This window comes from Aquila chrysaetos, chromosome 22 (assembly GCF_900496995.4).
Source record: "Aquila chrysaetos chrysaetos chromosome 22, bAquChr1.4, whole genome shotgun sequence".
NCBI classification, from domain to species: Eukaryota; Metazoa; Chordata; class Aves; order Accipitriformes; family Accipitridae; genus Aquila; species Aquila chrysaetos.
Genome location: NC_044025.1, coordinates 1044449 through 1104855, shown reverse-complemented (window position 1 = coordinate 1104855; position 60407 = coordinate 1044449). Strand labels below are relative to the sequence as shown.

Genomic DNA, 60407 nt, shown 5'->3' with positions numbered 1-60407 from the left:
GTCTCTCAAACACATCCACTTCAGGTGTTGAGCTACTTACCCGTAGCATCACTGGTTGCCTCTTCAGAAAAGAAACTTTTTCAGGGGAGGGGAATTGCTTTTCAAGGATATTTTAAGTTAACATCATAGCATTTCTGGGGAAACTGGACAAGAAAAAATGACTCATCTTCTGCAAAAACTGGACGGTGCACAGTGCCCCGTATGAACTTCTATCACAGGGGACGCAGGAAGGAACCCTGAAAGCTAAGGACATTCTCTCAATAGGAAACTTAGCTCAGGAGAGTGGAAAAGCCATCTCCTACACTGATGGGAAATCGCCCAAACATCTGCCACCTGACAGCTGCCAAAATTCAGCACTCCGCATCTCATCCACTGTTACCAACACATTGCCAACGTGACAGAAATAAAACCAAAAGGGTGGGCGGTTTTGGTGAGGGGAGAGAAGAAAACCAAAGGATCCCATTCCGCTGTAGTGAAATGCAAATTCTGGCAGTATCTTGAATTCGGAGACCACTTCTTCCCCTCCCTAGCAAGACTAAGAGCAGAGAGGTAACCAAGGAGAGGTTCAGAAAAGGCTGGCAGCATGATCCAAATTTGGAAAAGCTTCTCTTTGAGCAACAACGTTCCACACCAGAAACAAGTGATTAAAGCCATGCATGGTAGATGTCTTCACAAGCAGTAATACCACAAAGAACAACAGCGCCCTAAGCTATGCCAAACTTCTGGAGCTTCTGAGAGGATCCCGGGCAAGCACCACTGTGTGCTCTTGAGGTTTTCTGCTGGAACCCACTATCTCGAGCCTTGGGAAATGGAATCTCCACAGCTAAGCAGACATTCTCCAGTCCTTCCCCAATGACGCAGACCGTCTTCTAACCAGCATCTCCATTTCCATCAGACAAGACTGTCCCCGGCTCAGGGACACCCTCCCTGTGATGCTTGCACAGGCCCTACCGGCTGCCACTTGCAGAATCACTGCCACAACACTCAGATATTGCTCCAACACAGTAACATGCTCCAGCTCTAAACCCCGCTCCAAGCATGACCCCAGCCTTTGCACATCCGCACCTTCCCTCCTGATCAGCACAAAGAACGCAGGGAGGCATGCAAACCCACTCACTGTCTGGCAGACTCTTCCCAGCTGCGTGAACTCCATCCAGAATGCTTTTGCTTTTCAGCAATCTCAGGTGCAAACACCACACAGCTGCACATCAGAGTGCTTAAACAGTCTGTGAGTAGAGCTGTGACAGCTCTGATCCCAGTCCACACGGATTTTCCTCTTTCAGAAAACCACACCAAACGCCAAAGCACAAGCGGTCTCACGATGGCCACTGGGTGAGAGAACTTCTACGATAGAAAACGCAGTGCTGGGCTGCTGTGCAGGGTTTGCCATGCACATGCATGTATCTGAACGTGTTAATAACACAAGACACCACCTCTACCACGGCCACCTGTGCAAGTGCAATAGGAGATTACAAAGATTACACTCACCTCCTCATGTGCCCCTACAAATCCTGCCTGGTGAGGTTGCCATCATGGCAACACCAACAGCTGTGGAAGCTCCTGCAGATACCCACCACAACACAAGGACGGAAGACTGAAGCACTATCCTCCCAAAACACCTTTCCCAAAACAGCAGCAAAAATATTCATCAGAACAAATTCAGCAGTCTGCATCTCAACCCCTCTTACCAACAACACATTGCCTACGTCAATCAGGCAGCAGCACAAGGGACTGTCTCTGCTGCGAGACACTTGTAACCCCCAAAAAAGACACGGTGGGCATTTCAGTACCACATACTATCTCAAGATCCACAAGGCCTCATACTCCACACCATTGGGAGCCTGCAAAAGATTCTGGGCAAGAACACTCTGTGCCCTTCCTCCCTCATGCTTTCCTCTAGCAAGCCTCCATTCCCCACTCTGCAACATGTGTCCTCAAGACAAGCACATCATCTCCCGTTCCTGTCTTCTTACGACATGGCCCATGGTCTTCCCAAGGACTTCCACTTCCCTCACACAAGTCCTCCCACTGCTCAAGGTCACCCTTCACATCAGGAGATGCCCAGGCCCTACGCAATCCCACTGCCACATTCACCTCCATGAACAAGCAACAGTTTCCTTGCCCACCTCAGGGCTCTCTCCAGATTTTCCAGACCCTTCCCACCAAAGACAGCACCACAAAGAAACATACAGATGGTATCGCAAACACAGCATCCAGCAGAGTCTCTGCAGCTGACCCTTCGTGTTTGGCAATGCTTCAGCATTCTCAGAAGGAAATGTGGCAGACCTGGGAGCAATACTCTTTATAAAGGTGACGCTGGGACAGCTCGAGATGGCCATGGCATTGATTTCATGCTCTGAGGGAAAAACAAACATGTTGATGGGCACAACACTGTAAACGGATGATATCGACTGTGCAGGGGAATTTGGTTTCAGTTTTGTTGGGGAGAGCTGTTTTTTTGGCTTTGGGTTAGTTTGTTTATTTGTCTTTTCTTGTAAGAAAAGAAGATTTCCAGGGTTTATTGAAACAATGTGACTTCTGATCCAAATATTGAAAGAACATGAAAACAGGCCAGCGTAATTCATGACACTTCACTGGTGAGGAACATAGTCCACAACCTGGGGGAAAGGGGGAGCAGCAAAAGAAAAACAAAATTCCTGTTCCTAACACCTACCTTGTTGGGTGACTCTTTTCTCCCTGAGCACTTTACACTAGCAACTAGCGTTACAACGCACTTAGACAAAAACAGAGGAAAATTCTGTATTGCCTTCCCTACTTTCATAATTTCTCCAGTAAGAAAATAGAAAAGGAGACATTACACCATGGGGAGAGAAGACCCTGAACACCCAACTGTCACCTTCCATCACAACTCTCGCAGAAGGGAATCAAATAAGGACGAGGACAGAGTTTGCCATAACACACCACAGCGGATACCAGCACGGTCAGCAAAAAGCAACTCTAAGAAGCAGTAAATAGTGCCTGCGGGACTGCCACCACCACAGCCTGCGTGTCTGGCACACCTTCAGCAAGCTCGGGTGGAAATGCTGCACACCAGCAAGCCCGAGCGTCTGCAAAGCTGATGTCGTGGCACCCTCTCATTGCAGTCGGCAGGGATTTCATTCCACGGGACAACAGCCCACAGCCACGACTGCAAAGCTCAGCTTCGGACGGCCACCGCTGCGGGGTGCGGCAACACCTTGCTTGCTTCCTCCCCCACACCGAGAGCCCGGGGGCTCCGGCAAGGACGCAAAGGTCCCGTGAACACCCTTAAGAAGCACCCGCCAAGCCCGAAGCACCCGCCAAGCCCCCACCGCCTGAGCTCGACTCCCACCAGCGCCTGCCCAGGGGCCGGGCGACCAGGGCCACAAGAAGGGGGAAGGGGCGAGAGGCGACAAAGGGGGGGGGGCACTGACCGTGTCCACGAGAGCGGGCGCCTCCGGCTGCGTCTCCTTCGCCGCGGGGCCGGGCGGCGGCGGGAAGTTGGGGCTGAAAACCATCAGGTCGCTCTTGCCCGCGCCCTCCGCCACGCACAGGCTCCGGCTCTGGCGCTGCGAGTACGACCAGCTCCCCCACTTCGCTGGCGCACACCAGCGTCGCCGGACCGGGCCCCGACAGCACGGCCGCCCGCGGCGCCCACCGCGACGCCCCGTACAGCACCACCGCCAGCAGGAACAGGCTCGACACCGCGCAGATGGCCACCACCAGCCACACGTTCGTCGCCGCCGCCGCCGCCGCCGCCGCCGCGCCGCCCTCCGCGCCCGCCGCCGGCCGCAGCCCCGCCCCCGACGACGACGAGCCCCGCGGCCGCCAGCGCTGCCTCGGCGCCCTCCACCAGCGACACGCTCAGCGTGGCCGTGGCCGAGCGCGCCGGCTCCCCGTGGTCCCGCACCACGATCACCAGCCGCTGCCGCGGGCCGTCCGCCTCCTCCAGCGCCCGCGCCGTGCTCACCTCGCCGCTGTACAGCCCCACGCGGAACGGGCCCTTCCCCCGCGGCTCCCACAGCTCGTAGCGCAGCCACGCGTTGTAGCCCGAGTCCGCGTCCACCGCGCGGATCTTCGCCACCCACCTGCCCCGCCGGCGCCCCCCACGCCGCCCACGCCCACAGCGCCCCCGAGCCCGAGCCCGAGCCCGAGCCCGGCCCCGACGCCCCCGAGCCCGCGGCCCCGCCGCCCGGCCCGCCCCCGGCAGCCGGGAGCAGCGCCGGCGCGTTGTCGTTCTCGTCCACCACGAACAGCTGCACCGTGGCGTTGCCGCACAGCGGCGGCTCCCCCGCGTCCACCGCCCGCACCTCGAACTGCAGCACCTGCACCTCCTCGTAGTCCAACGGCTGCAGCGCCCCCAGCCGCCCGCTCTCCGCGTCCACCGCCACGTCGCTCGACGCCGCCCGCCACCCCCCGCCCGCCACCGCGCCCCCGCCCACGCCCTCCGCCACCGAGTAGCTCACGCGCCCGTTGCCCGCCTCGTCCGGGTCCCGCGCCCCACAGCCGCGCCAGCTCCGCGCCCGCCGCGTTGTTCTCCCCGCGCCAGCACCGTGTACACGGCCTGCGCGAACGCCGGCGCGTTGTCGTTTCACGTCCGAACACCGGCACCCGCACCCCGCGGCTGGCGCGCAGCGCCGGCGCCCCGCCGTCCTCCGCCCCGCACCTCCACCTCGTACTCCGACACCCGCTCCCGGTCCAGCGCCTCCCGCAGCACCAGCGAGTACGAGCCAGCGCGAACGTCGCCACCAGCCCGAACGGCGCCGCCGGCCACACCGCGCAGCGCACCCGACCGTTCGCCCCCGAGTCCCGGTCCGACACGCTCAGCAGCGCCACCACCGTCCCCACCGCCGCGTCCTCCGGCACCGGCACCGACAGCGACGTCACCCACACCTCCGGCGCGTTGTCGTTCACGTCCAGCACCTCCAGCTCCACGCTGCAGTGACCCGACAGCGGGGGCCAACCTTTGTCTCTCGCTTCGATTTGTATCTCGTGGAAACGGACGTTTTCATAGTCCAGGGCGCCCGTCAGTCTGATTTCGCCCGTCTTGGGATCAATGGTGAAGACACCTCTCTTAACAGCAGGAAGGGAACTAACGATGCTATAATAGAACTCACTATTGAGACCCTCGTCTGGATCCGTGGCGTTCACCCGCACCACTAACGTCCCCTCTGCAGCGCTCTCTGGCAGCTGCACTTTATACACCGACTGGTTGAACTGGGGCGCGTTGTCGTTGGCGTCCAGCACCGAGATCACCAGCTCCATCGTGCCCGTCAGCGATGGACGGCCCCCGTCAATCGCCGTCAACACCAAACGGTGCTCAGCCATCGTCTCGCGGTCCAGAGATTTCGCGAGCACCAGGAACAGGGATTTCCTGTTCTCGTCAGAGGATTTCACATCCAGCGTAAAATACTCGCTGGGGTTGACGGTATAGGAGAGCTGCGCATTGGCTCCGACGTCTGCATCCGACGCGCCCTCCAGCGGGAACCGAGAACCGGGGGGGGAGTTCTCCGATAAACTGAGGTTTTTCCGGGCGGCGGGAAAGAGCGGGGCGTTGTCGTTGATGTCGGTCACCCTCCAGCTCCACGTGGAAGACGCGCAGCGGCCGCTCCACCAGCAACCTCCAGGCGCAGGGCGCACGGCGCGCTCTTCCCGCACAGCTCCTCCCGGTCCAGCCGCGAGCTCACCACCAGCGCCCCGCTCGCCCCGCTCACCTCCACGCTCGCCCGCCGGCCCTGCGCCACCAGCCGCAGCCGACGCGCCTCCGGCTCGCCCGCCTCCAGGCCCAGGTCCTGCGCCAGCCGGCCCACCACCGTCCCGGCCTTGGCTTCCTCCGGCACCGAGTAGCGCACCTGCCCGCCGCCCAGCGCCCAGGCCGCCTGCAGCACCAGCACCCGCACCACGGGCCCCCAGCACACGCCCATCGCCGCCGCCGCCCGCACGGGCCCCGCACGGCTCCCCGCCGCCGCCCGGACGCACCGGCTCGCCCGCCCGCCCCGCGCCGCCCCCCCGCGCTCACAGCCGGGCTCTCCGCCGCCCCGGGGCGGAGCCGCCTCACCGCTCCCACGCCGTTTCTGAGCCTGCAGCGACACCGTGTGCTGCTCCGACGCCTCGCACGCTCCCCACGATCGCCAGCCCGCCGCCTCTCGCCTCGCTCCCTTCCGTGCTCCTCCTGCTTTGCCTTCCTTCCTTTCTTTTTCCCTTCCTCCCTGCGTCTTTCCTCTTTCCTTCGGCCTTTCTTCTTTCCGCCCCCACTTATCTCTTCTTATGCGTTTCTCGCCTTCTTCCTTCCTTTCCTGACATTTCCCTTCTCTTTCTTCTCTCTTCTCTTCCATCTTCTTCTTCCTCTGTCTTCTCTTTCCAACCTCTTTCTGCTTTCTTCTCTTTCCACCTTCCATGGTCCCTCTTTCTGCTCTTCCTTCTCCTTTTCGTTCTTGCCCTCACGTGCCCAAGTCTTTACTTCCCCTTTCCCTTCTCCTTCCATCCTTCGCTCTTCTCTACCCCCGCTGGCAGCTCGCCAGTCCGCCTCGGCGCCGCGGCGGACACCGTCAAAGACGGGGCCAGCAGCGCTAATTACGGGCCAGCAGCGCCGGAGCGCGGCACTCTAACCGAGGCGGAGGCTGTTAGGGACCAACTCTCTTCAGCGCCTAGAGGTAAGGTCGGTGCCTTTTGCTAATCTCCTCTACCGATCCTTCTTTCCTTCCTTGCCCTCCCTCACCACCTTTCTGTGTACAGTCATAGCGTTCGTGCATGCTAGTAAACTCCTTTATCCTTTCTTCTTTTCTTTATTTTCCTTCTCCTCCATTGCTTGCTTCGTTTCTTGTTTGATTTTCTTTGTTCTGTCTTCCTTCCTTCCCTGCTTTCCTCTTTCCCCCCTTCCCCTCTTTTCCCCTGTCCATCCCTCCCCTTCTCTTCTTCTTCCCTCTTTGCTTCTTCCTTGTCTCCTTTACCTACGTGTTTTCCATATGACTACCATCACCCTCGCCATGAAGCAATGGACATGCCCTCTGGCAACAGCTATCATTTCCCTTCCTCACCACTTCTCATCAAGCTTGCACAGCGCCCCTTGGTCCCAAGGATGCCGAGGTCCTCACCTCCATTCGAACATGTAGAGATAGCAATCAGTGCATCCTGGTAATATCCTCTATCGCCTCTTCCTTCCTTACTTCCTTGTCCTTCTATCTTTCTTCGTTGCATACAGTCCTTTTTGCCATCTTCCTCTCTCTTGTGTTCCTTCTTATTTCCTGCTTCCTTTCTCATTACTTTTTCTTCCTTGTCCTTTCATCTCTTCTTTTCATCTTTTTTCTTTCCTACTGCCCTTACTTCACTTCCTTTTCCTTTTTGCCTCACCCTGACTCACTATCCTTGCCTTCCCCTTATCTTCTGTCATTCCACCTCGTCTCTTCGCTTCTTTTCCCCTTTACCAAAGATTTTCTACACTCTACACCGCACTCGACATGAAGCACGGGCATGCCCGTTGCAAGAGGCTCTCCTTCCTATTCACCTGCCACCTTCCATCCCTCCCGGTGAATAACACCTTCCGGCTTTCCTCCTCCAGACAATGCAAGACACACAGGACTGCTCCTGCACTTCCCCGTCCCTCCCTTCTGGAAGAAGGCCACACTCGTCAGCCACCAGTTCCTCTCAAGGACACAGCAATAACAGAGGAAGGCAATCACACGGCAAAGAAAGATCATCACTGCTACATCACAAAAGAAATCCCCCACCCTCTGAAACACAAAGCCCAAGACCCACAGACTTGGACATCTCTGCCAGCAGGCTCCAAAGAGGTCCAAACAACCCAGGGTAGTCCTTCTTTAGGGAAATCAAACCCATCACAGGCCAGCACGACAATCCTTCAAGAACACTGGAAGAGCATGGGGCAAACACAGCTCCCGAGTACTCTTCATGTATCTCGATGAAGAGCTATTCTTCCGGCCTCCTTTTCCACCTGCGCGCTGAAATGGCAAACTCTTGCATTCCCTTTCAGGCAGGCATCCCACTGCCAGAACAACACAGGGGCATTAGCCCACCACGGAATACTCTCACTCATTAGCATGATCCACCTGTCACACAGACAAACAAAAGCCACAACAGTAACCACACAGCATTCTCACTGAGAACATCCCCTTGGCTCCCAACCACAGCCACTCCATGAAAGGGATTGTGGGTCCCTCCTCCATACGTGCTTGCTGCCACACACTCAGGCTGTGCCTGGGAAAGCAGCAGAAAAGCAGTGAGAGCAGGCAGTGGTGCTTTGCTGCTCCAAAACCTACAGGGCATTACCATCCAGGCAACATTCGGTCCATCCAACATGAAGATACCACGACTAAACAAGAACAAAACTACAGCAGCCTCTCAAAACACACATCTTTCTGTATGAGTACTTACCTGTAACATCACCACGTGCTTCTTCAGAAAACAAACATTTTCAGGACACAAGAATTGGTTTTAAAGGATATTTTCCCTTAAGAGTATCAGAGATTTTGGGGGTTGCTGGACAGAAGAAAAAATTACTCCCATTCTGCCAACATTTTGCAACCATTGTACAGTCCGCCCCTTGAGCTCTGACAGGCTTGGTGCCGTGACCCCTTCCTTGCGGAGGCCCGTTCCAGTGACTGGCCACACTCTCAGTGAAGAACCTTTTCCTAACGTCCAATCGGAACTTCCTCTGACACAGCTTCCGACCATTTCCTCGTGGCCGATTGCTGGTCACCAGAGAGACGAGATCAGCACCTCCCCCTCCGCTGCCCCCCCTTGAGGAAGTTGTAGACTGCGATAAGGGCACCCTCAGCCTTCTCTTCTCCAAGCTGAACAAACCAAGTGACCTCAGCCGCTCCTCACACGTCTTGCACTCAAGACTTTTCATCATCTTGCTCATCCTACTCTGGATACACTCTAGTAGTTTGATGCCCTTCTTATCTTGAGGCACCCAAAACTGCACAGAGTACTTCATGTGGGGCCGCACCAGAGCAGTACAGAGGGGGACAATCACCTCCCTCAACCAGCTAGCGATGCTGTGCTTGATGCACCACAGGACATGGTTGGCCCGTTTGGATGCCACAGCATACTGCTGACTCATATTCATCTTGCCATCAACACAGACCCCAGGATCTCTTTCCGTGGGGTTGCTCTCCTGCCTCTTGACCCCCAATTTGTAGGGATAACCAAGATTACCCCATCCCACATGCAGAATCTGGCACTTGCTCTTGTTACATTTCATACGGCTGGGGATTGCCCAGCTCTCTAGTCTATCCAGATCCATCTGTAAGGCCTCCCTATCCTCGAGGGAGTCCACAGCTCCTCCTAATTTAGTGTCATCATCAAACTTACTTAATGTTCATTCGACTCCTGCATGCTGAATCCACATCATCTATGAAAACATTCAAGAGCACTGGCCCTAAAATTCAGCCCTGTGGAACCCCACCAGTGAACTGGCCGCCAGCCTCATGTAACCCCATTTACTATAACTCTCTGACCCCAACCCACCAGCCAATTGCTCACCCAACACATTCTGCACTTTCTTATGACAAGTAGTATGACAGCGGCACGCTGGACATTTTATCCAGAAGGATACTACGAGAGACAGGGTCAAAAGCTTTGCTAAAATCCAAAAAACCCAACATCTACTGGCTTCCCTTTGTCAACTAGATGGGTGACCTTGTCACAAAAGGAAATTAAGTTAGCTGAACAGGACTTTCCCCTCGTGAACCTGTGCTGGCTATGGCCAATGACTGCAGTGTCTCTCAAGTGGTTTTCAATAACTCCCAGAATAACCTTCTCCATAATTTCACCAGGCATTGAAGTCAGACTGACAGGCCTGTAATTACCAGGCTCTTCTCTCTTACCCTTCTGGAAAACTGGGACAACATTTGCCAGCTTCCAGTTGCCTGGCACCTCTCCACACTCCCAAGACCATTGAAAGATAATGGAAAGAAGTCCCACAATGACATCGGCCAGCTCTTTCAGTACCCTGCAATGAATCCCACCGGGCTCCATAGACTTTCATGCCTCTAGCTGGAGCAGCAAGTCTCAAACAAAGTCAGAGTTCACTGGGATTTTGTCACGTCGCAAAGTTGGAGCGACTCAGGTTCGTGGATTTCCTTTGTCAGAATAAGGTGAAACGACACCAGGGGAGTTCAAACAACAATCAACATTTATTCAACCTAGCTAACTTTGTCCAAGCACATGTGAACTTATTAATATGAACCTTGCAACATGTCATTAAGCCGCTGTTTGAGAAGAGAAGTATAGAAAAATGAAATGGAAAAAAGAACATGAAACTGTGTCAGGAGAAGAGCCCTCCCGCTGAGTCACGAGGTTCAGAGCAGACCGCCTTGCTTTCTGGACTCCTTCTCAAACAGGAGCTCAGGGGCTGCTAGATCCACGCCTAGTCTCAGACTTGGTGAACGGTTTATGTTTAAAAGGATGAGGTGTAGGGACTGTGGAAAAGAGAGAAGGAAAAGAGGGAGAGAGAATGAGACAAAGAAAGAAAGAATGAGAGAAGAGAAGGGTTTCACCAGTCCTGGGTCCAGCGTTGGTCCAGCCAGCGTAGAGATCCAGTTCTGGAGGGTGCGCACTGAGGACTCGTTCTCTCTTCTTTTATAGTGTGTTAGTTGATGATCTCAACATGCGCAGTTCCCACACCTGGGTTCACTGGAATCGATCAGTGAGCTTTGGCGGGGTGGGGGGGGGGTTCATTGTTGAGTTGCCGCTCTTTTCCTGCTGGCATGACCGCTTAAGATAGAAGCCCAGTCCCAACTTCCATGGGGCCTTCTTCTTCCAGGAAGGCATATATTGTGTTCCTTCTCCTGGACGCTTAAGATAAGGAATTGGGGCTTTGGAGAAGTGCGTTCCCACCCTCCGTGGGGCCCTCTCCTCTGGCCACATTGTCCTGTTCACAAAACTCCAGCATTTTTACAGAGGCCGTTTTCTCCAGCAAAGCTCTTCAATGGATGTTTGAGACATAGAATTTGTCAGACTATGACAGAGTTGATCATTGCCCCAGTCACAATCTTCTAACACAGGGCTCCGGGGCGTCCCAGGGCCCATCATCAGTGTTAAAGTACAGAGGTGAAGAAGGCATTAAACATCTCTGCTTTGTCTACATCCCTATTTGTAAGGTGGCCAACCTCATCCAGTAACAGACCAATGTTTCCTCTCATCCTCCTTTTGCTGTTAACATGTTTTAAAAAGCCCTTTGGTGTCCTTCTAACAGTGCTGGCCAGCTTGGAACTCCTAGTGGAGCTTTGGCCACACAAACTTTCCTCCCTACAGGGGCAAACAGCATCTCTGTAGTCCTCCCGTGTCACCTGTCCTTCTTTCCAATGTCCGTACACCTTCCTTTTCGCCTAAGTTCTAGATGGTCCCTGCTCAGCCAAGCCAGCCTTCTGCCCCTGCTTGTACAGCTGTCTCTCAAACACATCCACTTCAGGTGTTGAGCTACTACCCGTAGCACACTGGGTTGCCTCTTCAGAAAAGAAACTTTTTCAGGGGAGGGGAATTGCTTTTCAAGGATATTTTAAGTTAACATCATAGCATTTCTGGGGAAACTGGACAAGAAAAAAAATGATCATCTTCTGCAAACACTGGACGTGCACCAGTGCCCGTATGAACTTCTATCACAGGGGACGCAGGAACGGAACCCTGAAAGCTAAGGACATTCTCTCAATAGGAAACTTAGCTCAGGAGAGTGAAAAAGCCATCTCCTACACTGATGGGAAATCGCCCAAACATCTGCCACCTGACAGCTGCCAAAATTCAGCACTCCGCATCTCATCCACTGTTACCAACACATTGCCAACGTGACCAGAAATAAACCAAAAGGGTGGGCGGTTTTGGTGAGGGGAGAGAAGAAAAACCAAAGGATCCCATTCCGCTGTAGTGAAATGCAAATTCTGGCAGTATCTTGAATACGGAGACCACTTCTTCCCCTCCCTAGCAAGACTAAGAGCAGAGAGGTAACCAAGGAGAGGTTCAGAAAAGGCTGGCAGCATGATCCAAATTTGGAAAAGCTTCTCTTTGAGCAACAACGTTCCACACCAGAAACAAGTGATTAAAGCCATGCATGGGTAGATGTCTTCACAAGCAGTAATACCACAAAGAACAACAGCGCCCTAAGCTATGCCAAACTTCTGGAGCTTCTGAGAGGATCCTGGGCAAGCACCACTGTGTGCTCTTGAGGTTTTCTGCTGGAACCCACTATCTCGAGCCTTGGGGAAATGGAATCTCCACAGCTAAGCAGACATTCTCCAGTCCTTCCCCAATGACGCAGACCGTCTTCTAACCAGCATCTCCATTTCCATCAGACAAGACTGTCCCCGGCTCAGGGACACCCTCCTGTGATGCTTGCACAGGCCCTACCGGCTGCCACTTGCAGAATCACTGCCACAACACTCAGATATTGCTCCAACACAGTAACATGCTCCAGCTCTAAACCCCGCTCCAAGCATGACCCCAGCCTTTGCACATCCGCACCTTCCCTCCTGATCAGCACAAAGAACGCAGGGAGGCATGCAAACCCACTCACTGTCTGGCAGACTCTTCCCAGCTGCGTGAACTCCATCCAGAATGCTTTTGCTTTTCAGCAATCTCAGGTGCAAACACCACACAGCTGCACATCAGAGTGCTTAAACAGTCTGTGAGTAGAGCTGTGACAGCTCTGATCCCAGTCCACACGGATTTTCCTCTTTCAGAAAAACCACACCAAACGCCAAAGCACAAGCGGTCTCACCATGGCCACTGGGTGAGAGAACTTCTACGATAGAAAACGCAGTGCTGGGCTGCTGTGCAGGGTTTGCCATGCACATGCATGTATCTGAACGTGTTAATAACACAAGACACCACCTCTACCACGGCCACCTGTGCAAGTGCAATAGGAGATTACAAAGATTACACTCACCTCCTCATGTGCCCCTACAAATCCTGCCTGGTGAGGTTGCCATCATGGCAACACCAACAGCTGTGGAAGCTCCTGCAGATACCCACCACAACACAAGGACGGAAGACTGAAGCACTATCCTCCCAAAACACCTTTCCCAAAACAGCAGCAAAAATATTCATCAGAACAAATTCAGCAGTCTGCATCTCAACCCCTCTTACCAACAACACATTGCCTACGTCAATCAGGCAGCAGCACAAGGGACTGTCTCTGCTGCGAGACACTTGTAACCCCCAAAAAAGACACGGTGGGCATTTCAGTACCACATACTATCTCAAGATCCACAAGGCCTCATACTCCACACCATTGGGAGCCTGCAAAAAGATTCTGGGCAAGAACACTCTGTGCCCTTCCTCCCTCATGCTTTCCTCTAGCAAGCCTCCATTCCCCACTCTGCAACATGTGTCCTCAAGACAAGCACATCATCTCCCGTTCCTGTCTTCTTACGACATGGCCCATGGTCTTCCCAAGGACTTCCACTTCCCTCACACAAGTCCTCCCACTGCTCAAGGTCACCCTTCACATCAGGAGATGCCCAGGCCCTACGCAATCCCACTGCCACATTCACCTCCATGAACAAGCAACAGTTTCCCTTGCCCACCTCAGGGCTCTCTCCAGATTTTCCAGACCCTTCCCACCAAAGACAGCACCACAAAGAAACATACAGATGGTATCACAAACACAGCATCCAGCAGAGTCTCTGCAGCTGACCCTTCGTGTTTGGCAATGCTTCAGCATTCTCAGAAGGAAATGTGGCAGACCTGGGAGCAATACTCTTTATAAAGGTGACGCTGGGACAGCTCGAGATGGCCATGGCATTGATTTCATGCTCTGAGGGAAAAAACAAACATGTTGATGGGCACAACACTGTAAACGGATGATATCGACTGTGCAGGGGAATTTGGTTTCAGTTTTGTTGGGGAGAGCTGTTTTTTGGCTTTGGGTTAGTTTGTTTATTTGTCTTTTCTTGTAAGAAAAGAAGATTTCCAGGGTTTATTGAAACAATGTGACTTCTGATCCAAATATTGAAAGAACATGAAAACAGGCCAGCGTAATTCATGACACTTCACTGGTGAGGAACATAGTCCACAACCTGGGGGAAAGGGGGAGCAGCAAAAGAAAAACAAAATTCAAGTTCCTAACACCTACCTTGTTGGGTGACTCTTTTCTCCCTGAGCACTTTACACTAGCAACTAGCGTTACAACGCACTTAGACAAAAACAGAGGAAAATTCTGTATTGCCTTCCCTACTTTCATAATTTCTCCAGTAAGAAAATAGAAAAGGAGACATTACACCATGGGGAGAGAAGACCCTGAACACCCAACTGTCACCTTCCATCACAACTCTCGCAGGAGGGAATCAAATAAGGACGAGGACAGAGTTTATGACAAGAAACCACAGCGCATACCAGCACGGTCAGCAAAAAGCAACTCTAAGAAGCAGTAAATAGTGCCTGGGAGACTGCCACCACCACAGCCTGCGTGTCTGGCACACCTTCAGCAAGCTCGGGTGGAAATGCTGCACACCAGCAAGCCCGAGCGTCTGCAAAGCTGATGTCGTGGCACCTCACATCGCAGTCGGCAGGGATTTCATTCCACGGGACAACAGCCCACAGCCACGACGGCAAAGCTCAGCTTCGGACGGCCACCGCTGCGGGGTGCGGCAACACCTTGCTTGCTTCCTCCCCCACACCGAGAGCCCGGGGGCTCCGGCAAGGACGCAAAGGTCCCGTGAACACCCTTAAGAAGCACCCGCCAAGCCCGAAGCACCCGCCAAGCCCCCACCGCCTGAGCTCGACTCCCACCAGCGCCTGCCCAGGGGCCGGGCGACCAGGGCCACAAGAAGGGGGAAGGGGCGAGAGGCGACAAAGGGGGGGGGCACTGACCGTGTCCACGAGAGCGGGCGCCTCCGGCTGCGTCTCCTTCGCCGCGGGGCCGGGCGGCGGCGGGAAGTTGGGGCTGAAAACCATCAGGTCGCTCTTGCCCGCGCCCTCCGCCACGCACAGGCTCCGGCTCTGGCGCTGCGAGTACGACCAGCTCCCCACTTCGCTGGCGCACACCAGCGTCGCCGGACCGGGCCCCGACAGCACGGCCGCCCGCGGCGCCCACCGCGACGCCCCGTACAGCACCACCGCCAGCAGGAACAGGCTCGACACCGCGCAGATGGCCACCACCAGCCACACGTTCGTCGCCGCCGCCGCCGCCGCCGCCGCCGCCGCGCCGCCCTCCGCGCCCGCCGCCGGCCGCAGCCCCGCCCCCGACGACGACGAGCCCGCGGCCGCCAGCGCCGCCTCGGCGCCCTCCACCAGCGACACGCTCAGCGTGGCCGTGGCCGAGCGCGCCGGCTCCCCGTGGTCCCGCACCACGATCACCAGCCGCTGCCGCGGGCCGTCCGCCTCCTCCAGCGCCCGCGCCGTGCTCACCTCGCCGCTGTACAGCCCCACGCGGAACGGGCCCTTCCCCCGCGGCTCCCACAGCTCGTAGCGCAGCCACGCGTTGTAGCCCGAGTCCGCGTCCACCGCGCGGATCTTCGCCACCACCTGCCCCGCCGGCGCCCCCCACGCCGCCCACGCCCACAGCGCCCCCGAGCCCGAGCCCGAGCCCGAGCCCGGCCCCGACGCCCCCGAGCCCGCGGCCCCCGCCGCCCGGCCCGCCCCCGGCAGCCGGGAGCAGCGCCGGCGCGTTGTCGTTCTCGTCCACCACGAACAGCTGCACCGTGGCGTTGCCGCACAGCGGCGGCTCCCCCGCGTCCACCGCCCGCACCTCGAACTGCAGCACCTGCACCTCCTCGTAGTCCAACGGCTGCAGCGCCCACAGCCGCCCGCTCTCCGCGTCCACCGACACGTAGCTCGACGCCGCCCGCCACCCCCCGCCCGCCACCGCGCCCCCGCCCACGCCCTCCGCCACCGAGTAGCTCACGCGCCCGTTGCCCGCCTCGTCCGGGTCCCGCGCCCACAGCCGCGCCAGCTCCGCGCCCGCCGCGTTGTTCTCCCGCGCCAGCACCGTGTACACGGCCTGCGCGAACGCCGGCGCGTTGTCGTTCACGTCCGACACCGGCACCCGCACCCCGCGGCTGGCGCGCAGCGCCGGCGCCCCGCCGTCCTCCGCCCGCACCTCCACCTCGTACTCCGACACCCGCTCCCGGTCCAGCGCCTCCCGCAGCACCAGCGAGTACGAGCCCGCGAACGTCGCCACCAGCCCGAACGGCGCCGCCGGCCACACCGCGCAGCGCACCCGACCGTTCGCCCCCGAGTCCCGGTCCGACACGCTCAGCAGCGCCACCACCGTCCCCACCGCCGCGTCCTCCGGCACCGGCACCGACAGCGACGTCACCCACACCTCCGGCGCGTTGTCGTTCACGTCCAGCACCTCCAGCTCCACGCTGCAGTGACCCGACAGCGGGGGCGAGCCTTTGTCTTTCGCCTTAACGTGTAAGTCGTAGAATGTAACTGTCTCAAAGTCCAGGGCGCCCGTCAGTCTGATCTCCCCGCTGTTCGTGTCGATGCTGAACACATCTGAGGCCGAGGGAGGCAAAACACTATCAATTTCATAAATCACCTCGCCATATATTCCCAAGTCCGCATCCGTGGCTCTCACCCGGGACACTAACGTCCCCTCTAAGGTGTCTTCGGGCAAAAGGACTTTATACACCGACTGGTTGAACTGGGGCGCATTGTCATTCACGTCCAGCACCGAGATCACCAGCTCCATCGTGCCCGTCAGCGATGGACGGCCCCCGTCAATCGCCGTCAACACCAAACGGTGCTCAGCCATCGTCTCGCGGTCCAGAGATTTCGCGAGCACCAGGAACAGGGATTTCCTGTTCTCGTCAGAGGATTTAACATCCAGCGTAAAATACTCGCTGGGGCTGAGGGTATAGGAGAGCTGCGCGTTGGCTCCGACGTCTGCATCCGACGCGCCCTCCAGCGGGAACCGAGAACCGGGCAGGGTGGTGAATTCCGCGAGGCTGAGGTTTTTCCGGGCGGCGGGGAAGAGCGGGGCGTTGTCGTTGATGTCGGTCACCTCCAGCTCCACGTGGAAGACGCGCAGCGGCCGCTCCACCAGCACCTCCAGGCGCAGGGCGCACGGCGCGCTCTTCCCGCACAGCTCCTCCCGGTCCAGCCGCGAGCTCACCACCAGCGCCCCGCTCGCCCCGCTCACCTCCACGCTCGCCCGCCGGCCCTGCGCCACCAGCCGCAGCCGACGCGCCTCCGGCTCGCCCGCCTCCAGGCCCAGGTCCTGCGCCAGCCGGCCCACCACCGTCCCGGCCTTGGCTTCCTCCGGCACCGAGTAGCGCACCTGCCCGCCGCCCAGCGCCCAGGCCGCCTGCAGCACCAGCACCCGCACCACGGGCCCCCAGCACACGCCCATCGCCGCCGCCGCCCGCACGGGCCCCGCACGGCTCCCCGCCGCCGCCCGGACGCACCGGCTCGCCCGCCCGCCCCGCGCCGCCCCCCCGCGCTCACAGCCGGGCTCTCCGCCGCACCGGGGCGGAGCCGCCTCACCGCTCCCACGCCGTTTCTGAGCCTGCAGCGACACCGTGTGCTGCTCCGACGCCTCGCACGCTCCCCACGATCGCCAGCCCGCCGCCTCTCGCCTCGCTCCCTTCCGTGCTCCTCCTGCTTTGCCTCCTTCCTTTCTTTTTCCCTTCCTCCTTGCGTCTTTCCTCTTTCCTTCGGCCTTTCTTCTTTCCGCCCCCACTTATCTCTTCTTATGCGTTTCTCGCCTTCTTCCTTCCTTTCCTGCCACTTCTCTTCTTTCTTCTGTTCCGTTTTCTCTTTCCAACCTCTTTCTGCTTTCTTCTCTTTCCACCTTCCATGTCCTCTTTCTGCTCTTCCTTCTCCTTTTCGTTCTTGCCCTCACGTGCCCAAGTCTTTACTCCCCTTTCCCTTCTCCTTCCATCCTTCGCTCTTCTCTACCCCCGCTGGCACCTCGCCAGTCGCCTCCGGCGCCGCGGCGGACACCGTCAAAGACGGGGCCAGCAGCGCTAATTACGGGCCAGCAGCGCCGGAGCGCGGTACTCTAACCGAGGCGGAGGCTGTTAGGGACCAACTCTCTTCACCGTCTACAGGTCACGTCGTGCTCGTCATCTCCTCTATCGTCTCTTCTTTCCTTTCTTTCGTCCTCTTTTCTTCTTTTTACTTCCACCAATTCCTTCCTTGTCTTCTTCCTTCCCTTCTGCCATTTTCTGTTTCCTTTTCTCCCTTTTTTTCGTTACCCTTTCTTCTCCTGAGTCTTCTTCCTTCTGCCTTTCCTTAGCTCTATCCCTAGCTCTTTCCTTTTTTCCCTGCCCTGCCTCATCTTTGCGTCCTAATCCTTTCTGTTTATACACAAACAGCCGAGCCATTGTATCTTCCTTTCTTTTTCTCCTTCACCAAAATAATTTCTAAATGGCTACAACACACTCACAATGAAGCATGGACACCCCTTCAGGCAAGACCTCTCCTTCCTCTTCCTCACCACTTTTCACCAAGCCTGACACAGCACCCCGAGTACCGAGGGTGCTAAGGTCCTCCACTCCATTCATCGTGTCGATACAACGTTGGTGCATGCTGGTAATCTCTGCTATCGTCTCTTCCTTCTTTCTTGTTTCTTCTTTCTTGCATTCTTTCTCGTTTTCTTGCTTGCTTGCTTGCATAGATTACTTCCTGTCCTTCTTCCTTTTCCTCTTCCTTCCCGTCTCATCTCCCTTTTTTTTTTTTTTTTGTCCTGCCCTATCCTTGCCTCCCATTCTTTTCTACTTCCATCCTTCTATCTTCTGTTTCTTTTTTCCATTACCAAGAAGTTTTAAAAATGTCTACACCACACTCGCCATGAAGCACGGACATGCCCTTTGGCAAGAGCTCTCATTCCTCATCCCTATCACCTTCCATCCTTCCATACTATAAACAACCCTCCTGTTTTCCTCCAGTCTATGAATCTGCACCTGCCCTTATCTTCCTGAAGAAGAACACACCCTTTGGCATACCAGCCATCTCAAGGACCCAGCAAATCACAGTGAGGCAATCAAATGGCAAAGAACATCTCCGCCTCATCTGTTATGGGTTTGTGTGGCATGGGGGTTTTTGCTAGCGGGGGAGGGGCTGCAGGGGTGGCTCCTGTGAGAAGCTGCTAGAAGCTCCCCTGGCTCCAAGCCAGACCCTCCTCTGGCCCAGGCCAACCACATCAGTGATGGTGGTAGCGCCTCTGGGAGAAGGTATTTAAGAAGGGGAATCTGCAGTGAGTGGGGGTATTGGAATGTGAGAGGAACGCCTCTGTGGATACCGAGGTCAGTGAAGGAGGGGGACGAGGGGCGCCTGAGGAGGTTGATGCCCCTGCAGCCCGTGGTGAGACGGCTGGCTGTCCCCCTGCAGCCCGTGGAGGTGAGCAGGGGAGCACATGCCCCTGAAGATGCCCGTGACTCCATCCGAAAGCCCGTGCTGGAGCAGCGTGTGGCTGAAGATCGGCCCGCGGGAAGGACCCACGCCAGGGAAGTTTGTGAGGAACTGCAGCCCGCGGAACTCACGTTGGAGATGTTCGTGAAGGACTGTCTCCCGTGGGAGGGACCCCACGGTGGAGCAGGGGAAGAGTGAGGGGTCCTCCCCCTGAGGACGAAGGAGCGGCAGAGACAAGGTGTGGCGACCTGACCCCAACACCCATCCCCTGTTCCCCTGCGCCACCGGAGGGAGCGGGTAGAGAGAAACGGGAGTGGGGTTGAGCCGGGAAGGAGGGAGGGGTGGGGGGAAGGTGTTCCAAGATCTGGGTTTACTTCCTAATATCCTTGGTTTGATTTGACTTGTAGTCAATTAAATTGATTTTGTTTCTTCCCCAAACTGAGCCTGTCTTTTACCCGTGACCATAAGTGGTGAGTGATCCCTCCCTGTCCTTCTCTCGACCCACGAGCCTGCCTTTATATTTTCTCCTCAACCCACCATAGATCGGGGGGGGGGCAGGGGGAGGGGGGCGGTGAAGGAGCAGCTGCGTGGTGCTTTGTTACCGGCTGGGCTGAAACCATGAGACTCATCAGAACACAATCCACCACTCTCTGAAACAGAAGCCCCAGATACAGGAATGTCTCATAAAAAAAAGGCTCCACAGAGTCCAAACAACACAGGCGAGTCTCTCATTCGGGAACTCAAACCCAGCACAGCCGAGCACAACAACCCTCCAGGAGGACCAAAAAAGCACAGGGCAACCACAGCTCCCAAGCACCTTAAAGATACCTCCATTCTTCCAGACTCATTTTCCACCTACGTGCTGAATGGCAAGCTCTTGCTTCCCATTCAGGCAGGCATGCACTGCCAGAACAACACAGCAAGAACCTCAGTACCCAGGGGCATCAGTCCCCTTGGAATAGCATGACCCACCCATCACACAGCCAAACAAAAGCCACGAGGGTAACACCATGGCATTTTTAATGACAACATCCGCTTGATGCCACAAACATCCACCCCATGTAATGGATTGTGATCCCTCCTCCATATACGCTTGCTGCCGCCTGACCACACTGTGCCTGGAAGCAGCAGGAAAGCAATGAGAGCAGGCAGTGGTGCTTTGCTGCTCCACACCTACAGGCATGACAATCCTGGCAACATTCGGTTGATCCAACAGCAAGATACCAGGACAAAACAGGAACAAAAGTACATCTGCCTCTCAAACTCATCCTCTTCAGGTATGAACAACTTAGCTGTAGAATCACTGGTTGCTTCTTCAAAATAAAAAAACGTTTTCAGGACAGCAGAAGCAACGGCTTTAAGGGACATTTGCAATTAACATTAAGAGAGATTCCTGGGGAAGCTGGACACCAAAAAAATTACTCATGTTCTGCAAAAGCCTGCAAAATGCTCGACAGTGCACAGTGCTCCCTTATGCACTTCTATCACAAGGAGAGCAGGAGGGAGACCTGAAAGCCAAGCACATTCTGTCAACATCAAGCTCAGCTCAAGAGAGTGGAAAAGCCATCCCCCACAATGATGACAAACCGCCCAAATGTCTGCAACCTGGGCAATGGCATCTCCAGCTAAGTGGACATTCTCCACTTCTTCCCCAATGACACAGACCATGTTCTAACCAGCATCTCCATTTCCCTCACGCAAGACTTTTCCCCACTCAAGGTCACACTCCTCATGACGCATGCCCAGGCCACACTTCAGCCACTCACAGGATTGCTGCCACAGCACCCGGGTACTGCTCCAGCCCCACAACATGCCCCACCTCTAAGCCCCGTTCTCAACATGACCCAGGCCTTTGCACATCCTCGCTTTCCCTCACAAATGGCACAGAATACATACGGAGGGCTGCAAAGCCGCACAGTGTCTGACAGACTCTTCCCAGCTGCCTGAACTTCACCCTGAATGTTTTCTGACTTTTCAAGCAATCTCAGAGGGAAACAACACTGCTGTGCATTAGAACGTAAAGATCCTTTGATTAGAGCTTGACAGCTCTGACACCTGTCCACACGGAATTTACTCTTTCAGAAAACCACACCAAATACCGAAGCAGAAGCACACTCACAATGTCCACCGCGTGGGAGAATTTGTACCAGAGAAAACCAGAGCTGGGCAGGCTTTGGCGTGTAAGTGCACAGCTCTGAATGACTTAAGCATAATAGGACACACCATCTCTACCCAGGCCAACTGTGCAAGTGAACACGTAGAGGGAATCGAGCACAGAAAGATTACACCCACCTCCCTACATCCCCTTACAAATCCTGCCCAAGGAGGATCAAGGAACCATCATGGCAACATCAACGGCTGTGGAAGCTGCTATAGATGCCCACCACTCCACAAGGACAGCAGGTTGAAGCACTACCCTCCCACAACACCCCGCCAAAACACAGGAGAAAAAAAGTTCGTCAGACAGCATTCACCAGCCTGCATGTCACCCCCTCTTAACAACACATCGCCTACATCAGGCAGGCTGCAGGGGAACCTACTGACCCTGGTGGGAGATATTCATAAACTCAAAACACATTGCGGGCATTTCAGTTTCACATACTGTCTCAAGATCCACAAGGCCTCATACTCCAGACCCTTGGAGCCTGGAAAGGATCCTGGGCAGGAACACTCTCTGCCCATCCTGCCTCATGCTTTCCTCTAGGCAGCCTCCACTCCCCACTCTGCAACATGCGTTCTCAAGACAAGCACATCATCTCCCATTCTTGTCTTCTTACGACATGGCCCACGGTCTTCCCAAGGATTTCCACGTCCCTCAGACAAGTCTTCCCACTGCTCAAGGTCAACCTTCACATCCAGAAATGGCCAGGCCCTACTCAGTACCACTGCCACGTTCACCTCCGCAACATGCCACACTCTCCTGTGGCTTCAGCAACCTCGGACGGAAACGTTACACAACTGGGAGCAATAATAGTTATAGGGGTGATACCAGAACAACTCCAATGGCAATGGGCATAAATTGCATGCTGTGCAAGAAGAACCCAAATGCTGACGAACACACCAGCGTCACCAACAATATCTACCGTGTACAAACATTTTCACTTGAGTTTTGGGGGTGAGCTGTTTAGCTTTTGGGGGTTGTTTTGGTCTGGTTCTTCTTCTGAAAAGAGGTTTTTCCATCGCTTTTGCAATGGTATGGCTGGCAATGCAAATATTGAAGCAACATCAAAACAGGCCAGTGTACAGTCACGCCTCCTCTCAGGCCAGGATCTCAAGTCCAAAACCCAGCCGGGGAGGGCAGGACAAGAAAAAGGAAATACCTGCCTTGGGTCACACACTTCTGCCTCAACGCTTTATGCGACTAACTACAGTTAAAATACACTTGGAAAAAGAACACTTGGAAAACTCCGTACAGACTTCCCTACTTTCATAATAACCCTGTTGGGCAAATCAAAACGGAGAAACTACGCCATAGGATAGACTCCCGATTGTCACCTTGCATCACGTCTCTTGCAGAAGAGAATCAAACAGGATGAGGACAGAGTTTATGACAGGAAACCACAGCCGATACCAGCATGATCTGCAGTCAGCAAAGGTAAGAAGTTCTCCCGCTGCTCAAGGTCACCCTTCACAGCAGGAGATGCCCAGGCCCTACTCAAAGCCACTGCCACATTCACCTCCATGAACATGCAACAGTTTCCTTCCAGTCCAGCTTTTGTGGACACTTCTGTCAACGACAGCACCGCAGAAAAACATACAGATGCTATCGCATACACCGTGTCCAGCAGACTCTCCGCAGCTTACTCTTCATGGTTTGCAATGCTTCAGCAACCTCACACGGAAACCTTACACGTCTCGGAGCAATACTATTTCCAGAGATGATCATAGTGTCATTGATGTTGGAGAAGATCCTTCAGACCATCGAGTCCAACCATTAACCTAACACTACCAAGTCCACCACTAAACCATGTCCCTAAGGACCACGTCTTCTAAATATCCCCAGGGATGGCGACTCAAGTACTGCCCTGGCCAGCCTGTTCCAATGCTTCACAAACCTTTGAGGGGAGAATTTTCTCCTAATATCCAATCTAAACCTCCCCTGGCACAACTTGAGGCCATTTCCTCTCGTCCTATCACTTGCTACTTGGGAAAAGAGACCAACAACCACCTAGTTACAACCTCCTTTCAGGCAGTTGTAGAGGTCTCCCCTCAGCCTCCTTTTCTCCAGACCAAACAACCCCAGTTCCCTCAGCTGCTCCTTGTACGTCTTGTTCTCTAGACCCTTCATCAGCTTCATTGCTCTTCTTTGCACACGCTCCAGCACCTCAATGTCTTTCTTGGGGTGAGGGGCCCAAAACCAAACACAGTCTTCGAGGTGCGGTCTCACCAGTGCCATGTACAAAGGGATGATCACTTCCCTACTCCTGCTGCCCACACTATTTCTGATACAAGCCAGGAGGCTATTGGCCGCCTTGGCCATCTGGGCACACTGCCGGCTCATATTCAGCTGGCTGTTGAACCAACACCCCCAGGCCCTTTTCCTCCAGGCAGCTTTCCAGTCACTCTTCCCCAAGCCTGCAGCCTTGCACTGGGTTGTTATGACCCACATGCAGGACCTGGCACTCAGCCTTCTTGAAGCTCATCCAGTTGGCCTCGGCCCATCGATCCAGCCTCTCCAGACCCCTCTGCAGAGTCTCTACCCTCAAGCAGATCAACACTCCCGCCCAACTTGGTGTCGTCTGCAAACTTACTGAGGGTGCGCTCGACTCCCTCATCCGGATCACTGATAAGGATATTAAACAGAACTGGCCCCAAGAATGAACCCTGGGGAACACCGCTTGTGACCGGCCGCCATCTGGATTTACCTCTGTTCACTACAACTCTTTGGGCCCGCCCAGCCAGCCAGTTGCTTACCCACCAAACAGTACAACCGCCCAAGCCATGAGCAGCCAGTTTCTCCATGAGAACGCTGTGGGAAACGGTGTCAAAGACTTTACTAAAGTCCAGGCAAACAACATCCACAGCCTTTCTCTCATCCACTAAGCGGGTCGTCTTGTCAAAGAAGGAGATCAGGTTAGTCAAGCAGGACATGCCTTTCCTAAACCCATGATATTGGGACAGCTCTAGTGGCAATGGGCATTGATTTCATGCTGTGAGAGAGCAACCCAAATGCTGACGAGCACATCACTGTAATGGATGATATCTAACGTGTCGGACAATTTGGGGATGGTTGGGGTTTGGGGGTTGAAAACAAGGCTTGCGTGGATTCTTTAAGGTTGTCGCTGCTGATCCAAATATCGAGAGAACATCAAAACAGGCCAGCATATGTCATGACACTTCACTGGTGAGGAACGTAGTCCACAACCTGGGGGAAAGGGGGAGCAGCAAAAGAAAATTCCCATTTCTAACACCTGCCTTATTCGGTCACACCTCTCTCCCTGAAAAATTTATCCTATGAACTAGACTTACAACACAGTTGGAAAAAAACATAGGAAAAGCCCGCAGTGCCTTCCCTACTTTCATAACCACTCTGCTCAGCCAACCAAAATGGAGAAATTACACCATGGGAAGAGAAAACCCTCAAGTCTCAACTGTCACCTTCCATCACGTCTCTTCCAGAGGAGAATCAAAGAGGAGGATGACAGAGTTTGTCACAAGAAAGCACATCCGATCCAAGCGCAGACAGCAGTCAGCAACGGAAATGGCAGAAAATAGTGCCTGGGGGGCTGCCACCACCACAGCCTGCATGTCTCACACTTCTTCATCAATCTTGAGTGGAAATGCTACACGCCAGCAAGCAAGAGCGTCTGCAAAGCTGGTGGTGTGGCACCTCTAACGCAATCGGCAGTGATTTTATTCTACAGAAGAACAATTCACACCCACAACTGCAAACCTCAGCTGGGAGAATGAAGTCCTGCCCACCGTAGAAGAAGATGAGGTTGGAGACTGTGAATGAGCACAAGTCCATGGAACCCGATGAGATACATCTGAGGGTCCTGAGGGAACTGGCAGATGAAGTTGCCAAGCCACTATCCCTCATATTTGAAAAGTCATGACAGACTGGGGAAGTTCCCAGTGACTGGAAAAGGGGAAACATTACCCCCATTTTTCAAAAGGCAAAAAAAGGAAGACCTGGGCAACTGCAGGCCAGCCAGTCTCCCTTCTGTGCCTGGCAAGACCGTGAAGCAGATCCTCCAGGAAATTATGCTAAGGCACATGGAAAACAGAGAGGTGACTGGTGACAGCCAATGTGGCTTCACTAATGGCAAGTCATGCCTGACAAATTTCTGGTGGTCTTCTATTGCAGGGTTACAGCATTGGTGGATAAGGGAACATGACTGACATCAGCTACCTGGACTTGTGCAAAGCATTTGATACTGTCCCACACAACGTCCCTGCCTCTAAAATGGAGAGACATGGGTTTGACGTGTGGACCATTTGGTGGATAAGGAATTGGCTGGATGGTCACACTCCAAGAGTTGCGCTCAACAGCTCAGTGTCTGGGTGGAGATCAGCAACGAGTGGTGTCCTTCAGGGGCCTGTATGGAGAACAGTATTACTTAACATCTTCGTCGGGGCCATGGACAGTGGGATTGAGTGAACCCTCAGCAAGTTTGCACATGACACCAAGCTGAGTGCTGCGGTTCGTACTCCAGAGGGAAGGGATGCCATCCAGAGGGACCTTGACAGGCTTGAGAGCTGGGCCCGTGCAAACCTCATGAAGTTCAACAAGGCCAAGCACAAGGTCCTGCACCTGGGTCGGGGTAATCCCAAACGTGGGTACAGCCCTGGCAATGAGTGGATTGGGAGCAGCCCTGTGCACACGGACTTGGGGGTACGGGTGGATGAAAAAGTGAACATGAGCCAGCAACGTGCGCTCACAGCCTAGAAAGCCAATCATGTCCCGGGTGGCATCCAAAGGAAGTGTGGCTCGCAGGTTGGGGAAGGTGATTCTCTCCCTCTACTCTGCTCTTGTGGTGCCCCACCTGGAGTACTCTGTTCAGCTCTGGGGCACACAGCATAAGAAAGACATGGTCCTGCTCAAGCGGGTCCAGAGGAGGGCCACAAAGATGATCAGGGGGCTGCAGCACCTCCCCTGTGACAGGTTGAGAGACTTGGGGTTGTTTAGCCTGGAGAAGACAAGGCTCCGCAGAGACCTTATAGCGTCCTTCCACGACTTAAAGGGGGCATACACCAAAGATAGGCAGGGACTTTTTATAAGGGAGTGTAGTGATAAGATGAAGCGTAATGGTTCAGTACCACTGAAAGAGGGTAGTTTTAGATTAGATAATAGGAAGAAATTACCTCCTGGGAGGGTGGTGAGACACTGGAACACGTTCCCAGAGGAGTTGTGGATGCCCCTTGCCTGGAAGTGTTCAAGGCCAGGTTGGATGGGGCTTTGACCAACCTGATATACTGGAAAATGTCCCTGCTCATTGCAGGGGGCTTGCAACTACATCCTCTTTAAGGTCTCCTCCAACCCAAACCATTCTGTGATTCTACGGTCATGGCAACATCAACAGCTGTGGAAGCTGCTATAGATGCCAGCACTACACAAGGACAGCAGGTTGAAACACTACCCTCCCACAACATCTTTCCCAAAACAGGAGCCAAAAGGTTCATCAGACAGTATTCAGCAGTCTGCATGTCACCCCCTCCTACCAACACATTGCCTACGGCAATCACGCAGCAGCACAAGGGACTGTCTCTGCTGGGAGATAGTCGTACAACATTGTGGGCATTTCAATACCATGTAACTATCTCAAGACCCAGAAGGCCTCCAGCTCCAGATTCTTGGAGCCTGGAAAAGAATCCTGGGCAGGAACACTCTCTGCCCATCCTGCCTCATGCTTTCCTCCAGGCAGCCTCCACTCCCCACTCTCCAACATGCGTTCTCAAGAAAAGCACATATCTCCCACTCTTGTCTTCTTATGGCATAGGCCATGGAATTCCCAAGGATTTCCGGTTCCCACAGACAAGTCTTCCCACTGCTCAAAATCAACCTTCACATCAGGAAATGCTCAGGCCCTGCTCAATGCCAGTGCCAGAATCACCTCCACGACATGCCACAGTTTCCTTTCCCGGCTCAATCCGACTTTTGCTTATGCTTCCCATCAATGAGACCACTGAAGAAAACACACACAGGTATCACGTACACATTGTCAGCAAACTCTCTGCTGACGACCCATCATGTCTGGCAATGCTTCAGCTCTCTCCAAGGGAAATGTTGCAGACCTGGGAGCAAGACTGTTTCTACGGGTGACATTGTCACAGCTCTAAATAGCAATAGCATCAATTTTTTGCTCTGAAAAAACAACCCAAGAGTTGATGAGCACCCCACTGCAACAGATGACATTGACTACGTATCAGAATCTGGTTTGGGTTTTGTTTTGTTGGGTTTATTTTGTTTGGGTTTGTTCTGCTTGTTCGGTTTTGCTTGTTTGTTTGTTAGTTTTTCCCCAAGAAGATGTTTCCAGGGCTTCTGTAACCATGAGGCTGTTGATTCAAATATTAGAAGAACATCAAAACAGACCAGTGTATGTCACATGACTTCCCTGGCCACGAACAAGAGACCAAAACCTGGGGGATGCTGGAAACAACAAAATGAAAAGGAAATTCCTGTCTCTAACAGCTACCTTGTTGGGTGACACTCTTCTCTCTGAACACTTTACACTAGCAACTAGCCTTACAACACACTTGGAAAAAAACAGAGGAAAAGTCCGTATTGCCTTCCCTACTTTCATAGTTCCTCCGGTGGGCGAACAAAAATGCAGAAATTACACCACGGGGAGAGAAGACCCTGAACACCCAACTGTCACCTTCCATCACAACTCTCGCAGAAGGGAATCAAATAAGGACGAGGACAGAGTTTATGACAAGAAACCACAGCGGATACCAGCACGGTCAGCAAAAAGCAACTCTAAGAAGCAGTAAATAGTGCCTGCGGGACTGCCACCACCACAGCCTGCGTGTCTGGCACCCCTTCAGCAAGCTCGGGTGGAAATGCTGCACACCAGCAAGCCCGAGCGTCCGCAAAGCTGATGTCGTGGCACCTCTCATTGCAGTTGGCAGGGATTTCATTCCACGGGACAACAGCCCACAGCCACGACGGCAAAGCTCAGCTTCGGACGGCCACCGCTGCGGGGTGCGGCAACACCTTGCTTGCTTCCTCCCCCACACCGAGAGCCCGGGGGCTCCGGCAAGGACGCAAAGGTCCCGTGAACACCCTTAAGAAGCACCCGCCAAGCCCGAAGCACCCGCCAAGCCCCCACCGCCTGAGCTCGACTCCCACCAGCGCCTGCCCAGGGGCCGGGCGACCAGGGCCACAAGAAGGGGGAAGGGGCGAGAGGCGACAAAGGGGGGGGGCACTGACCGTGTCCACGAGAGCGGGCGCCTCCGGCTGCGTCTCCTTCGCCGCGGGGCCGGGCGGCGGCGGGAAGTTGGGGCTGAAAACCATCAGGTCGCTCTTGCCCGCGCCCTCCGCCACGCACAGGCTCCGGCTCTGGCGCTGCGAGTACGACCAGCTCCCCACTTCGCTGGCGCACACCAGCGTCGCCGGACCGGGCCCCGACAGCACGGCCGCCCGCGGCGCCCACCGCGACGCCCCGTACAGCACCACCGCCAGCAGGAACAGGCTCGACACCGCGCAGATGGCCACCACCAGCCACACGTTCGTCGCCGCCGCCGCCGCCGCCGCCGCCGCCGCGCCGCCCTCCGCGCCCGCCGCCGGCCGCAGCCCCGCCCCCGACGACGACGAGCCCGCGGCCGCCAGCGCCGCCTCGGCGCCCTCCACCAGCGACACGCTCAGCGTGGCCGTGGCCGAGCGCGCCGGCTCCCCGTGGTCCCGCACCACGATCACCAGCCGCTGCCGCGGGCCGTCCGCCTCCTCCAGCGCCCGCGCCGTGCTCACCTCGCCGCTGTACAGCCCCACGCGGAACGGGCCCTTCCCCCGCGGCTCCCACAGCTCGTAGCGCAGCCACGCGTTGTAGCCCGAGTCCGCGTCCACCGCGCGGATCTTCGCCACCACCTGCCCCGCCGGCGCCCCCCACGCCGCCCACGCCCACAGCGCCCCCGAGCCCGAGCCCGAGCCCGAGCCCGGCCCCGACGCCGCCGAGCCCGCGGCCCCGACGCCCGGCCCGCCCCCGGCAGCCGGGAGCAGCGCCGGCGCGTTGTCGTTCTCGTCCACCACGAACAGCTGCACCGTGGCGTTGCCGCACAGCGGCGGCTCCCCCGCGTCCACCGCCCGCACCTCGAACTGCAGCACCTGCACCTCCTCGTAGTCCAACGGCTGCAGCGCCCACAGCCGCCCGCTCTCCGCGTCCACCGACACGTAGCTCGACGCCGCCCGCCACCCCCCGCCCGCCACCGCGCCCCCGCCCACGCCCTCCGCCACCGAGTAGCTCACGCGCCCGTTGCCCGCCTCGTCCGGGTCCCGCGCCCACAGCCGCGCCAGCTCCGCGCCCGCCGCGTTGTTCTCCCGCGCCAGCACCGTGTACACGGCCTGCGCGAACGCCGGCGCGTTGTCGTTCACGTCCGACACCGGCACCCGCACCCCGCGGCTGGCGCGCAGCGCCGGCGCCCCGCCGTCCTCCGCCCGCACCTCCACCTCGTACTCCGACACCCGCTCCCGGTCCAGCGCCTCCCGCAGCACCAGCGAGTACGAGCCCGCGAACGTCGCCACCAGCCCGAACGGCGCCGCCGGCCACACCGCGCAGCGCACCCGACCGTTCGCCCCCGAGTCCCGGTCCGACACGCTCAGCAGCGCCACCACCGTCCCCACCGCCGCGTCCTCCGGCACGGGCACCGACAGCGACGTCACCCACACCTCCGGCGCGTTGTCGTTCACGTCCAGCACCTCCAGCTCCACGCTGCAGTGACCGACAGCGGGGGCCCAACCTTTGTCTCTCGCTTCGATTTGTATCTCGTGGAAACGGACGTTTTCATAGTCCAGGGCGCCCGTCAGTCTGATTTCGCCCGTCTTGGGATCAATGGTGAAGACACCTCTGTTAACAGCAGGAAGGGAACTAACGATGCTATAATAGAACTCACTATTGAGACCCTCGTCTGGATCCGTGGCGTTCACCCGCACCACTAACGTCCCCTCTGCAGCGCTCTCTGGCAGCTGCACTTTATACACCGACTGGTTGAACTGGGGCGCGTTGTCGTTGGCGTCCAGCACCGAGATCACCAGCTCCATCGTGCCCATCAGCGATGGACGGCCCCCGTCACTCGCCGTCAACACCAAACGGTGCTCAGCCATCGTCTCGCGGTCCAGAGATTTCGCGAGCACCAGGAACAGGGATTTCCTGTTCTCATCAGAGGATTTAACATCCAGCGTAAAATACTCGCTGGGGTTGACGGTATAGGAGAGCTGCGCGTTGGCTCCGACGTCTGCATCCGACGCGCCCTCCAGCGGGAACCGAGAACCGGGGGGGGGAGTTCTCCGGTAAACTGAGGTTTTTCCGGGCGGCGGGGAAAGAGCGGGGCGTTGTCGTTGATGTCGGTCACCTCCAGCTCCACGTGGAAGACGCGCAGCGGGCCGCTCCACCAGCACCTCCAGGCGCAGGGCGCACGGCGCGCTCTTCCGCACAGCTCCTCCCGGTCCAGCCGCGAGCTCACCACCAGCGCCCCGCTCGCCCCGCTCACCTCCACGCTCGCCCGCCGGCCCTGCGCCACCAGCCGCAGCCGACGCGCCTCCGGCTCGCCCGCCTCCAGGCCCAGGTCCTGCGCCAGCCGGCCCACCACCGTCCCGGCCTTGGCTTCCTCCGGCACCGAGTAGCGCACCTGCCCGCCGCCCAGCGCCCAGGCCGCCTGCAGCACCAGCACCCGCACCACGGGCCCCCAGCACACGCCCATCGCCGCCGCCGCCCGCACGGGCCCCCCGCACGGCTCCCCGCCGCCGCCCGGACGCACCGGCTCGCCCGCCCGCCCCGCGCCGCCCCCCCGCGCTCACAGCCGGGCTCTCCGCCGCACCGGGGCGGAGCCGCCTCACCGCTCCCCCACGCCGTTTCTGAGCCTGCAGCGACACCGTGTGCTGCTTCCACGACGCCTCGCACGCTCCCCACGATCGCCAGCCCGCCGCCTCTCGCCTCGCTCCCTTCCGTGCTCCTCCTGCTTTGCCTCCTTCCTTTCTTTTTCCCTTCCTCCCTGCGCCTTTCCTCTTTCCTTCGGCCTTTCTTCTTTCCGCCCCCACTATCCTCTTCTTATGCGTTCTCGCCTTCTTCCTTCCTTTCCTGACATTTCCCTTCTCTTCTTCTCTCTTCTCTTCCATCTCTTCTTCCTCTGTCTTCTCTTTCCAACCTCTTTCTGCTTTCTTCTCTTTCCACCTTCGATGTCCTCTTTCTGCTCTTCCTTCTCCTTTTCGTTCTTGCCCTCACGTGCCCAAGTCTTTACTCCCCTTTCCCTTCTCCTTCCATCCTTCGCTCTTCTCTACCCCCGCTGGCACCTCGCCAGTCGCCTCCGGCGCCGCGGCGGACACCGTCAAAAGACGGGGCCAGCAGCGCTAATTACGGGCCAGCAAGCGCCGGAGCGCGGTACTCTAACCGAGGCGGAGGCTGTTAGGGGACCAACTCTCTTCACCGTCTACAGGTCACGTCACGCTCGTCATCTCCTCTATCGTCTCTTCTTTCCTTTCTTTCGTCCTCTTTTCTTCTTTTTACTTCCACCAATTCCTTCCTTGTCTTCTTCCTTCCCTTCTGCCATTTTCTGTTTCCTTTTCTCCCTTTTTTCGTTACCCTTTCTTCTCCTGAGTCTTCTTCCTTCTGCCTTTCCTTAGCTCTATCACTAGCTCTTTCCTTTTTTCCCTGCCCTGCCTCATCTTTGCGTCCTAATGCTTTCTGTTTATACACAAACAGCCGAGCCATTGTATCTTCCTTTCTTTTTCTCCTTCACCAAAATAATTTCTAAATGGCTACAACACACTCACGATGAAGCATGGACACCCCTTCAGGCAAGACCTCTCCTTCCTCTTCCTCACCACTTTTCACCAAGCCTGACACAGCACCCTGAGTAACGAGCGTGCTAAGGTCCTCCACTCCGTTCATCGTGTCGATACAACGTTGGTGCATGCTGGTAATCTCTGCTATCATCTCTTCCTTCTTTCTTGTTTCTTCTTTCTTGCATTCTTTCTCGTTTTCTTGCTTACTTGCATAGATTACTTCCTGTCTTTCCTTTTCCTCTTCCTTCCTGTCTCATCTCCCTTTTTTTTTTTTTGTCCTGCCCCATCCTTCCCTCCCATTCTTTTCTACTTCCACCCTTCTATCTTCTGTTTCGTTTTTCCATTACCAAGAAGTTTTAAAAATGTCTACACCACACTCGCCATGAAGCACGGACATGCCCTTTGGCAAGAGCTCTCATTCCTCATCCCTATTACCTTCCATCCTTCTATACAGTAAACAACCTTCCTGTTTTCCTCCAGTCCATGAATCTGCACCTCCCCTTATCTTCTGGAAGAACACACTCTTCAGCATACCAGCCATCTCAAGGACCCAGCAAATCACAGAGTGAGGCAATCAGATGGCAAAGAACATCTCTGCCTCATCAGAACACAATCCACCACTCTCTGAAACACAAGCCCCAGATACAGGGATGTCTCATTAAAAAGGGTCCACAGAGTCCAAACAACGCAGGCGAGTCTCTCATTCAGGAACACAAACCCAGCAAAGCAACCCTACAGGAAGGCCAAAAAAGGACAGGGCAACCACAGCTCCCAAACCACCCTAAATATACCTCAGTTATTCCAGACTTATTTTCCACCTGCACACTGATGGCAAGCTCTTGCTTCCCATTCAGGCAGGCATGCACTGCCAGAACAACACAGCAAGAACCTCAGTACCCAGGGGCACAAGCGTAATACCACAGCATTTTTACTGAGAACATCTGCTCAACACCCAACACATCCACTCCATGAAATGGATTCTGGTCCCTCCTCCATACGTGCTTGCTGCCACACACTCAGGCTGTGCCTCGAAGCAGCAGGAAAGCTATGAGAGCAGGCAGTGGTGCTTTGCTGCTCCACACCTACAGGCGTTACAATCCTGGCAACATTCGGTTGATCCAACAGCAAGATACCAGGACAAAACAGGAACAAAAGTACATCTGCCTCTCAAACTCATCCTCTTCAGGTATGAACAACTTAGCTGTAGAATCACTGGTTGCTTCTTCAAAATAAAAAACGTTTTCAGGACAGCAGAAACAACGGCTTTAAGGGACATTTGCAATTAACATTATGAGAGTTTCCTGGGGAAGCTGGACACAAAAAATTACTCATGTTCTGCAAAAGCCTGGAAAATGCTTGACAGTGCACAGTGCTCCCTTATGCACTTCTATCACAAGGAGAGCAGGAGGGAGACCTGAAAGCCAAGCACATTCTGTCAACGTCAAGCTCAGCTCAAGAGAGTGGAAAAGCCATCCCCACAATGATGACAAACCGCCCAAATGTCTGCAACCTGACAGCTGCCACAATTCCGCCTCCTGCATCTCATCCGCTGTTACCAACACATTGCCAATGCGAGAGAAGAGAAAACAAAACGATGGGAGTTTTGGTAAGAGCAGCGTGTATTGGGTCTGGCTCAGGTGTAGTTAATTCTCCCCATAGCAGCAGCCCTTGTAGTGCTGTGCTCTGCATTGGTGGCTAGAAAGGTCTTGATAACACACCAGTGTTTTGGCTGCTGCTGAGCAGTGCTGGCACAGCATCAAGGCTGTCTCTCCAACATTTCACCCCCCTCAATGGTAGGTTGGGGTGGGGCAAGATCTTGGGAGGGGACATAGCCAGGACAGCTGACCTAAACCAACCAACCAGATATTCCATACCATATAATCTCAGCTCACATATAAAAGCTAAGTAAAGAAAGGAGGAAGGGGGGGCATTTTTGTTTTCCGGAGCAACCACTATGCGTACTGAAGCACTGCTTCCCAGGAAGTGGCCAGACATCGCCTGCTGATGGGAAGTAGAATAACATCATTTGTTTTCTTTGCTTTCACACCCAGCCTTTTCTTTCACTTTATTAAACTGTTCTTATCTTGACCCACAAGCCTTTTGTTATATTTTCTCTCCCCTGTCCAGCTGAGGTGGGGAGTGATAGAGCGCCTTTGATGGGCACCTGGCATCCAGCCGGGTCAACCTACCACAGAGGGAAGAAAACCAAAGGAACCCGTTCCACTGTATTGAAATGGGAGAGGACAACAACAGGCACAAGGCTATGCAGAAATTCTGGAGGCCCTGAAAGGATCCCGGGCAAGTAACACTGTCTGCGGAGCCTCTTCTTGATGTTTTCTACTGGCATCCCCTATCCCACAGCCGGGGCAATGGCATCTCCAGCTAAGTGGACATTCTCCACTTCTTCCCAATGACACAGACCATGTTCTAACCAAGCATCTCCATTTCCCTCACGCAAGAACTTTTCCCCACTCAAGGTCACACTCCCCATGACGCATGCCCATGCCACACTTCAGCCACTCACAGGATCGCTGCCACAGCACCCGGGGTACTGCTCCAGCCCCACAACATGCCCCACCTCTAAGCCCCGTTCTCAACATGACCCAGGCCTTTGCACATCCTCGCTTTCCCTCACAAATGGCACAGAATACATACGGAGGGCTGCAAGCCGCACAGTGTCTGACAGACTCTTCCAGCTGCCTGAACTTCACCCTGAATGTTTTCTGACTTTTCAGCAATCTCAGAGGGAAACAACACTGCTGTGCATTAGAACGTAAAGATCCTTTGATAGAGCTTGACAGCTCTGACACCTGTCCACACGGAAGTTACTCTTTCAGAAAACCACAGCCAAACACCGAAGCAGAAGCACACTCACAATGTCCACCGCGTGGGAGAATTTGTACCAGAGAAAACCAGAGCTGGGCAGGCTTTGGCGTGTCAGTGCACAGCTCTGAATGACTTAAGCATAACAGGACACACCATCTCTACCCAGGCCAACTGTGCAAGTGAACACGTAGAGGGAATCGAGCACAGAAAGATTACACCCACCTCCCTACATCCCCTTACAAAATCCTGCCCAAGGAGGATCAAGGAACCATCATGGCAACATCAACGGCTGGTGGAAGCTGCTATAGATGCCCACCACTCCACAAGGACAGCAGGTTGAAGCACTACCCTCCCACAACACCCCGCCAAAACACAGGAGAAAAAAGTTCGTCAGACAGCATTCACCAGTCTGCATGTCACCCCTTCTTAACAACACATCGCCTACATCAGGCAGGCTGCAGGGGAACCTACTGACCCTGGTGGGAGATATTCATAAACTCAAAACACATTGCGGGCATTTCAGTTTCACATACTGTCTCAAGATCCACAAGGCCTCATACTCCAGACCCTTGGAGCCTGGAAAGGATCCTGGGCAGGAACACTCTCTGCCCATCCTGCCTCATGCTTTCCTCTAGGCAGCCTCCACTCCCCACTCTGCAACACGCGTTCTCAAGACAAGCACATCATCTCCCATTCTTGTCTTCTTACGACATGGCCCACGGTCTTCCCAAGCATTTCCACTTCCCTCAGACAAGTCTTCCCACTGCTCAAGGTCGACCTTCACATCCAGAAATGGCCAGGCCCTACTCAGTACCACTGCCACATTCACCTCCGCAACATGCCACACTCTCCTGTGGCTTCAGCAACCTCGGACGGAAACGTTACACAACTGGGAGCAATAATAGTTATAGGGGTGATATTGGAAGAACTCTAATGGCAATGGGCATAAATTGCATGCTGTGCAAGAAGAACCCAAATGCTGACGAACACACCAGGGTCACCAATGATATCTACCGTGTACAAACATTTTCACTTGAGTTTTGGGGGTGAGCTGTTTAGCTTTTGGGGGTTGTTTTGTTTTGGTTCTTCTTCTGAAAAGAGGTTTTTCCATCGCTTTTGTAATGGTATGGCTGGCGATGCAAATATTGAAGCACCATCAAAACAGGCCAGTGTACAGTCACGCCTCCTCTCAGGCCAGGATCTCAAGTCCAAAACCCAGCTGGGAGGGCAGGACAAGAAAAGGAAATACCTGCCTTGGGTCACACACTTCTGCCTCAACGCTTATGCGACTAACTACAGTTAAAATACACTTGGAAAAAGAACACTTGGAAAACTCCGACAGACTTCCCTACTTTCATAATAACCCTGTTGGGCAAATAAAAACGGAGAAACTACGCTATAGGATAGACTCCCGAATTGTCACCTTGCATCACGTCTCTTGCAGAAGAGAATCAAACAGGATGAGGACAGAGTTTATGACAGGAACCACAGCCGATACCAGCATGATCTGCAGTCAGCAAAGGTAAGAAGTTCTCCCGCTGCTCAAGGTCACCCTTCACAGCAGGAGATGCCCAGGCCCTACTCAAAGCCACTGCCACATTCACCTCCATGAACATGCAACAGTTTCCTTCCAGTCCAGCTTTTGTGGACACTTCTGTCAACGACAGCACCGCAGAAAAACATACAGATGCTATCGCATACACCGTGTCCAGCAGACTCTCCGCAGCTACTCTTCATGGTTTGCAATGCTTCAGCAACCTCACACGGAAACACTTACCGTCTCGGAGCAATACTATTTCCAGAGATGATCATAAGTGTCATTGATGTTGGAGAAGATCCTTCAGACCATCGAGTCCAACATTAACCTAACACTACCAAGTCCACCACTAAACCATGTCCCTAAGGACCACGTCTCTAAATATCCCAGGGATGGCGACTCAAGTACTGCCCTGGCCAGCCTGTTCCAATGCTTGACAAACCCTTTGAGGGGAGAATTTTCTCCTAATATCCAATCTAAACCTCCCCTGGCACAACTTGAGGCCATTTCCTCTCGTCCTATCACTTGCTACTTGGGAAAAGAGACCAACAACCACCTAGGTACAATCTCCTTTCAGGCAGTTGTAGAGGTCTCCCCTCAGCCTCCTTTTCTCCAGACCAAACAACCCCAGTTCCCTCAGCTGCTCCTTGTACGTCTTGTTCTCTAGACCCTTCATCAGCTTCGTTGCTCTTCTTTGCACACGCTCCAGCACCTCAATGTCTTTCTTGGGGTGAGGGGCCCAAAACCAAACACAGTCTTCGAGGTGCGGTCTCACCAGTGCCATGTACAAAGGGATGATCACTTCCCTACTCCTGCTGCCCACACTATTTCTGATAAAAGCCAGGAGGCTATTGCCGCCTTGGCCATCTGGGCACACTGCCGGCTCATATTCAGCTGGCTGTTGAACCAACACCCCCAGGCCCTTTTCCTCCAGGCAGCTTTCCAGTCACTCTTCCCCAAGCCTGCAGCCTTGCACTGGGTTGTTATGACCCACATGCAGGACCTGGCACTCAGCCTTCTTGAAGCTCATCCAGCTTGGCCTCGGCCCATCGATCCAGCCTCTCCAGACCCCTCTGCAGAGTCTCTACCCTCAAGCAGATCAACACTCCCGCCCAACTTGGTGTCGTCTGCAAACTTACTGAGGGTGCGCTCGACTCCCTCATCCGGATCACTGATAAGATATTAAACAGAACTGGCCCCAAGAATGAACCCTGGGCGAACACCGCTTGTGACCGGCCGCCATCTGGATTTACCTCTGTTCACTACAACTCTTTGGGCCCGCCCAGCCAGCCAGCTTGCTTACCCACCAAACAGTACAACCGCCCAAGCCATGAGCAGCCAGTTTCTCCACTGAGAACGCTGTGGCGAAACGGTGTCAAAGACTTTACTAAAGTCCAGGCAAACCACAATCCACAGCCTTTCTCTCATCCACTAAGCGGGTCGTCTTGTCAAAGAAGGAGATCAGGTTAGTCCAAGCAGGACATGCCTTTCCTAAACCCATGATATTGGGACAGCTCTAGTGGCATGGGCATTGATTTCATGCTGTGAGAGAGCAACCCAAATGCTGACGAGCACATCACTGTAATGGATGATATCTAACGTGTCGGACAATTTGGGGATGGTTGGGGTTTGGGGGTTGAAAACAAGGCTTGCGTGGATTCTTTAAGGTTGTCGCTGCTGATCCAAATATCGAGAGAACATCAAAACAGGCCAGCATATGTCCATGACACTTCACTGGTGAGGAACGTAGTCCACAACCTGGGGGAAAGGGGGAGCAGCAAAAGAAAATTCCCATTTCTAACACCTGCCTTATTCGGTCACACCTCTCTCCCTGAAAAATTTAGCCTATGAACTAGACTTACAACACAGTTGGAAAAAAACATAGGAAAGCCCGCAGTGCCTTCCCTACTTTCATAACCACTCTGCTCAGCCAACCAAAAGGGAAGAAATTACACCATGGGAAGAGAAAACCCTCAAGTCTCAACTGTCACCTTCCATCACGTCTCTTCCAGAGGAGAATCAAAGAGGAGGACGACAGAGTTTGTCACAAGAAAAGCACATCCCGATCCAAGCGCAGACAGCAGTCAGCAACGGAAATGGCAGAAAAATAGTGCCTGGGGGCTGCCACCACCACAGCCTGCATGTCTCACACTTCTTCATCAATCTTGAGTGGAAATGCTACACGCCAGCAAGCAAGAGCGTCTGCAAAGCTGGTGGTGTGGCACCTCTAACGCAATCGGCAGTGATTTTATTCTACAGAAGAACAATTCACACCCACAACTGCAAACCTCAGCTGGGAGAATGAAGTCCTGCCCAACCGTAGAAGAAGATGAGGTTGGAGACTGTGAATGAGCACAAGTCCATGGAACCGATGAGATACATCTGAGGGTCCTGAGGGAACTGGCAGATGAAGTTGCCAAGCCACTATCCCTCATATTTGAAAAGTCATGACAGACTGGGGAAGTTCCCAGTGACTGGGAAAAGGGGAAACATTACCCCCATTTTTCAAAAGGCAAAAAAAGGAAGACCTGGGCAACTGCAGGCCAGCCAGTCTCCCTTCTGTGCCTGGCAAGACCGTGAAGCAGATCCTCCAGGAAATTATGCTAAGGGCACATGGAAAACAGAGAGGTGACTGGTGAACAGCCAATGTGGCTTCACTAATGGCAAGTCATGCCTGACAAATTTCTGGTGGTCTTCTATTGCAGGGTTACAGCATTGGTGGATAAGGGAACAGGACTGACATCAGCTACCTGGACTTGTGCAAAGCATTTGATACTGTCCCCACACAACAGTCCCTGCCTCTAAAATGGAGAGACATGGATTTGACGTGTGGACCATTGGTGGATAAGGAATTGGCTGGATGGTCACACTCCAAGAGTTGCGCTCAACAGCTCAGTGTCTGGGTGGAGATCAGCAACGAGTGGTGTCCTTCAGGGGCCTGTATGGAGAACAGTATTACTTAACATCTTCGTCGGGGCCATGGACAGTGGGATTGAGTGAACCCTCAGCAAGTTTGCACATGACACCAAGCTGAGTGCTGCGGTTCGTACTCCAGAGGGAAGGGGATGCCATCCAGAGGGACCTTGACAGGCTTGAGAGCTGGGCCCGTGCAAACCTCATGAAGTTCAACAAGGCCAAGCACAAGGTCCTGCACCTGGGTCGGGGTAATCCCAAACGTGGGTACAGCCCTGGCAATGAGTGGATTGAGAGCAGGCCTGTGCACACGGACTTGGGGGTACGGGTGGATGAAAAAGTGAACATGAGCCAGCAACGTCTGCTCACAGCCTAGAAAGCCAATCATGTCCCGGGCGGCATCCAAAGGAAGTGTGGCTCGCAGGTTGGGGAAGGTGATTCTCTCCCTCTACTCTGCTCTTGTGGTGCCCCACCTGGAGTACTCTGTTCAGCTCTGGGGCACACAGCATAAGAAGACATGGTCCTGCTCAAGCGGGTCCAGAGGAGGGCCACAAAGATGATCAGGGGGCTGCAGCAACCTCCCCTGTGACAGGTTGAGAGACTTGGGGTTGTTTAGCCTGGAGAAGACAAGGCTCCGCAGAGACCTTATAGCGTCCTTCACGACTTAAAGGGGGCATACACCAAAGGATAGGGCAGGGACTTTTTATAAGGGAGTGTAGTGATAAGATGAAGCGTAATGGTTCAGTACCACTGAAAGAGGGTAGTTTTAGATTAGATAATAGGAAGAAATTACCTCCTGGGAGGGTGGTGAGACACTGGAACACGTTCCCAGAGGAGTTGTGGATGCCCCTTGCCTGGAAGTGTTCAAGGCCAGGTTGGATGGGGCTTTGACCAACCTGATATACTGGAAAATGTCCCTGCTCATTGCAGGGGGCTTGCAACTACATCCTCTTTAAGGTCTCCTCCAACCCAAACCATTCTGTGATTCTACGGTCATGGCAACATCAACAGCTGTGGAAGCTGCTATAGATGCCAGCACTACACAAGGACAGCAGGTTGAAACACTACCCTCCCACAACATCTTTCCCAAAACAGGAGCCAAAAGGTTCATCAGACAGTATTCAGCAGTCTGCATGTCACCCCCTCCTACCAACACATTGCCTACGGCAATCACGCAGCAGCACAAGGGACTGTCTCTGCTGGGAGATAGTCGTACAAACATTGTGGGCATTTCAATACCATGTAACTATCTCAAGACCCAGAAGGCCTCCAGCTCCAGATTCTTGGAGCCTGGAAAAGAATCCTGGGCAGGAACACTCTCTGCCCATCCTGCCTCATGCTTTCCTCCAGGCAGCCTCCACTCCCCACTCTCCAACATGCGTTCTCAAGAAAAGCACATATCTCCCACTCTTGTCTTCTTATGGCATAGGCCATGGAATTCCCAAGGATTTCCGGTTCCCACAGACAAGTCTTCCCACTGCTCAAAATCAACCTTCACATCAGGAAATGCTCAGGCCCTGCTCAATGCCAGTGCCAGAATCACCTCCACGACATGCCACAGTTTCCTTTCCCGGCTCAATCCGACTTTTGCTTATGCTTCCCATCAATGAGACCACTGAAGAAAACACACACAGGTATCACGTACACATTGTCAGCAAACTCTCTGCTGACGACCCATCATGTCTGGCAATGCTTCAGCTCTCTCCAAGGGAAATGTTGCAGACCTGGGAGCAAGACTGTTTCTACGGGTGACATTGTCACAGCTCTAAATAGCAATAGCATCAATTTTTGCTCTGAAAAAACAACCCAAGAGTTGATGAGCACCCCACTGCAACAGATGACATTGACTACGTATCAGAATCTGGTTTGGGTTTTGTTTTGTTGGGTTATTTTGTTTGGGTTTTGTTTTGCTTGTTCGGTTTTGCTTGTTTGTTTGTTAGTTTTTCCCCAAGAAGATGTTTCCAGGGCTTCTGTAACCATGAGGCTGTTGATTCAAATATTAGAAGAACATCAAAACAGACCAGTGTATGTCACATGACTTCCCTGGCCACGAACAAGAGACCAAAACCTGGGGGATGCTGGAAACAACAAAATGAAAAGGAAATTCCTGTCTCTAACAGCTACCTTGTTGGGTGACACTCTTCTCTCTGAACACTTTACACTAGCAACTAGCCTTACAACACACTTGGAAAAAAACAGAGGAAAAGTCCGTATTGCCTTCCCTACTTTCATAGTTCCTCCGGTGGGCGAACAAAAATGCAGAAATTACACCACGGGGAGAGAAGACCCTGAACACCCAACTGTCACCTTCCATCACAACTCTCGCAGGAGGGAATCAAATAAGGACGAGGACAGAGTTTATGACAAGAAACCACAGCGCATACCAGCACGGTCAGCAAAAAGCAACTCTAAGAAGCAGTAAATAGTGCCTGGGAGACTGCCACCACCACAGCCTGCGTGTCTGGCACACCTTCAGCAAGCTCGGGTGGAAATGCTGCACACCAGCAAGCCCGAGCGTCCGCAAAGCTGATGTCGTGGCACCTCACATCGCAGTCGGCAGGGATTTCATTCCACGGGACAACAGCCCACAGCCACGACGGCAAAGCTCAGCTTCGGACGGCCACCGCTGCGGGGTGCGGCAACACCTTGCTTGCTTCCTCCCCCACACCGAGAGCCCGGGGGCTCCGGCAAGGACGCAAAGGTCCCGTGAACACCCTTAAGAAACACCCGCCAAGCCCGAAGCACCCGCCAAGCCCCCACCGCCTGAGCTCGACTCCCACCAGCGCCTGCCCAGGGGCCGGGCGACCAGGGCCACAAGAAGGGGGGAAGGGGCGAGAGGCGACAAAGGGGGGGGGCACTGACCGTGTCCACGAGAGCGGGCGCCTCCGGCTAGCGTCTCCTTCGCCGCGGGGGCCGGGCGGCGGCGGGAAGTTGGGGCTGAAAACCATCAGGTCGCTCTTGCCCTCGCCCTCCGCCACGCACAGGCTCCGGGCTCTGGCGCTGCGAGTACGACCAGCTCCCCCACTTCGCTGGCGCACACCAGCGTCGCCGGACCGGGCCCCGACAGCAACGGGCCGCCCGCGGCGCCCACCGCGACGCCCCGTACAGCACCACCGCCAGCAGGAACAGGCTCGACAACAACCGCGCAGATGGCCACCACCAGCCACACGTTCGGCGCCGCCGCCGCCGCCGCCGCCGCCGCGCCGCCCATCCGCGCCCGCCGCCGGCCGCAGCCCCGCCCCCGACGACGACGAGCCCGCGGCCGCCAGCGCCGCCTCGGCGCCCTCCACCAGCGACACGCTCAGCGGTGGCCGTGGCCGAGCGCGCCGGCTCCCCGTGGTCCCGCACCACGATCACCAGCCGCTTGCCGCGGGCCGTCCGCCTCCTCCAGCGCCCGCGCCGTGCTCACCTCGCCGCTGTACAGCCCCACGCGGAACGGGCCCTTCCCCCGCGGCTCCCACAGCTCGTAGCGCAGCCACGCGTTGTAGCCCGAGTCCGCGTCCACCGCGCGGATCTTCGCCACCACCTGCCCCCGCCGGCGCCCCCCACGCCGCCCACGCCCACAGCGCCCCCGAGCCCGAGCCCGAGCCCGAGCCCGGCCCCGACGCCGCCGAGCCCGCGGCCCCGCCGCCCGGCCCGCCCCCGGCAGCCGGGAGCAGCGCCGGCGCGTTGTCGTTCTCGTCCACCACGAACAGCTGCACCGTGGCGTTGCCGCACAGGCGGCGGCTCCCCCGCGTCCACCGCCCGCACCTCGAACTGGCAGCACCTGCACCTCCTCGTAGTCCAACGGCTGCAGCGCCCACAGCCGCCCGCTCCTCCGCGTCCACCGACACGTAGCTCGACGCCGCCCGCCACCCCCCCGCCCGCCACCGCGGCCCCCGCCCACGCCCTCCGCCACCGAGTAGCTCACGCGCCCGTTGCCCGCCTCGTCCGGGTCCCGCGCCCACAGCCGCGCCAGCTCCGCGCCCGCCGCGTTGTTCTCCCGCGCCAGCACCGTGTACACGGCCTGCGCGAACGCCGGCGCGTTGTCGTTCACGTCCGACACCGGCACCCGCACCCCGCGGCTGGCGCGCAGCGCCGGCGCCCCGCCGTCCTCCGCCCGCACCTCCACCTCGTACTCCGACACCCGCTCCCGGTCCAGCGCCTCCCGCAGCACCAGCGAGTACGAGCCCGCGAACGTCGCCACCAGCCCGAACGGCGCCGCCGGCCACACCGCGCAGCGCACCCGACCGTTCGCCCCCGAGTCCCGGTCCGACACGCTCAGCAGCGCCACCACCGTCCCCACCGCCGCGTCCTCCGGCACCGGCACCGACAGCGACGTCACCCACACCTCCGGCGCGTTGTCGTTCACGTCCAGCACCTCCAGCTCCACGCTGCAGTGACCCGACAGCGGGGGCCAACCTTTGTCTTTCGCCTTAACGTGTAAGTCGTAGAATGTTTCTGTCTCAAAGTCCAGGGAGCCCGTCAGTCTGATCTCCCCGCTGTTCGTGTCGATGCTGAACATATCTGAGGCCGAGGGAGGCACAACGTTATCAATTTCATAAATCACCTCGCCATATATTCCCAAGTCCGCATCCGTGGCTCTCACCCGGGACACTAACGTCCCCTCTAAGGTGTCTTCGGGCAAAAGGACTTTATACACCGACTGGTTGAACTGGGGCGCATTGTCATTCCACCGTCAGCACCGAGATCACCAGCTCCATCGTGCCCGTCAGCGATGGACGGCCCCCGTCAATCGCCGTCAACACCAAACGGTGCTCAGCCATCGCCTCGCGGTCCAGAGATTTCGCGAGCACCAGGAACAGGGATTTCCTGTTCTCATCAGAGGATTTAACATCCAGCGTAAAATACTCGCTGGGGTTGACGGTATAGGAGAGCTGCGCGTTGGCTCCGACGTCTGCATCCGACGCGCCCTCCAGCGGGAACCGAGAACCGGGGGGGGAGTTCTCCGGTAAACTGAGGTTTTTCCGGGCGGCGGGGAAGAGCGGGGCGTTGTCGTTGATGTCGGTCACCTCCAGCTCCACGTGGAAGACGCGCAGCGGCCGCTCCACCAGCACCTCCAGGCGCAGGGCGCACGGCGCGCTCTTCCCGCACAGCTCCTCCCGGTCCAGCCGCGAGCTCACCACCAGCGCCCCGCTCGCCCCGCTCACCTCCACGCTCGCCCGCCGGCCCTGCGCCACCAGCCGCAGCCGACGCGCCTCCGGCTCGCCCGCCTCCAGGCCCAGGTCCTGCGCCAGCCGGCCCACCACCGTCCCGGCCTTGGCTTCCTCCGGCACCGAGTAGCGCACCTGCCCGCCGCCCAGCGCCCAGGCCGCCTGCAGCACCAGCACCCGCACCACGGGCCCCCAGCACACGCCATCGCCGACGCCGCCCGCACGGGCCCCGCACGGCTCCCCGCCGCCGCCCGGACGCACCGGCTCGCCCGCCCGCCCCGCGCCGCCCCCCCCGCGCTCACAGCCGGGCTCTCCGCCGCACCGGGGCGGAGCCGCCTCACCGCTCCCACGCCGTTTCTGAGCCTGCAGCGACACCGTGTGCTGCTCCGACGCCTCGCACGCTCCCCACGATCGCCAGCCCGCCGCCTCTCGCCTCGCTCCCTTCCGTGCTCCTCCTGCTTTGCCTCCTTCCTTTCTTTTTCCCTTCCTCCCTGCGCCTTTCCTCTTTCCTTCGGCCTTTCTTCTTTCCGCCCCCACTTATCTCTTCTTATGCGTTTCTCGCCTTCTTCCTTCCTTTCCTGCCACTTCTCTTCTTACTTCTGTTCCGTCTTCTCTTTCCAACCTCTTTCTGCTTTCTTCTCTTTCCACCTTCCATGTCCTCTTTCTGCTCTTCCTTCTCCTTTTCGTTCTTGCCCTCACGTGCCCAAGTCTTTACTCCCCTTTCCCTTCTCCTTCCATCCTTCGCTCTTCTCTACCCCCGCTGGCACCTCGCCAGTCGCCTCCGGCGCCGCGGCGGACACCGTCAAAGACGGGGCCAGCAGCGCTAATTACGGGCCAGCAGCGCCGGAGCGCGGTACTCTAACCGAGGCGGAGGCTGTTAGGGACCAACTCTCTTCATCGTCTACAGGTCACGTCACGCTCGTCATCTCCTCTACCGTCTCTTCTTTCCTTTCTTTCGTCCTCTTTTCTTCTTTTTACTTCCACCAATTCCTTCCTTGTCTTCTTCCTTCCTTCCCCTTCTGCCATTTTCTGTTTCCTTTTCTCCCTTTTTTCGTTACCCTTTCTTCTCCTGAGTCTTCTTCCTTCTGCCTTTCCTTAGCTCTATCACTAGCTCTTTCCTTTTTTCCCTGCCCTGCCTCATCTTTGCGTCCTAATGCTTTCTGTTTATACACAAACAGCCGAGCCATTGTATCTTCCTTTCTTTTTCTCCTTCACCAAAATAATTTCTAAATGGCTACAACACACTCACGATGAAGCATGGACACCCCTTCAGGCAAGACCTCTCCTTCCTCTTCCTCACCACTTTTCACCAAGCCTGACACAGCACCCTGAGTAACGAGCGTGCTAAGGTCCTCCACTCCGTTCATCGTGTCGATACAACGTTGGTGCATGCTGGTAATCTCTGCTATTGTCTCTTCCTTCTTTCTTGTTTCTTCTTTCTTGCATTCTTTCTCGTTTTCTTGCTTACTTGCATAGATTACTTCCTGTCTTTCCTTTTCCTCTTCCTTCCTGTCTCATCTCCCTTTTTTTTTTTTTGTCCTGCCCCATCCTTCCCTCCCATTCTTTTCTACTTCCACCCTTCTATCTTCTGTTTCGTTTTTCCATTACCAAGAAGTTTTAAAAATGTCTACACCACACTCACCATGAAGCACGGACATGCCCTTTGGCAAGAGCTCTCATTCCTCATCCCTATTACCTTCCATCCTTCTATACAGTAAACAACCTTCCTGTTTTCCTCCAGTCCATGAATCTGCACCTCCCCTTATCTTCTGGAAGAACACACTCTTCAGCATACCAGCCATCTCAAGGACCCAGCAAATCACAGAGTGAGGCAATCAGATGGCAAAGAACATCTCTGCCTCATCAGAACACAATCCACCACTCTCTGAAACACAAGCCCCAGATACAGGGATGTCTCATTAAAAAAGGGTCCACAGAGTCCAAACAACGCAGGCGAGTCTCTCATTCAGGAACACAAACCCAGCAAAGCAACCCTACAGGAAGGCCAAAAAAGGACAGGGCAACCACAGCTCCCAACCACCCTAAATATACCTCAGTTATTCCAGACTTATTTTCCACCTGCACACTGATGGCAAGCTCTTGCTTCCCATTCAGGCAGGCATGCACTGCCAGAACAACACAGCAAGAACCTCAGTACCCAGGGGCACAAGCGTAATACCACAGCATTTTTACTGAGAACATCTGCTCAACACCCAACACATCCACTCCATGAAATGGATTCTGGTCCCTCCTCCATACGTGCTTGCTGCCACACACTCAGGCTGTGCCTCGAAGCAGCAGGAAAGCTATGAGAGCAGGCAGTGGTGCTTTGCTGCTCCACACCTACAGGCGTTACAATCCTGGCAACATTCGGTTGATCCAACAGCAAGATACCAGGACAAAACAGGAACAAAAGTACATCTGCCTCTCAAACTCATCCTCTTCAGGTATGAACAACTTAGCTGTAGAATCACTGGTTGCTTCTTCAAAATAAAAAACGTTTTCAGGACAGCAGAAACAACGGCTTTAAGGGACATTTGCAATTAACATTATGAGAGTTTCCTGGGGAAGCTGGACACAAAAAAATTACTCATGTTCTGCAAAAGCCTGGAAAATGCTCAACAGTGCACAGTGCTCCCTTATGCACTTCTATCACAAGGAGAGCAGGAGGGAGACCTGAAAGCCAAGCACATTCTGTCAACATCAAGCTCAGCTCAAGAGAGTGGAAAAGCCATCCCCCACAATGATGACAAACCGCCCAAATGTCTGCAACCTGACAGCTGCCACAATTCCGCCTCCTGCATCTCATCCGCTGTTACCAACACATTGCCAATGCGAGAGAAGAGAAAACAAAACGATGGGAGGTTTTGGTAAGAGCAGCGTGTATTGGGTCTGGCTCAGGTGTAGTTAATTCTCCCCATAGCAGCAGCCCTTGTAGTGCTGTGCTCTGCATTGGTGGCTAGAAAGGTCTTGATAACACACCAGTGTTTTGGCTGCTGCTGAGCAGTGCTGGCACAGCATCAAGGCTGTCTCTCCAACATTTCACCCCCCTCAATGGTAGGTTGGGGTGGGGCAAGATCTTGGGAGGGGACATAGCCAGGACAGCTGACCTAAACCAACCAACCAGATATTCCATACCATATAATCTCAGCTCACATATAAAAGCTAAGTAAAGAAAGGAGGAAGGGGGGGCATTTTTGTTTTCCGGAGCAACCACTATGCGTACTGAAGCACTGCTTCCCAGGAAGTGGCCAGACATCGCCTGCTGATGGGAAGTACAGAATAACATCATTTGTTTTTCTTTGCTTTCACACCCAGCCTTTTCTTTCACTTTATTAAACTGTTCTTATCTTGACCCACAAGCCTTTTGTTATATTTTCTCTCCCCTGTCCAGCTGAGGAGGGGGAGTGATAGAGCGCCTTTGATGGGCACCTGGCATCCAGCCGGGTCAACCTACCACAGAGGGAAGAAAACCAAAGGAACCCGTTCCACTGTATTGAAATGGGAGAGGACAACAACAGGCACAAGGCTATGCAGAAATTCTGGAGGCCCTGAAAGGATCCCGGGCAAGTAACACTGTCTGCGGAGCCTCTTCTTGATGTTTTCTACTGGCATCCCCTATCCCACAGCCGGGGCAATGGCATCTCCAGCTAAGTGGACATTCTCCACTTCTTCCCCAATGACACAGACCATGTTCTAACCAGCATCTCCATTTCCCTCACGCAAGACTTTTCCCCACTCAAGGTCACACTCCCCATGACGCATGCCCAGGCCACACTTCAGCCACTCACAGGATCGCTGCCACAGCACCCGGGTACTGCTCCAGCCCCACAACATGCCCCACCTCTAAGCCCCGTTCTCAACATGACCCAGGCCTTTGCACATCCTCGCTTTCCCTCACAAATGGCACAGAATACATACGGAGGGCTGCAAAGCCGCACAGTGTCTGACAGACTCTTCCCAGCTGCCTGAACTTCACCCTGAATGTTTTCTGACTTTTCAAGCAATCTCAGAGGGAAACAACACTGCTGTGCATTAGAACGTAAAGATCCTTTGATTAGAGCTTGACAGCTCTGACACCTGTCCACACGGAATTTACTCTTTCAGAAAACCACACCAAACACCGAAGCAGAAGCACACTCACAATGTCCACCGCGTGGGAGAATTTGTACCAGAGAAAACCAGAGCTGGGCAGGCTTTGGCGTGTCAGTGCACAGCTCTGAATGACTTAAGCATAACAGGACACACCATCTCTACCCAGGCCAACTGTGCAAGTGAACACGTAGAGGCAATCGAGCACAGAAAGATTACACCCACCTCCCTACATCCCCTTACAAATCCTGCCCAAGGAGGATCAAGGAACCATCATGGCAACATCAACGGCTGTGGAAGCTGCTATAGATGCCCACCACTGCACAAGGACAGCAGGTTGAAGCACTACCCTCCCACAACACCCCGCCAAAACACAGGAGAAAAAAAGTTCGTCAGACAGCATTCACCAGTCTGCATGTCACCCCTTCTTAACAACACATCGCCTACATCAGGCAGGCTGCAGGGGAACCTACTGACCCTGGTGGGAGATATTCATAAACTCAAAACACATTGCGGGCATTTCAGTTTCACATACTGTCTCAAGATCCACAAGGCCTCATACTCCAGACCCTTGGAGCCTGGAAAGGATCCTGGGCAGGAACACTCTCTGCCCATCCTGCCTCATGCTTTCCTCTAGGCAGCCTCCACTCCCCACTCTGCAACACGCGTTCTCAAGACAAGCACATCATCTCCCATTCTTGTCTTCTTACGACATGGCCCACGGTCTTCCCTAGGATTTCCACTTCCCTCAGACAAGTCTTCCCACTGCTCAAGGTCAACCTTCACATCCAGAAATGGCCAGGCCCTACTCAGTACCACTGCCACGTTCACCTCCGCAACATGCCACACTCTCCTGTGGCTTCAGCAACCTCGGACGGAAACGTTACACAACTGGGAGCAATAATAGTTATAGGGGTGATATTGCAAGAACTCTAATGGCAATGGGCATAAATTGCATGCTGTGCAAGAAGAACCCAAATGCTGACGAACACACCAGGGTCACCAATGATATCTACCGTGTACAAACATTTTCACTTGAGTTTTGGGGGTGAGCTGTTTAGCTTTTGGGGGTTGTTTTGTTTTGGTTCTTCTTCTGAAAAGAGGTTTTTCCATCGCTTTTGTAATGGTATGGCTGGCGATGCAAATATTGAAGCACCATCAAAACAGGCCAGTGTACAGTCACGCCTCCTCTCAGGCCAGGATCTCAAGTCCAAAACCCAGCCGGGGAGGGCAGGACAAGAAAAAGGAAATACCTGCCTTGGGTCACACACTTCTGCCTCAACGCTTTATGCGACTAACTACAGTTAAAATACACTTGGAAAAAGAACACTTGGAAAACTCCGTACAGACTTCCCTACTTTCATAATAACCCTGTTGGGCAAATAAAAACGGAGAAACTACGCTATAGGATAGACTCCCAATTGTCACCTTGCATCACGTCTCTTGCAGAAGAGAATCAAACAGGATGAGGACAGAGTTTATGACAGGAAACCACAGCCGATACCAGCATGATCTGCAGTCAGCAAAGGTAAGAAGTTCTCCCACTGCTCAAGGTCACCCTTCACAGCAGGAGATGCCCAGGCCCTACTCAAAGCCACTGCCACATTCACCTCCATGAACATGCAACAGTTTCCTTCCAGTCCAGCTTTTGTGGACACTTCTGTCAACGACAGCACCGCAGAAAAACATACAGATGCTATCGCATACACCGTGTCCAGCAGACTCTCCGCAGCTTACTCTTCATGGTTTGCAATGCTTCAGCAACCTCACACGGAAACCTTACACGTCTCGGAGCAATACTATTTCCAGAGATGATCATAGTGTCATTGATGTTGGAGAAGATCCTTCAGACCATCGAGTCCAACCATTAACCTAACACTACCAAGTCCACCACTAAACCATGTCCCTAAGGACCACGTCTTCTAAATATCCCCAGGGATGGCGACTCAAGTACTGCCCTGGCCAGCCTGTTCCAATGCTTGACAACCCTTTGAGGGGAGAATTTTCTCCTAATATCCAATCTAAACCTCCCCTGGCACAACTTGAGGCCATTTCCTCTCGTCCTATCACTTGCTACTTGGGAAAAGAGACCAACAACCACCTAGGTACAATCTCCTTTCAGGCAGTTGTAGAGGTCTCCCCTCAGCCTCCTTTTCTCCAGACCAAACAACCCCAGTTCCCTCAGCTGCTCCTTGTACGTCTTGTTCTCTAGACCCTTCATCAGCTTCGTTGCTCTTCTTTGCACACGCTCCAGCACCTCAATGTCTTTCTTGGGGTGAGGGGCCCAAAACCAAACACAGTCTTCGAGGTGCGGTCTCACCAGTGCCATGTACAAAGGGATGATCACTTCCCTACTCCTGCTGCCCACACTATTTCTGATAAAAGCCAGGAGGCTATTGGCCACCTTGGCCATCTGGGCACACTGCCGGCTCATATTCAGCTGGCTGTTGAACCAACACCCCCAGGCCCTTTTCCTCCAGGCAGCTTTCCAGTCACTCTTCCCCAAGCCTGCAGCCTTGCACTGGGTTGTTATGACCCACATGCAGGACCTGGCACTCAGCCTTCTTGAAGCTCATCCAGCTGGCCTCGGCCCATCGATCCAGCCTCTCCAGACCCCTCTGCAGAGTCTCTACCCTCAAGCAGATCAACACTCCCGCCCAACTTGGTGTCGTCTGCAAACTTACTGAGGGTGCGCTCGACTCCCTCATCCGGATCACTGATAAGGATATTAAACAGAACTGGCCCCAAGAATGAACCCTGGCGAACACCGCTTGTGACCGGCCGCCATCTGGATTTACCTCTGTTCACTACAACTCTTTGGGCCCGGCCAGCCAGCCAGCTGTTTACCCACCAAACAGTACAACCGCCCAAGCCATGAGCAGCCAGTTTCTCCACGAGAACGCTGTGCGAAACGGTGTCAAAGACTTTACTAAAGTCCAGGCAAACAACATCCACAGCCTTTCTCTCATCCACTAAGCGGGTCGTCTTGTCAAAGAAGGAGATCAGGTTAGTCAAGCAGGACATGCCTTTCCTAAACCCATGATATTGGGACAGCTCTAGTGGCAATGGGCATTGATTTCATGCTGTGAGAGAGCAACCCAAATGCTGACGAGCACATCACTGTAATGGATGATATCTAACGTGTCGGACAATTTGGGGATGGTTGGGGTTTGGGGGTTGAAAACAAGGCTTGCGTGGATTCTTTAAGGTTGTCGCTGCTGATCCAAATATCGAGAGAACATCAAAACAGGCCAGCATATGTCATGACACTTCACTGGTGAGGAACGTAGTCCACAACCTGGGGGAAAGGGGGAGCAGCAAAAGAAAATTCCCATTTCTAACACCTGCCTTATTCGGTCACACCTCTCTCCCTGAAAAATTTATCCTATGAACTAGACTTACAACACAGTTGGAAAAAAACATAGGAAAAGCCCGCAGTGCCTTCCCTACTTTCATAACCACTCTGCTCAGCCAACCAAAATGGAGAAATTACACCATGGGAAGAGAAAACCCTCAAGTCTCAACTGTCACCTTCCATCACGTCTCTTCCAGAGGAGAATCAAAGAGGAGGACGACAGAGTTTGTGACAAGAAAGCACATCCGATCCAAGCGCAGACAGCAGTCAGCAACGGAAATGGCAGAAAATAGTGCCTGGGGGGCTGCCACCACCACAGCCTGCATGTCTCACACTTCTTCATCAATCTTGAGTGGAAATGCTACACGCCAGCAAGCAAGAGCGTCTGCAAAGCTGGTGGTGTGGCACCTCTAACGCAATCGGCAGTGATTTTATTCTACAGAAGAACAATTCACACCCACAACTGCAAACCTCAGCTGGGAGAATGAAGTCCTGCCCACCGTAGAAGAAGATGAGGTTGGAGACTGTGAATGAGCACAAGTCCATGGAACCTGATGAGATACATCTGAGGGTCCTGAGGGAATTGGCAGATGAAGTTGCCAAGCCACTATCCCTCATATTTGAAAAGTCATGACAGACTGGGGAAGTTCCCAGTGACTGGAAAAGGGGAAACATTACCCCCATTTTTCAAAAGGCAAAAAAAGGAAGACCTGGGCAACTGCAGGCCAGCCAGTCTCCCTTCTGTGCCTGGCAAGACTGTGAAGCAGATCCTCCAGGAAATTATGCTAAGGCACATGGAAAACAGAGAGGTGACTGGTGACAGCCAACGTGGCTTCACTAATGGCAAGTCATGCCTGACAAATTTCTGGTGGTCTTCTATTGCAGGGTTACAGCATTGGTGGATAAGGGAACATGACTGACATCATCTACCTGGACTTGTGCAAAGCATTTGATACTGTCCTACACAACATCCCTGCCTCTAAAATGGAGAGACATGGATTTGACGTGTGGACCATTTGGTGGATAAGGAATTGGCTGGATGGTCACACTCCAAGAGTTGCGCTCAACAGCTCAGTGTATGGGTGGAGATCAGCAACGAGTGGTGTCCTTCAGGGGCCTGTATGGAGAACAGTATTACTTAACATCTTCGTCGGGGCCATGGACAGTGGGATTGAGTGAACCCTCAGCAAGTTTGCACATGACACCAAGCTGAGTGCTGCGGTTCGTACTCCAGAGGGAAGGGATGCCATCCAGAGGGACCTTGACAGGCTTGAGAGCTGGGCCCGTGCAAACCTCATGAAGTTCAACAAGGCCAAGCACAAGGTCCTGCACCACCTGGGTCGGGGTAATCCCAAACGTGGGTACAGCCCTGGCAATTAGTGGATTGGGAGCAGCCCTGTGCACACGGACTTGGGGGTACGGGTGGATGAAAAAGTGAACATGAGCCAGCAACGTGTGCTCACAGCCTAGAAAGCCAATCATGTCCCGGGCGGCATCCAAAGGAAGTGTGGCTCGCAGGTTGGGGAAGGTGATTCTCTCCCTCTACTCTGCTCTTGTGGTGCCCCACCTGGAGTACTCTGTTCAGCTCTGGGGCACACAGCATAAGAAAGACATGGTCCTGCTCGAGCGGGTCCAGAGGAGGGCCACAAAGATGATCAGGGGGGCTGCAGCACCTCCCCTGTGACAGGTTGAGAGACTTGGGGTTGTTTAGCCTGGAGAAGAGAAGGCTCCGCAGAGACCTTATAGCGTCCTTCCACGACTTAAAGGGGGCATACACCAAAGATAGGGAGGGACTTTTTATAAGGGAGTGTAGTGATAAGATGAAGCGTAATGGTTTTACACTGAAAGAGGGTAGTTTTAGATTAGATACTAGGAAGAAATTACCTCCTGGGAGGGTGGTGAGACACTGGAACACGTTCCCAGAGGAGTTGTGGATGCCCCTTGCCTGGAAGTGTTCAAGGCCAGGTTGGATGGGGCTTTGACCAACCTGATATACTGGAAAATGTCCCTGCTCATTGCAGGGGGCTTGCAACTACATCCTCTTTAAGGTCTCCTCCAACCCAAACCATTCTGTGATTCTACGGTCATGGCAACATCAACAGCTGTGGAAGCTGCTATAGATGCCCAGCACTACACAAGGACAGCAGGTTGAAACACTACCCTCCCACAACATCTTTCCCAAAACAGGAGCCAAAAGGTTCATCAGACAGTATTCAGCAGTCTGCATGTCACCCCCCTCCTACCAACACATTGCCTACGGCAATCACGCAGCAGCACAAGGGACTGTCTCTGCTGGGAGATAGTCGTACAACATTGTGGGCATTTCAATACCATGTAACTATCTCAAGACCCAGAAGGCCTCCAGCTCCAGATTCTTGGAGCCTGGAAAAGAATCCTGGGCAGGAACACTCTCTGCCCATCCTGCCTCATGCTTTTCTCCAGGCAGCCTCCACTCCCCACTCTCCAACATGTGTTCTCAAGAAAAGCACACATCTCCCACTCTTGTCTTCTTATGGCATAGGCCATGGAATTCCCAAGGATTTCCGGTTCCCACAGACAAGTCTTCCCACTGCTCAAAATCAACCTTCACATCAGGAAATGCTCAGGCCCTGCTCAATGCCAGTGCCAGAATCACCTCCATGACATGCCACAGTTTCCTTTCCCGGCTCAATCCGACTTTTGCTTATGCTTCCCATCAGTGAGACCACTGAAGAAAACACACACAGGTATCACGTACACATTGTCAGCAAACTCTCTGCTGATGACCCATCATGTCTGGCAATGCTTCAGCTCTCTCCAAGGGAAATGTTGCAGACCTGGGAGCAAGACTGTTTCTACGGGTGACATTGTCACAGCTCTAAATAGCAATAGCATCAATTTCTTGCTCTGAAAAAACAACCCAAGAGTTGATGAGCACCCCACTGCAACAGATGACATTGACTACGTGGGAGAATCTGGTTTGGGTTTTGTTTTGTTGGGTTTATTTTGTTTGGGTTTGTTCTGCTTGTTCGGTTTTGCTTGTTTGTTTGTTAGGTTTTCCCCAAGAAGATGTTTCCAGGGCTTCTGTAACCATGAGGCTGTTGATTCAAATATTAGAAGAACGTCAAAACAGACCAGTGTATGTCACATGACTTCCCTGGCCACGAACAAGAGACCAAAACCTGGGGGATGCTGGAAACAACAAAATGAAAAGGAAATTCCCGTCTCTAACACCTACCTTGTTGGGTGAAACTCTTCTCCCTGAGCACTTTACACTACCAACTAGCCTTACAACGCACTTGGAAAAAAAACATAGGAAAAGTCCGTATTGCCTTCCCTACTTTCATAATTCCTCCGGTGGGCGAACAAAAATGCAGAAATTACACCACGGGGAGAGAAGACCCTGAACACCCAACTGTCACCTTCCATCACAACTCTCGCAGAAGGGAATCAAATAAGGACGAGGACAGAGTTTATGACAAGAAACCACAGCGCATACCAGCACGGTCAGCAAAAAGCAACTCTAAGAAGCAGTAAATAGTGCCTGCGGGACTGCCACCACCACAGCCTGCGTGTCTGGCACCCCTTCAGCAAGCTCGGGTGGAAATGCTGCACACCAGCAAGCCCGAGCGTCCGCAAAGCTGATGTCGTGGCACCTCTCATTGCAGTCGGCAGGGATTTCATTCCACGGGACAACAGCCCACAGCCACGACGGCAAAGCTCAGCTTCGGACGGCCACCGCTGCGGGGTGCGGCAACACCTTGCTTGCTTCCTCCCCCACACCGAGAGCCCGGGGGCTCCGGCAAGGACGCAAAGGTCCCGTGAACACCCTTAAGAAACACCCGCCAAGCCCGAAGCACCCGCCAAGCCCCCACCGCCTGAGCTCGACTCCCACCAGCGCCTGCCCAGGGGCCGGGCGACCAGGGCCACAAGAAGGGGGAAGGGGCGAGAGGCGACAAAGGGGGGGGCACTGACCGTGTCCACGAGAGCGGGCGCCTCCGGCTGCGTCTCCTTCGCCGCGGGGCCGGGCGGCGGCGGGAAGTTGGGGCTGAAAACCATCAGGTCGCTCTTGCCCGCGCCCTCCGCCACGCACAGGCTCCGGCTCTGGCGCTGCGAGTACGACCAGCTCCCCACTTCGCTGGCGCACACCAGCGTCGCCGGACCGGGCCCCGACAGCACGGCCGCCCGCGGCGCCCCACCGCGACGCCCCGTACAGCACCACCGCCAGCAGGAACAGGCTCGACACCGCGCAGATGGCCACCACCAGCCACACGTTGTTCGTCGCCGCCGCCGCCGCCGCCGCCGCCGCGCCGCCCTCCGCGCCCGCCGCCGGCCGCAGCCCCGCCCCCGACGACGACGAGCCCGCGGCCGCCAGCGCCGCCTCGGCGCCCTCCACCAGCGACACGCTCAGCGTGGCCGTGGCCGAGCGCGCCGGCTCCCCGTGGTCCCGCACCACGATCACCAGCCGCTGCCGCGGGCCGTCCGCCTCCTCCAGCGCCCGCGCCGTGCTCACCTCGCCGCTGTACAGCCCCACGCGGAACGGGCCCTTCCCCCGCGGCTCCCACAGCTCGTAGCGCAGCCACGCGTTGTAGCCCGAGTCCGCGTCCACCGCGCGGATCTTCGCCACCACCTGCCCAGCCGGCGCCCCCCACGCCGCCCACGCCCACAGCGCCCCCGAGCCCGAGCCCGGCCCCGACGCCGCCGAGCCCGCGGCCCCCGCCGCCCGGCCCGCCCCCGGCAGCCGGGAGCAGCGCCGGCGCGTTGTCGTTCTCGTCCACCACGAACAGCTGCACCGTGGCGTTGCCGCACAGCGGCGGCTCCCCCGCGTCCACCGCCCGCACCTCGAACTGCAGCACCTGCACCTCCTCGTAGTCCAACGGCTGCAGCGCCCACAGCCGCCCGCTCTCCGCGTCCACCGACACGTAGCTCGACGCCGCCCGCCACCCCCCGCCCGCCACCGCGCCCCCGCCCACGCCCTCCGCCACCGAGTAGCTCACGCGCCCGTTGCCCGCCTCGTCCGGGTCCCGCGCCCACAGCCGCGCCAGCTCCGCGCCCGCCGCGTTGTTCTCCCGCGCCAGCACCGTGTACACGGCCTGCGCGAACGCCGGCGCGTTGTCGTTCACGTCCGACACCGGCACCCGCACCCCGCGGCTGGCGCGCAGCGCCGGCGCCCCGCCGTCCTCCGCCCGCACCTCCACCTCGTACTCCGACACCCGCTCCCGGTCCAGCGCCTCCCGCAGCACCAGCGAGTACGAGCCCGCGAACGTCGCCACCAGCCCGAACGGCGCCGCCGGCCACACCGCGCAGCGCACCCGACCGTTCGCCCCCGAGTCCCGGTCCGACACGCTCAGCAGCGCCACCACCGTCCCCACCGCCGCGTCCTCCGGCACCGGCACCGACAGCGACGTCACCCACACCTCCGGCGCGTTGTCGTTCACGTCCAGCACCTCCAGCTCCACGCTGCAGTGACCCGACAGCGGGGGCCAACCTTTGTCTCTCGCTTCGATTTGTATCTCGTGGAAACGGACGTTTTCATAGTCCAGGGCGCCCGTCAGTCTGATTTCGCCCGTCTTGGGATCAATGGTGAAGACACCTCTGTTAACAGCAGGAAGGGAACTAACGATGCTATAATAGAACTCACTATTGAGACCCTCGTCTGGATCCGTGGCGTTCACCCGCACCACTAACGTCCCCTCTGCAGCGCTCTCTGGCAGCTGCACTTTATACACCGACTGGTTGAACTGGGGCGCGTTGTCGTTGGCGTCCAGCACCGAGATCACCAGCTCCATCGTGCCCGTCAGCGATGGACGGCCCCCGTCAATCGCCGTCAACACCAAACGGTGCTCAGCCATCGTCTCGCGGTCCAGAGATTTCGCGAGCACCAGGAACAGGGATTTCCTGTTCTCGTCAGAGGATTTAACATCCAGCGTAAAATACTCGCTGGGGCTGAGGGTATAGGAGAGCTGCGCGTTGGCTCCGACGTCTGCATCCGACGCGCCCTCCAGCGGGAACCGAGAACCGGGCACCGTGGTTAATTCCGCGAGGCTGAGATTTTTCCGGGCGGCGGGGAAGAGCGGGGCGTTGTCGTTGATGTCGGTCACCTCCAGCTCCACGTGGAAGACGCGCAGCGGCCGCTCCACCAGCACCTCCAGGCGCAGGGCGCACGGCGCGCTCTTCCCGCACAGCTCCTCCCGGTCCAGCCGCGAGCTCACCACCAGCGCCCCGCTCGCCCCGCTCACCTCCACGCTCGCCCGCCGGCCCTGCGCCACCAGCCGCAGCCGACGCGCCTCCGGCTCGCCCGCCTCCAGGCCCAGGTCCTGCGCCAGCCGGCCCACCACCGTCCCGGCCTTGGCTTCCTCCGGCACCGAGTAGCGCACCTGCCCGCCGCCCAGCGCCCAGGCCGCCTGCAGCACCAGCACCCGCACCACGGGCCCCCAGCACTGCCGTGGTGGTCCACAAATGCCCATCGCCTTCACCGATTCCTTTTTCTCCCCAGCGTCTCGTTACGGATCTTTGTATAGAATCGAGTTTAGGTGTGCAGTAATGCTTTCTCAGGCTTTGCACATCCTCTTCTCCGCTGCTCTTTTTTTCATCTGCGTTCTTTTTTATGTGTACTGGGAGGTGTTTTCCCCGCCCTTCGCTCGCTTTCATCATACGGTTTTTTAGGGCAGAGCGGCATCATGTGGCTCTCTGCACGAATTGCCTGTTACGGTATCGTGCGCTTTTGCTTCATCTTTGTCATTTTCCATTCCATGCACTGAAGTTCTTTCTCGCTTTGTTTCCGAAATCTTATCCCCAGCATTTTCACTGTATTGGTTCAGGAGAAGTGTATAGGATTCCCCTCAGCTTCTTCGTAGAGCACCCTTCTGCCAGTTTGAAACACGGTGCTTTTTGCTAATTGCCACTAATTTTGAGGCCTGAATTTTGTTCTTCAGTTAAAACGGGCAGAAAAATCCCATCGAACTGTAATTCTTCTCGGAGACGCTTTATTTTCTTTTAAACTTGTGTTTATTGTCATCTCTATTCATCTTGAGTTGTAGCCCCTGTCATCAGTTTAAGTGGCCAGAAATTAATCTGTCACACTTGTTTTCCTAATGAAATGGTCTTGCCATAAGTTATATTGAACATATTTTTCAATTAATGGGATAGGTCCCAAGTTGACCGTGATTGGGGTTCCTCTATTAGAAACGCTGAGGTTTAATTGAAGTGTTTCCAAAAACAGGGGCGTTCCACATGCAGTTCTATACATTTCTAGGTATATTTTGTTGCAAGAAGTGTTTCCTAATCAAGCCACTGGGATGAGGGCGTTCATGCGTTGGTGCTGTGAGCAAGTCTTGTAAGGATTGAGGGTAGAAGGAAGAGGGAAAACGGGGAAACAGATCCCCTTCCTGCGGTCGTTGCCCGGCCCCCCAGCATTCCTCTGAGAGAACAGGAGAGTCAAATGGTTCGGCGGTAACTTCTCCACAGGAGATACTCCCTGTTACCCATCAGCTCTGCTGACAGCGCAGGTGACCACCCTACTATGAAACACTGAGCGGAAAGGGGACACAGAAGCAGAGCAGACTCTGAGAAACGCAGGTTACTCCACACTTCCTTCTACTCGGAGCCGAGGGGGACACGGGAGGGCAGAGGTGAGAGGAGACCCAGTCAACACGCGTGGTGACTCCAGTCCCTTGGGAGGAGCCAGCAAAGAGCCCAGTCACGGGCGAGATCTTCCTTTAAATGAGACGGGGCTGAGTTTTTCTATCTGTGCTCTCCATTTGTGCTCGCCTCCTGCCGGAGGCTCGTCTGTGTCGCAGGATACTGGAATAAATGTTACCGTCCTCCGCTCCCCCACCCCAGCAAATCCGGGTGCGCGGCTGCGGGAGGATTTTCGACCACCATTTGAAGCTTCAGGGTAAAATCCACCGCCTGCCCACACAGCTCTCGTCCGCCCCCGTTTGCATTCACCACCACCGGCCCCGCGGCCACTGCGCTTCCCGCAGCAGCACTAAGGATGAGAGCAACTTCTGCCGTTACCTCTGCAGCTCACGTACACAGACCACAGTTCAAAAGATTATTCAACACGATTGTGCCTACTGACCTCTTTGTATTCCTGCCCGACTGATCTCCACAGCGCCGCCGATTCATATGGAAATCTGCCGCTGAAGGTAGTCAGGCTTTCCGTGGACAGCAATGATGTCTTCATTCCAGATCCGTCCCGAATGCCGTTTCTGTATGGCCTATGCCATCAAAACGCAAAGACGAACTCTTCCTACTCCGTCTTTGTAACTTACCTGCATTTCCTTATCCCGACCAGTGACAGGGTTTTCTCCCCGAGGA

At 55.2% G+C, this 60407-nt stretch overlaps 3 protein-coding genes and 2 pseudogenes across 3 annotated transcripts; all 5 read right to left on the bottom strand.

Moving 5' to 3' along the window:
• Positions 1-3116: 3116 nt before the first annotated feature.
• LOC115334428 lies at positions 3117-7079 on the bottom strand (annotated as a pseudogene).
• Positions 7080-14464: 7385 nt separating this feature from the next.
• LOC115334410 (protocadherin alpha-2-like) lies at positions 14465-17503 on the bottom strand. Its single transcript, XM_029998537.2, is given in 3 exon segments — positions 14465-14495; positions 14572-15565; positions 15567-17503. Coding segments are annotated over 3 exon segments (2727 nt in total). The 5' UTR covers positions 17291-17503; the 3' UTR covers positions 14465-14486.
• A 7128-nt stretch (positions 17504-24631) lies between these two features.
• Positions 24632-31149, bottom strand: LOC115334427 (protocadherin alpha-2-like). Its single transcript, XM_041119410.1, has 4 exons — positions 30781-31149; positions 29025-30700; positions 28667-28928; positions 24632-24658 (listed from the first exon to the last, which is right to left on the bottom strand). The coding sequence occupies exons 1-4, from the start codon at positions 31147-31149 to the stop codon at positions 24632-24634; spliced, it is 2334 nt and encodes a 777-aa protein (XP_040975344.1).
• Positions 31150-41081: 9932 nt separating this feature from the next.
• LOC115334449 lies at positions 41082-46026 on the bottom strand (annotated as a pseudogene).
• Positions 46027-55782: 9756 nt separating this feature from the next.
• LOC115334439 (protocadherin alpha-2-like) lies at positions 55783-58813 on the bottom strand. The gene is given in 3 exon segments (XM_029998565.2): positions 55783-56279; positions 56281-56809; positions 56811-58813. Coding segments are annotated over 3 exon segments (2634 nt in total). The 5' UTR covers positions 58553-58813; the 3' UTR covers positions 55783-55916.
• Positions 58814-60407: the final 1594 nt, after the last annotated feature.

Excerpts from the sequence above, each read along its gene's own strand:
- LOC115334427 (XM_041119410.1), bottom strand. The coding sequence starts at position 31,149 with ATGGGCGTGTGCTGGGGGCCCGTGGTGCGGGTGCTGGTGCTGCAGGCG. Across the intron at positions 30,701-30,780 it reads TGACCGACATCAACGACAAC|GGCGCGTCGGATGCAGACGT; the intron begins GCCCCGCTCTTT and ends TTCCCGCTGGAG. Across the intron at positions 24,659-28,666 it reads CGCCCGCTCTCGTGGACACG|GTTGTGGACTACGTTCCTCA; the intron begins GTCAGTGCCCCC and ends CCTTTCCCCCAG.